General features: G+C 53.0%; 2 protein-coding genes and 1 long non-coding RNA gene across 3 annotated transcripts; all 3 read right to left on the reverse strand.

The window, feature by feature from the left end:
- Window positions 1–44: 44 nt before the first annotated feature.
- PFDN5 (prefoldin subunit 5) lies at window positions 45–2,368 on the reverse strand (the record flags this gene model as incomplete). The annotated part of the gene is made up of 4 exons (XM_071418873.1): window positions 2,239–2,368; window positions 1,546–1,648; window positions 455–486; window positions 45–305 (listed from the first exon to the last, which is right to left on the reverse strand). Coding segments are annotated over exons 1-4 (468 nt in total), but the record flags the coding sequence as incomplete, so codon positions are not given.
- A 346-nt stretch (window positions 2,369–2,714) lies between these two features.
- ESPL1 (extra spindle pole bodies like 1, separase) lies at window positions 2,715–44,164 on the reverse strand. The gene is made up of 32 exons (XM_071418870.1): window positions 44,122–44,164; window positions 43,467–43,625; window positions 41,419–42,483; window positions 39,895–40,038; window positions 39,373–39,493; window positions 38,415–38,551; window positions 37,340–37,617; window positions 36,394–36,714; window positions 35,370–35,529; window positions 34,288–34,411; window positions 33,098–33,855; window positions 30,751–30,885; window positions 29,196–29,315; window positions 27,536–27,881; window positions 25,584–25,715; window positions 24,061–24,217; window positions 22,880–22,989; window positions 21,086–21,924; window positions 20,018–21,013; window positions 18,413–19,046; window positions 18,236–18,319; window positions 17,002–17,233; window positions 15,783–15,994; window positions 14,766–14,893; window positions 13,611–13,733; window positions 12,442–12,603; window positions 11,105–11,266; window positions 10,126–10,230; window positions 8,839–8,951; window positions 7,917–8,000; window positions 5,666–5,830; window positions 2,715–4,202 (listed from the first exon to the last, which is right to left on the reverse strand). Exons 2-32 carry the CDS (start codon window positions 43,584–43,586, stop codon window positions 4,001–4,003), a joined length of 8,469 nt encoding a protein of 2,822 aa, XP_071274971.1. The 5' UTR covers window positions 43,587–43,625; window positions 44,122–44,164; the 3' UTR covers window positions 2,715–4,000.
- Window positions 44,165–53,299: 9,135 nt separating this feature from the next.
- LOC139585865 (uncharacterized) lies at window positions 53,300–57,197 on the reverse strand. The gene is made up of 2 exons (XR_011677388.1): window positions 56,776–57,197; window positions 53,300–55,669 (listed from the first exon to the last, which is right to left on the reverse strand). It is a non-coding gene; the product is annotated as an uncharacterized lncRNA (long non-coding RNA).
- Between the last annotated feature and the right edge of the window lie 662 nt (window positions 57,198–57,859).

Here is a 57,859-nt window from a genome sequence, read left to right on the forward strand (position 1 = left end):
TTGGAGGGAAAATTGGGGAAAAATTGGGGGAAAATTGGGGGGAAATTGGGGGGGAAATTTTGGGAAAATTGGGGGGAAATTGGGGGGAAAAAAAAGGAAAAAATGGGGGGAAATGGGGGGAAATAAGGGAAAAAATGGGTGGGAAATGGGGTGGGAAAGTGGGGAAGGGGGAGATGGGGCGGAGGGGTGGCAATGGGGGTCCCCAGCCCCCCCAAACGCCCCCTCCCCACCTTCTCCACGTAGTACCCGGTGCCCACGTCCACCAGCACCGTCCGTGTGTCCTGCAGCTTGCCTGGCACGTACATCTGGGGGGTCATGGAAAACGGGGGGCACAGGGGGGGTACAGGGGGGGTACAGGGGGTACAGGGGGCACACAGGGGGTACAGGGGGTACAGGGGGGCACCCACCACCCCCCCAGGGGCTTTGGGGGCTCCCAGGAGCAGCCAAAGGATACGGAGCTGGTGAGAGGCACCAGGAGGTCCTTGCCTGTGGAAAAGGGGGGGTCAGGATCCCTCAAAGAGCCCCAAAATCCCCAAAAATCCCCAAAAAACCCCAAAATCCCCTCCCCGGGGTCTGCTCGGCTTTGGGGACCCCATTGGGGTTTGGGGTTTAGGAGCCGCCCCTGGTTTGGGGGAACCTCATTAGGATTTGGGGTTTAGGAACCACCCCTGGGTTTGGGGCTCCCCATCAGGATTTGGGGCTCCCCCATTAGGATTTGGGGTTTAGGAACCAGCCCTGGTTCTGGGGTACCCTCATTAGGATTTGGGGATCCCCCATCAGGATTTGGGGTTTAGGAATCACCCCTGGTTTTGGGGACCCTCATTAGGATTTGGGGTTTAGGAGCCACCCCTGGGTTTGGGGGTCCCCATTAGGATTTGGGGCTCCCCCATCAGGATTTGGGGTTTAGGAGCCACCCCTGGTTTTGGGGTCCCCATCAGGATTCAGGGTTTAGGAACCAGCCCTGATTTGGGGAACCTCATTAGGATTTGGGGTTTAGGAGCCACCCCTGGGTTTGGGGTACTCATTAGGATTTGGGGTCCCCATCAGGATTTGGGGCTCCCCATTAGGATTTGGGGCTCTCCCCCAGCTCCCTCTGGGTTTGGGGACCCCCCTTGAGTTGGGGACCCCCCCCCCTCCCCATTAAGATTTGGGGACCCTCCCCATGCTGGGGACCCCCCTTAGGTTTGGGGAACCCCCTCAGAATTTCCCCCACCCCCCCCCCTCAGGATTCCCATCAAGATTTGGGGACCCTCCCCACCTTTTGACCCCCCCCCCAATCAGAATTTGGGGGATCTCCCCCATAATTTAGGATCCCACCCCTTTAATACTTGGGACCCCCCCCTCCCCCGGATTTTGGGGGAAAATTTGGGACACCCCAAATCCAAATTTGCACTCCCCACAATTCACAGACCTCCCGTAGGATTCACAGCTCCCCATCACAATTTGGGGGCTCCCCCCACATTTTAAACCCCCGGATCCAGACTTGGGGGATTTTGGGGAGCCCCCCCATGAAGATTTTGGGGTTTTTTTTTGGGGTTCCCTCACCCTCGTTGCCTTTGTGCAGCACATTCAGGCACTCCTTGGCCTCCACGAACTTGGTCTGCACCACCTTGAGCTGCGCCAGGGACGAGGACAGGAACTCCACCTCCTGCGGGGATTTTGGGGGGTCCCGGGGGTTTGGGGGGGTCCCAGCACTGAGGGGAGACCCCCGGGGTCGGGAATGGGCCCAAAGGGATGAGGAGGAAGCGACGCTTTGTGGGGAGGGGGTCCCTGAAATTGGGGTGGGGGCCAAGGCCTGGGGGGCACCCAGAGCCTCCCCAACCCCAGAGCCCCCCAAATTCCCCTGCGGCCCCTCATGATCTGCCCCAGCTGCGACCCTCAGGACCCCCAAAACACCCCCAAACACCCCCAAAACACCCCCAGCCCTCATCCGGCCGGGACCCCCCCGACCCCCAGGCCTCAGGATCCCCCTCAGGACCCCCAAAACGCCCCCAAGCCCCCCCGGAGCCCCCCCAGCCAGGACCCCCCGACCCCCAAACCCCCCTCAGGACCCCAAAACCCCCCCAAACCCTCGCAGCCCCGCCCCAGCCAGGACCCCCCGACCCCCAAACCCCCCTCAGGACCCTCCCATCCCCGCATCTCCTCCACCCACGCTCCCCCCGCATCCCCTACCGGGACCCCTTCCCTCTCCACGACCCCCAAAACCTTCCCCAAGCCCCTTCCCGAGCTCCCCCGGACCTGTTCCAGCTGCCCCTTGAGCAGCTCCAGCTGGGGCAGCCCCAATTCCCCCACGCTCACGGCCTGCGCCATCTTGGAGCGCCCGCCCTCAGCCGGGGCCGCGCCCACCGCCACAGCGGCCCCTGGCGGCTCGGAGGACCGGGCCCCGCCACCCGTGAGGGCGCCCCCTGGCGGCTTGGAGGACCGGGCCCCACCACCCGTGAGGGCGCCCCTGGCGGCTCGGAGGACCGGGCCCCACCACCCGTGAGGGCGCCCCTGGCGGCTCGGAGGACCGGGCCCCACCACCCGTGAGGGCGCCCCTGGCGGCTCGGAGGACCGGGCCGGGGTCCTGAGACAGCGCCCCCCGGCGGCTCGGATTGGGGGGAGTCCAGGAAAAGATTTTTGGGGGGTCCAGGAGAAATTTGGGGGGCCCAGAAGAGATTTTGGGGGGCCCAGAAAGACTCAGGAGGGGTCAGTGCAGAGGCAGCAGTTTTATTGTTGCGAAACAGGCAAATAAAAAACAAATTTTGTTAAAAACGTCGTTAAAATTTGGTTAAAATTAAGGCAATTCCAACCCTCCCCTCTCCCCTTCAGACAGCCCAAAAGTCGCCGCGGGGTGTAAGCCCCAAAGTTGTCAACAGAGGTAAATGGGGGGACCCCAAAAAGAAACAAATGGGGGACTGCAAAGGCCACAGGTGGATCCCAAAAGTGATGGGAAGACCCCAAAACTCCCCCCAGGCAATGGGGGCACTCCATTGCACTGGAGTGCCCCTCACTATAAATATAAATAACGTGGAGGGACCCCAAAGATGCCAAAGGGACCCCAAACCCTCACTCCTGGCAATGGGGGAACCCCAAAGGGACCCCAAATCTTCACTCTAGGGCAGCTCTGGGTAATGGGGGAACCCCAAAGGTACCAAAGGGACCCCAAACCTTCACTCCAAGCAATGGGGGAACCCCAAAAACACCAAAGGGACCCCAAACCTTCACTCCAGGGCAGCTCTGGGCAATGGGGGAACCTCAACACCACCAAAGGGACCCCAAACCTTCACTCCCGGCAATGGGGGAACCCCAAACCCTCACTGTAAGTAATGGGGGAACCCCAAAAGGATCCCAAACCTTCACTCCAGGCAATGGGGGAACCCCAAAGGGACCCCAAACCCTCACTCCGGGCAATGGGGGAACCCCAAACCCTCACTGTAAGTAATGGGGGAACCCCAAAGGGACCCTAAATCCTCACTCCAGGCAATGGGGGAACCCCAAACCTTCACTCTAAGTAATGGGGGAACCCCAAAGGGACCCCAAACCCTCACTGTAAGTAATGGGGGAACCTCAAATGGACCCTAAATCCTCACTCCAGGCAATGGGGGAACCCCACAAACCCCAAAGGGACCCCCAACCCTCACTCCCGGCAATGGGGGAACCCCAAAGGGACCCCCAACCCTCACTCCCGGCAATGGGGGAACCCCAAACCTTCACTCCAGGCAATGGGGGAACCCCAAAAGCACCAAAGGGACCTCAAACCCTCACTGTAAGTAATGGGGGAACCCCAAAGGGACCCTAAATCCTCACTCCAGGCAATGGAGGAACCCCACAAACCCCAAAGGGACCCCCAACCCTCACTCCCGGCAATGGGGGAACCCCCAACCCTCACTCCCGGCAATGGGGGGACCCCAAAGGGACCCCCAACCCTCACTCCCGGCAATGGAGGGACCCCCAACCCTCACTCCCGGCAATGGGGACCCCCAGAATCACCGAGGCCCCCCCAGACTGTGCGCCCCCCTCAGCAGAGGCTGACCGGGAGCCCGTAGGCCACGGGGGCGGCCCCGATGAGGGATTTGAGGCGCGGGGCCTGGCGGGCCTGGGCCAGCTGGGCCAGCAGGGGGGTCCCGGGGCCGCCCCCCAGCCACCCCCGCAGCAGCGCCTGCGCCAGCCGGTCCAGGTCCCGGTCCGTGACATCCCACAGGTTCCCCAGCACCAGCGGGCTGGAAACGGGCAGGGGAGAGCCCAAAACGGGGTGTGAGACCCCGGGGACAGAGAGAGAGACACCCCAAAAACAGAGAGACACCCCAAATACAGAGAGAGACACCCCAGAAACAGAGAGAGAGACACCCCAAAAACAGAGAGACACCCCAAGTACAGAGAGACACCCCAGAAACAGAGAGAGAGACACCCCAAAAACAGAGAGAGACACACCCCAAATACAGAGAGAGACACCCCAAATACAGAGAGAGAGATACACCCCAAAAACAGAGAGAGATACACCCCAAAAACAGAGAGAGACACCCCAAATACAGAGAGAGACACACCCCAAATACAGAGAGAGATACACCCCAAATACAGAGAGAGAGACACCCCAAATACAGAGAGAGACACACCCCAAAAACAGAGAGAGATACACCCCAAATACAGAGAGAGAGACACCTCAAAAACAGAGAGAGACACACCCCAAATACAGAGAGACCCCAAAACGGGGCTGTGAGCACAAGGAGATCCCCCAAAAGTAAAGAGACACCCCAGAGCCCCAAATCCCCCCCCAAACTCAGCACCCAGAGCCCCCCATGAAAACCCAGAGCCCTCAAAACCCTCCAGAGCTCCCTAAACCCCCAAATCCCAAACCCCGAAACCTCCAACCCTCAATCCCCCAAATCCCAGACCCTCAATTCCAGTCCCCCAAATCCCAAACCTGCAATCCCAAAACCACCCGTTCCCAATCCCCACCTCCAAACTCCCAATCCCCCAAGTACCAATCCCCAACTCCAACCCCCAAATTCCAAATCCCCAAACTCCAAACTCCAAATCCCCCAATCCTCAACCCCCAAACCCCCAATCCCCAAACCCTAATCCCCAAACCTCCAACCCTCAATCCCCCAAATCCCAAACCCTCATTGTCCAAATCCCCAAACCCCAAATCCCAAATCCCCAAGTCCCAAACCCCAACTCCAAGCCCCAAATTCCAAATCCCCAAACTCCAAACTCCAAATCCCCCAAACCTCAACCCCCAAACCCCCAATCCCCAAACCTCCAACCCTCAATCCCCCAAACCCCCATTGTCCAAATCCCAAACCCCAAACTCCAAACCCCCCAATCCCAAAACCCCCAAACCCTCAATCCCCAAACCCCAATCCCCAAACCCCCAAATTCCAAATCCCCAAACCTCAAATCCCCCAATCCTCAACCCCCAAATCCCCAATCCCCAATCCCCAATCCCCAAACCTCCAACCCTCAATCCCCCACATCCCAAACCCTCATTATCCAAATCCCCAAACCCCAAATTCCAAATCCCCAAACCCCAATCCCCAAACCTCCAACCCTCAATCCCCCAAATCCCAAACCCCCAAATCCCCAAACCCCAAATCCCAAACCCCAAATCCCCAAACCCCTCACCCCAAACCCCAAACCCCAAATCCCCAAATCCCAAACCCCAAACCCCTCACCCCAGACTCACCACCCGGCCAGGACGAACTTGAGGACGGTGCCCGAGGGCTCGAGCGGCCCCTGCGGGGCCAGGGCGGCGCTGGAGCAGCCGAAGAGCAGAACCACGGCCCGGCAGGGGAGGCGAGCGAGGCTCTGCCCGTCCAGGAGCCGCGCCCCCGCCCCGTGCCCGGCGTAGCTGCAGGAACGGGTCCCAGATCAGCCAAAATCAGCCCAAAATCAGCCCCAAATCAGCCCCAAATCTGACCCCAAAATCAGCAAGGAACACTCAAAAAAAACATTTAAAAATACCCCAAAATCAGCCCCAAATCTGACCCCAAATCAGCCCCAAATCTGACCCCAAAATCAGCAAGGAACACTCAAAAAAACCATTTAAAAATACCCCAAAATCAGCCCCAAATCTGACCCCAAATCAGCCCCAAATCTGACCCCAAAATCAGCAAGGAACACTCAAAAAAAACCCCTTAAAAATACCCCAAAATCAGCCCAAAATCAGCCCCAAATCAGCCCCAAACCCAGCCGTGCCAGGCTCTGCCCGTCCAGGAGCCGCGCCCCCGCCCCGTGCCTGGCGTAGCTGCAGGTCCCAAATCGGCCAAAATCAGCCCAAAATCAGCTCTAGATCAGCCCTAAATCAGCCCCAAATCAGCCCCAAATCAGCCCAAAATCAGCCCAAAATCTGACCCCAAAATCAACCCCAAATCTGACCCCAAAATCAGCAAGGAACACTCAAAAAAACCCCCTTAAAAATACCCCAAAACCGACCCCAAAATCAGCCCCAAATCAGCCCAAAATCAGCCCCAAAATCAGCCCAAAATCCAGCCCCAAACGTCCCTAAAATGGAACCCCAAATCTCCCCAATATCCAACCCCAAATCAGCCCCAGATCCCCCCCTAATCAGCCCCAAATCCACCCCAAATTCCTCCTAATCCAACCCCAAATGTCCCTAAAATTCAACCCCAAATCCAACCCCAAATCGCCCCAAAATCCAACCCCAAATCTGGCCCCAAATCCAGTCCTGAATCAGCCCCAAATCCAACCCCAAATCAGCCCCAAAATTCCCCAATATCCAACCCCAAATCCCCCCCAATATCCAGCCCCAAATCCACCCCAAATCAGCCCCAAATTCCCCCATATCCAAACCCAAATGTCCCTAAAATTCAACCCCAAATTCCAGCCCCAAATCGTCCAAAATCCAACCCCAAATCCCCCCCCACATCAGCCCCAAATCCACCCCAAATCAGCCCCAAATTCCTCCATATCCAACCCAAAATGTCCCTAAAATTCAACCCCAAATCCAACCCCAAATGCTCCCCAAAATCCCACCCCAAATCTCCCCAATATCCAGCCCCAAATCCACCCCAAATCAGCCCCAAATCGGCCCCAAATTCCTCCATATCCAACCCCAAATGTCCCTAAAATTCAACCCCAAATTCCAGCCCCAAATCGCCCCAAAATCCAACCCCAAATCAGCCCCAAATCCTCCCAATATCCAACCCCAAATCAGTCCCAAATCGGCCCCAAATTCCCCCATATTCAACCCCAAATGTCCCTAAAATTCAACCCCAAATCCAACCCCAAATGCTCCCAAAATCCAACCCCAAATCCCCTCAAATTCCAACCCCAAATCCCCTCAATATCCAACTCCAAATCCCCCCCACATCAGCCCCAAATCCACCCCAAATCGGCCCCAAATCCGCCCCAAATCAGCCCCAAATTCCCCCATATCCAACCCCAAATGTCCCTAAAATCCAACCCCAAATTCCAGCCCCAAATCGTCCCAAAATCCCACCCCAAATCCACTCAATATCCAACCCCAAATCTCCCCAATATCCAGCCCCAAATCCACCCCAAATCAGCCCCAAGTTCCCCCATATCCAACCCCAAATGTCCCTAAAATTCAACCCCAAATTCCAGCCCCAAATCGTCCAAAATCCAACCCCAAATCCCCCCCCACATCAGCCCCAAATCCACCCCAAATCAGCCCCAAATTCCTCCATATCCAACCCCAAATGTCCCTAAAATCCAACCCCAAATCCCATCCCAAACCCCCCCAAAATCCCACCCCAAATCCACTCAATATCCAACCCCAAATCTCCCCAATATCCAGCCCCAAATCCACCCCAAATCAGCCCCAAATCAGCCCCAAATTCCCCCATATCCAACCCCAAATGTCCCTAAAATCCAACCCCAAATTCCAGCCCCAAATCCCCCCAAAATCCAACCCCAAAATCCCGCCCCAGAGCCGTTTTTAGGGTTTTTCTCACATGTAGAGGTCGCGCTCCCCCAGCGCCTCCTGCAGCTGCTGCGGGGCCGGCGCCGCCCCCGAGACCCCGCGCCAGCCGGGCTCGCTGGGAAACGGGGGAAAAACGGGGGAAAAAACGGCAAAAACGGGAAAATCGGGATGGGAGAAGGAAAACGGGGGGAAAGGAGGCGGGGCTTGGGGTGCAGGAACCAAAATTGGGGAAAAATGGGGCAGGGTTTGGGGTGCAGGAACCAAAACTGGGGAAAAAATGGGCAGGGTTTGGGGTGCAGGAACCAAAATTGGGGAAAAAGGGGCAGGGTTTGGGGTGCAGGAACCAAAATTGGGGAAAAAGGGGCAGAGTTTGGGGTGCAGGAACCAAAATTGGGGAAAAAGGGGCAGAGTTTGGGGTGCAGGAACCAAAACTGGGGAAAAATGGGCAGGGTTTGGGGTTCCCAGAGAGGTTTTGGGGTCCTAGGGGGGGTTTTGTGGATTCTGGGAGGATTTTTGGGGTCCCAGGGTTTTTTTTTTGGGGATCCCAGAGGTGGTTTTGGGGTCCTGGAGGGGAATTTTGGGATTCTGGGGGGATTTTTGGGGTCCCAGGGGGATTTTTGGGGTCCTGGAGGGGATTTTTGGGATCCCAGAGATGTTTTTGGGATTTTAGGGAGGATTTCGGGGTCCCTGGGGGGATTTTGGGGTCCTGGAGATGATTTTTGGGATCCCAGAGGGTTTTTAGGGTCCTGGAGGGGATTTTTGGGATCCCAGGGGGTTTTTAGGGTCCTGGAGAGGATTTTTGGGATCCCAGGGGTGTTTTTGGGGTCCTGGAGAGGATTTTTGGGGTCCCAGGGGGTTTTTGGGGTCCTGGAGGGGATTTTTGGTATCCCAGGGGTGTTTTTGGGGTCCTGGAGATGATTTTTGGGGTCCCAGGGGTGTTTTTGGGGTGGCACCTCTCGAACCAGGCCCGGAACCTCTCCTCGGTGCCGCCCAGGTCCCGCTGTGGGTTCAGGACGTAGAAGGCGTTTCTGGGGTTCACGCCCCGGCTCAGCACCGAGCCCGGGCGCTGCAGGGGAAACGCCGGGGACTGAGGGACCCCGAAACGGGGAACGGCTCCCAGGTGTGTCCCCAGGTGTGTCCCCAGGTGTGTCCCCAGTCCCAGGTGTGCCCCCTGTCCCCAGGTGTGCCCCCAATCCCAGGTGTGTCCCCAGTCCCAGATGTGTGTGCCCAATCCCAGGTGTGTCCCAGGTGTGCCCCCAATCCCAGGTGTGTCGCCAGGTGTGTCCCCAGATGTGTGTCCCTGTCCCCAGGTGTGTCCCTGTCCCCAGGTGTGTCCCAGGTGTGTGTCCCTGTCCCAGGTGTGTCCCAATCCCAGGTGTGTCCCTGTCCCCAGGTGTGTCCCCAGTCCCAGGTGTGTCCCCAGGTGTGTTCCTGTCCCCAGGTGTGCCCCTGTCCCCAGGTGTGTCCCCAATCCCAGGGGTGTGTCCCTGTCCCCAGGTGTGTCCCCAATCCCAGGTGTGTCCCCAGGTGTGTCCCCTGTCCCCAGGTGTGTGTGCCCAATCCCAGGTGTGTGTCCCTGTCCCCAGGTGTGTCCCTGTCCCCAGGGGTGTCCCAGGTGTCCCCCGGCTGTGTGTCCCTGTCCCCAGGTGTGTCCCCAGGTGTGTTCCTGTCCCCAGGTGTGTGTCCCTGTCCCCAGGGGTGTCCCCAGATGTGTCCCTGTCCCAGGTGTGTGTCCCCAATCCCAGGTGTGTTCCAGGTGTCCCCCAGGTGTGTGTCCAGGTCCCAGGTGTGTGTCCCCAATCCCAGGGGTTTGTGGCTGTCCCCAGGTGTGTCCCTGTCCCCGGGTGTGTTCCAGCTGTCCCCAGGTGTGTCCCTGTCCCCCAGGTGTGTCCCCGTACCTGCCGTGCCAAGCTGTAGCGCAGCAGGAAGCGCAGCCCCGGCAGGGTTGTGTCCCTGTCCCCAGGTGTGTCCCAGCTGTCCCAGGTGTGTCCCTGTCCCCAGGTGTGTGTCCCAGCTGTCCCCAGGTGTGTCCCCGTACCTGCCGTGCCAGGCCGTAGCGCAGCAGGAAGCGCAGCCCCAGCCGGGTTGTGTCCCTGTCCCCAGGTGTGTGTCCCCAATCCCAGGTGTGTGTCCCTGTCCCCAGGTGTGTCCCAGGTGTGTGTCCCCAATCCCAGGTGTGTCCCAGCTGTCCCAGGTGTGTCCCAGCTGTCCCCAGGTGTGTCCCAGGTGTGTCCCTGTACCTGCCGTGCCAGGCCGTAGCGCAGCAGGAAGCGCAGCCCCGGCAGCCGCGTCACCGGAACGTTCCGGAGGGTCCCGGAGCTCTCCCAGGGGAGCCGCTGCAGGTGCTGGGACGGGGACAGGGACAACGTGAGGGGATGGAGAGGAGGAGGAGGAGGAGGAAGAGAAAGTGAGGAAAAGAAGGAAGAGGAGGAGGAAGAAGAGGAAAGAGGAGAAAGGAGGAGGGAAGAGGAGGAGGGAAGAGGAAGGAAAAAGGAGGAAGAAGAAAAGGGGGAAGAAGAAAAAGGAGGAGGAAAAAGGAGGAGGAAAAAGGAGGAGGGAAAAGGAGGAGGGAAAAGGAGGAGGAAAAAGGAGGAGGAAAAAGGAGGAGGGAAAAGGAGGAGGGAAAAGGAGGAGGGAAAAGGAGGAGGAAAAAGGAGGAGGGAAAAGGAGGAGGAAAAAGGAGGAGGAAAAAGGAGGAGGAAAAAGGAGGAGGGAAAAGGAGGAGGGAAAAGGAGGAGGGAAAAGGAGGAGGAAGAGAGGAAGGGAAAGGGAAGCGGGAGTAGGGGGAAGAGCAGGAAAGGGAAGTGGGGAAAAGGAGGAGTGAAAGGAAAGTGGGAGTAGGGAGGAGGAAGAGAAGGAGGAAGAGGAGGAAAAGGAAGAGAAAGTGGGGAAAAGGAGGAGGAAGAGAAGACGGAAAAGGGAAGTGGGAGTAGGGGGAAGAGCAGGAAAGGGAAGTGGGGAAAAGGAGGAGGGAAAGGAAAGTGGGAGTAGGGAGAAGAGGAGGAAGAGAAGGAGGAAGAGGAGGAAGAGAAAGTGGGGAAAAGGAGGAGGAAAGGAGGAGGAAGAGAGGAAGGGAAAGGGAAGCAGGAGTAGGGGGAAGAGCAGGAGAAGGAAGTGGGGAAAAGGAGGAGGAAGAGAAGAAGGGAAAGGGAAGCGGGAGTAGGGGGAAGAGGAAGAGGAGGGAAGGGAGGTGGGGATGGATGAAGGCCGGGCTCTCACCCTGTCCAGCAGCAGCACCAGGGACCCCGCGCTGCCCCCGGGGCCCTCCCGGCGCCGCTCCAGGGCCTCGTCCAGCAGCAGCCGCGCCCGCAGCGGCCGGGCCGGACACAGCGCCAGGGCCAGGGCCTGGACATCGGCCGGACACAGCACCGACAGCAGCACCTGGGGACGGACAGGGACAGTTCCCAAAATGTGGGATCAGAACCCAAAAATCCGGGAGCAGAACCCCAAAATGTGGGAGCAGAACCCCAAAATGTGGGATCAGAACCCCCCTGGACACAGCGCCAGGGCCAGGGCCCGGACATCGGCCGGACACAGCACCGACAGAAGCACCTGGGGATGGACAGGGACAGTTCCCAAAATCCGGGAGCAGAACCCCAAAATGTGGGATCAGAACCCCAAAATATGGAAGCAGAACCCCAAAATATGGAAGCAGAACCCCAAAATGTGGGAGCAGAACCCCCCTGGACACAGGGCTGTGGCCAGAGCCCGGACATCGGCCGGGGACAGCACTGACAGCAGCACCTGGGGATGGACAGGGACAGTTCCCAAAATCCGGGAGCAGAACCCCAAAATCCATGATAAGAACCCAAAAATCCGGGAGCAGAACCCCAAAATCCATGATAAGAACCCCAAAATGTGGGATCAGAACCCCCCTGGACACAGCGCCAGGGCCAGAGCCCGGACATCGGCCAGGGACAGCACTGCCAGCAGCACCTGGGGACAGACAGGGACAGTTCCCAAAATCCGGGAGCAGAACCCCAAAATGTGGGATCAGAACCCCAAAATCCATGATAAGAACCCAAAAATCCGGGAGCAGAACCCAAAAATCCGGGATAAGAACCCCAAAATTGGGAGCAGAACCCCAAAATCCATGATCAGAACCCCCAAATCCGGGATCAGAACCCAAAAATCTGGGATCAGACCCCCAAAATCCATGATAAGAACCCCCAAATCCAGGATCAGAACCCCAAAATGTGGGATCAGAGCCCCCCTGGGCACAGGGCTGTGGCCAGAGCCCGGACATCGGCCAGGGACAGCACTGCCAGCAGCACCTGGGGATGGAGAGGGACAGCTCCACAGGGAATTCCCAAAAAATGGGATCAGAATCCCAAAATGTGGGATCAGCAACCCAAAATCTGGGATCAGCACCCCCAAATTATGGGATCAGAACCCCAAAATCCAAGATCAGAACCCCAAAAATCCTGGGATCAGCGCCTCCAAATTGAAGGGTTACCACCCCAAACCCCAACTCCCAACTCCCAAATCCCAAACCCCAAATCCCAAACCCCAAATCCCAAACCCCAAATCCCAAACCCCAAACCCCAGCCCCATACCCGGAGCAGGGCGGGCTCGGGGCGCTCCCAGCCGCACTCCTGGAGCTCCTGGAGCAGCTGGGACAATTCCTGCTCATCCAGGGGGCAATTCCCGGGATCCCGGGGCAGCAGCAGCCCCCGCCAGCACCCCAAAACCTCCGAGTCCAGGCTCTGGATCAGGCTCTGGGGAAAGACACGGAATGGGAACGGGATCCCGACCCCAGAAACTCTGGGAATGCCACGGGAAAATCCCACAGGAATCCCTAAAGGAATCCCAGCAAAAATCCCAAAGGAAATCCCAGCAGGAATCCTGAAAGGGATCCCAGGGTGGGTTATGGGGTGGGTCAGGCCCCATTCCCAAGGGTTTTCCCGATATTTGGGGGTTTGGGAAAGTGGGAATCCCACAGGAATTCCAGTGTGAATCCCACAAAAAAATCCTGGGGGGAATCATAGGAAAAATCCCATCCCCAAGGGAATCCTACAGGGAATCCTACAGGGAATCCCAGGGAGGGTGGGTCAGGCCCCATTCCCAAGGGTTTTCCTAACATCTGGGGGTTTGGAAAAGTGGGAATCCACAGGGAAAATTCCACAGGGAATCTCAGGGAAAATCCCACAGGGAATCAAGGAAATCCCACAGGAATCCCAGGGAAAATCCCACAGGGAATCCCAGGGAAAATCCCACAGGAATCTCAGGGAAAATCCCACAGGGAATCAAGGAAATCCCACAGGAATCCCAGGGAAAATCCCACAGGGAATCAGGAAAATCCCATGGAATCTCAGGAGGATTTCCAGCGAAAACCCCATCAGGGATCCCAGGGAAAATCCCACAGGGAATCCCAGGGAAAATACCACAGGGAATCCTACAGGAATCTCAGGGCCAATCCCACAGGGAATCAGGAAAATCCCATGGAATCTCAGGGGGATTTTCCAGGGAAAATCCCATCAGGGATCCCAGGGAAAATCCCACAGGGAATCAGGAAAATCCCATTGAATCTCAGGGGGATTTTCAGGGAATCCCAGGGGAAATCCCACAGGGAATCAGGAAAATCCCATTGAATCCCAGGGGACTTTTCAGGGAATCCCAGGGGAGTTTTTCAGGGGGGCTTTTCCAGGGAATCCCAGGGGGGTTTTGGGGTGTTCCCAGCCCCGATCCCAAGGGTTTTTCCCGGTTTTTGGGGCCCCTGTCCCACCTGCATGCGCAGGTCCAGGCGGGATCGCCGCTCCCACCACTCCCGGCGCTCGGTGCAGGCGTTGACCTCGCGCTGCTCCCGCTGGATCCGCTCGAATTCCCGCAGGATCCCGCTCAGGGGGGCCTGGAATGGGACAGGAGGGGTTTGGGATCCCAGTCCCTGGAATTGGGAGGGATTTGGGATCCCAGTCCCTGGAATGGGGAGGGATTTGGGATCCCAGTCCCTGGAATTGGGAGGGGTTTGGGATCCCAGTCCCTGGAACTGGGGGGGATTTGGGATCCCAGTCCCTGGAACTGGGGGGGATTTGGGATCCCAGTCCCTGGAATTGGGAGGATAAGGACATGGATGAAGATAAGGATGAGGAAGAAGACGAGGAAAAGGAAGATGAGGAAAAGGAAGACGAGGAAGAAGACGAGGAAAAGGAAGATGAGGAAAAGGAAGACGAGGAAGAAGACGAGGAAGAAGATGAGGATGAAGACGAGGATGAAGATGAGGAAAAGGAAGAGGAAGAAGACGAGGAAGAAGACGAGGACGAAGATGAGGACGAAGATGAGGACGAAGATGAGGACGAAGATGAGGAAAAGGAAGACGAGGATGAAGATGAGGATGAAGACGAAGATGAAGATGAGGACAAAGATGAGGAAGAAGACGAGGAAAAGGAAGATGAGGATGAAGACGAGGAAGAGGACGAGGAAGAGGACGAGGATGAAGACGAGGACGAAGGCGAGGACAAAGATGAGGAAGAGGAAAAGGAAGACAAGGAATAGGAAGATGATGATGAAGAAAAGGATGAAGACGAGGACGAAGACGAGGATGAAGACGAGGACGAAGATGAGGACGAGGACAAGGAAGAGGATGAGGACGAAGATGAGGATGAAGATGAGGAAGAGGATGAGGAAGAGGATGAGGATGAAGGAGAGGATGAAGATGAGGATGAAGACGAGGACGAAGACGAGGAAGAAGACGAGGAAGAAGATGAGGATGAGGACAAGGAAGAGGATGAGGAAGAGCATGAAGATGAGGACGAAGATGAGGATGAAGACGAGGAAGAGGACGAGGAAGAGGACGAGGAAGAGGATGAGGCTGAAGACGAGGATGAAGACGAGGACAAGGATGAGGAAGAGGACGAGGCTGAAGACGAGGAGCCGCTGTGACCTGGCCGCGCTCGGTGGCGATGCGGACGCTGAGGGGCTCCTGGCCGCGCTCCAGCCGGGTCAGCAGCAGCGCGTCCCCGAGGGCGCCGGGCGTGGCACTGACCAGGCACAGCTGGCACACGGTGACACCTGAGGGGACACACCCAGCTCAGGAATTCTCCCAAAATTCCACCCCCATGGAATCCCCAAAAATGGAAAAAATTCCCAGACCAAAATCCCAACCATTCCCACCCCATCCGAGGCCACCTCCGTGTCCCCAGGGGTGGCACTGACCAGGCACAGCTGGCACACGGTGACACCTGAGGGGACACACCCAGCTCAGGAAACCCCCCCCCCAAAATTCCACCCCCATGGAATCCCCAAAAATGGAAAAAATTCCCAGACCAAAATTCCAACCATTCCCACCCCATCCGAGGCCACCAAATAACCCAAACTGGGAATTTGGGATTTTAGCCCCAAACTGGGAATTTGGGATCTCCCAGCCTGGAATTCCCAAGCAGGGAATTTGGGATTTTATCCTCAAACTGGAAATTTGGGCTTCCCCAATCCCCAAACTGGAAATTTGGGTTTTCCCAATCCCCACACTGGGAATTTGGGATTTTATCCCCAAACTGGGAATTTGGGATCTCCCAGCCTGGAATTCCCAAGCAGGGAATTTGGGATTTTATCCCCAAACTGGAAATTTGGGATCTCTCAATCCCCACACTGGAAATTTGGGCTTTCCCAACCCCTGGATGGGGAATTTGGGACCTCCCAATCCCCACACTGGGAATTTGGGATTTCCCATCCCCAAACTGGGAATTTGGGACCTCCCAACCCCTGGCTGGAGAATTTGAGATTTTTCCAATCCCCACACTGGGAATTTGGGATCTCCCAATCCCCACACTGGGAATTTGGGATCTCCCAATCCCCACACTGGGAATTTGGGACCTCCCAACCCCTGGATGGGGAATTTGGGATTTTCCCAATGCCCACACTGGGAATTTGGGATCTCCCAGCCCGGAACCCCAGCACTGACCGCTGGGAATCTTCTGGAGCTGCTCCCGGAACCGCTCCCGCTCCGCCGGCCCCAAACCCGCGGAGCTGAACTGGAAAAGCTCCTCGAGCTCAGCCAGGTGGGACTGGGAATCCTGGGAATTATCCTGGGAATCCTGGGAATCCAGGGAGAGGCCCCGGAGCTGATCCGAGATGTCCCCTCCAGCTGCTGCTGCTGCTGCTTTCCTCTTCTTCCTGTGGGGTCATCCCAAAATTCCTTGGGATGGGGATTTGGGGATGGGGGATACAGGAGAGGGATATGGGATTGGGATGTGGGATGGGGAAATGGGAGATGGGATGGGGATATGGGATACAGGATATGGGATGGGGATGTGGGATAAAAGATATGGGATGTGGGATGGGAATATGGGAGATGGGATGGGGATATGGGATAAAGGATATGGGATGAAAAATTTGGGATGTGGGATGGGAATATGGGAGATGGGATGTGGGATTGGGATATAGGATATGGGATGGGGATATAGGATATGGGATATGGGATATGGGATGGGGACATGGGATCTGGGATGAGCCCCATTCCCTGTTGGGATGTGGGATATGGGATGAGCCCCTTCCTTATGGGGGAATCCCCAGTGGGGACACTGGGAATGGGGACATTGGGAATGGGGACATTGGGAATGGCACCCAATGCCCTGGGGATGAAAGGAGGGGACACTGGAAGGGGACAGGGACATTGACACGGGGCACTGGAAGGGGCCATTGGAGGGGGACATTGGACAGGGACGGGGACACTGGGAAAGGGCCAAGGACACTGGCCAGGGCCACTGGGAAGGGATGGGGACACTGGACAGGGACACTGGAAAGGGACACTGGAAAAGGGAGGGGGACACTGGGAAGGGGACAAGGACACTGGGAAGGGACACTGGGAAAGGGACACTGGACAGGGATGGGGACACGGACACTGGGAAGGGGACAGGGACACTGGACAAGGAGACTGGACAGGGACACTGGGCAGGGACACTGGGAAGGGGACAGAGGACAGGGATGGGGACACTGGGAAAGGGACAGGGACACGGACAGGGACACTGGGAAGGGGACACTGGACAGGGGACACTGGACAGGGGACAGGGATAATGGAAAAGGGAGGGGGACACTGGGAAAGGGACAAGGACACTGGACAGGGACACTGGGCAGGGGACAGAGGACAGGGTGCCACCGGGAGGTGCCAGCCTGGGACCCACCGTGCCCTGGCGTGGACGATGGCCAGCAGCTGGTGGCGCATGGTGACACTGAGGGACTCTGCCAGCAGCCCCGCGGTGGCCAGCGGGTCCCTGTCCCCGAGGGCCATGGCCAGCAGCTGGCACAGCTGGGCATAGACTGAGCCCGGGGGGAAGTGACCGACCCAGGCCAGCGCCTCGGCCAGCAGGGACCGGACAGCGGCCAGAGAGGGGACAGCGGCCAGAGAGGGGACACCTGGGGGACAGAGGGGACAGCGGTCAGTGAGGGGGCACCTGTGGGACACAGGGGACAGTGTCCAGAGAGGGGACACCTGGGAAGGGACAGAGGGGACAGTGGTCAGTGAGGGGACAGTGTCCAGAGAGGGGACACCTGGGGGACAGAGGGGACAGTGGTCAGTGAGGGGACACCTGGGAAGGGACAGAGGGGACAATGGTCAGTGAGGGGCCACCTGTGGGGACAGAGGGGACAATGGGGACAGTGGTCAGTGGGGACAGAGGGGACAGTGGCCAGAGGGGACAGTGGTCAGTGAGGGGTCACCTGGGAGGGGACAGAGGGGACAGAGGTCAGTGGGGACAGAAGGGACAGTGGTCAGTGGGGACAGTGTCCAGTGAGAGGTCACCCAAGGGGACAGAGGTCACAGTGGTCAGTGAGGGGGGACAGAGGGGACAGAGGGGACAATGGTCAGTGGGGACAGTGTCCAGTGAGGGGGCACCTAGGGGGACAGAAGGGACAGTGGGGACAGTGGGGACAGTGGTCAGTAGGGACGGTGTCCAGTGAGGGGTCACCTGGAGGGGACAGAGGGGACAATGGTCAGTGAGGGGTCACCTGGGAGGGGACAGTGGGGACAGCGGTCAGTGAGGGGTCACCTGGGAGGGGACAGAGGTCACAGTGGTCAGTGGGGACAGGAAGGGTCAGAACAAGAGGGAAAGAGTTTGGGGGCAAGAAAGGAAAAGTTTGGGAGGAAAAGTTTTGGGGAAGAAGGGAAAATCTGGGGAAAGGAAGAAAAATTTGGGGAAAGGAAGAAAAATTTGGGGAAAGGAAAAAGTTCAGGAGAGGGAAGTCCTGAGAAAAAGAAGGAAAACTCCTGGAAAAGGAAGGAAAACTCCTGGAAAAGGAAGGAAAACTCCTGAGAAAAGGAAGGAAAACTCCTGGAAAAGTCAGGCCATGCCCAGCTGAGCCCCAAAATCCCAAAACCGCCCCAAAATTCCCCAAATCCTGCAAATTCCAGGTGCTCACCAGGCCGGGCAGATGGGTGGGGTCCCTCTGGATTTGGGGCTTCCCCCTTGTCCCCAATTCCTGGGATTTCCTCGCTGGCCCCACCTGGAAAAGATGGGGCAGGTTTGGGGTTAAAAAAGGCAATTTTGGGGTCACCACCAAGGTGAAACCCACCCCCCAAAAATCCCCCAAACTCACCTGGGGGCAGCGGGGGGAGCTCGAAGCTCAACTCTTCCTCCTCCTCCTCCTCTTCCTCCATGGCCCTCAGGGGGTCCCGCTCCTCAATCCCAGAAAATTCCCAGTTCCTTTTTTCCTCCAGGATTCCACTTTGGGGGTTCCCCCTCTCCTTCTTCTCCCGGGGACCCCCAGCCCGGCGGGGACCCCTGTTCTCCTTCTTTTCCTGAGGTTTTTTGGGTTTTCCCTTCTCCTTCTTTTCCGCGTTTTCCGTTTTGGGATCTCGCGGTTTTTCCGCGTTTTCCGCTTTGGGGTTTCCCCTTTTCCCCGCGTTTTCCATTTTGGGATTTCCTGGTTTTTCTGCATTTTCCACTCTGGGGTTTCCCCTTCTTTCCCTCTTTTCCAGAGCTGTTTGGGGGATGTCGTTTTCCTTCTTTTCCAGATTTTCCACGTGGTTGATTCCCCTTTTTTCCCTCTTTTTGGGGGTCCCCAGCTCCTTTCGGGGCCGCCCCCGCCGGGGCCGAGCCCCAATTCCTGGAGAATTCCCGGGGGATTTTTGGGGCTGAACCCTCCTCTTGGCACAGGAACTTTTCTGGGTGGTTTTGGGGGGATCTGGGGGAATTTGGGGCTCCTCGGGGTCGCTGTCACTGAATGTCACCTGAAAAAGGGAGGGGACAAAGGGGCTCAGCCCAAAATTTTCATCCCAAAATTTTTCCTCACACCCCCACTAAATTTCTCCCCCACCCCACTAAAATTTTCCTTCCTTTGCCAAAATTTCCTATCCCCAAACCTTCTCTCCTCACCATTTCCCCCTCAAATTTCCATCCCAAATTTCTCTTCCCAAACTTTTCCCCCCCAATCATTTCCTCCCAAAATTTTCCCATCCCAAACTTTCCCTCCTCCCAATTTCCCCCCCAAATTTCCATCCCCCAATTTCCCTCCCAATTTCTGCCCCTCAAAGCTTTGCCCCCCAAATTTCCCATCCCAAATTTCCCTTCCCAAACTTTCCCTTCCTCCTGATTTTCCCTCAAATTTCCCTTCCCAAACTTTTCCTCCCCCAAATTTTCCCACCCATCCCTCCCCAAATTTCCCTTCCCAAACTTTGCCTCCTCCCAGTTTCCCCATCCCAAATTTCCCTTCCCAAACTTTGCTTCCTCCCAATTTCCCTTCCCAAATTTCCCTCCCCAAACTTTCCCCCACCCCAAATTTTTCCTCCTCCTGATTTTCCCCTCCCAAATTTCCCTTCCCAAACTTTGCCTCCCCCAAATTTTCCCAGTCGTCCTTCCCCAAATTTCCCTTCCCAAACTTTGCCTCCTTCCAATTTCCCCATCCCAAATTTCCCTTCCCAAACTTTCCCCTCCTCCCAGTTTCCCCATCCCAAATTTCCCTTCCCAAACTTTGCCTCCTCCCAATTTCCCTTCCCAAATTTCCCTTCCCAAACTTTCCCCCCCGTCCCTCCCCAAATTTCCCTTCCCAAACTTTGCCTCCTCCCAACTTCCCCATCCCAAATTTCCCTTCCCAAATTTTCCCCCCCTCAAAATTTTCCCTCCTCCCGACTTCCCCCCCCCAAATTTCCCATCCCAAATTTCCTTTCCCCAATGCTTTCCCCCCAATCAAGCCCAAACTCACTCTGATGCGGGACTTGACCCTTCCTGGGATTTTGGGGGCCCTGCGGAGCCGGGAGCTGCCCCCGGGCGGGGAGGGCTCCTCGCTGAAGATGGTGAAGGGGGTCCTGGGCCCCCCCAGCAGCGCTTTTGGGGGCGCCCCCGATTTGGGGTGAGGGGTGCAGGGCCCCCCCGGCCGCAGGACAATGGGGGGAACCTCGGGGTCCGAGTCCCCGAGGGTGAAAACGTCCCCAGCTTTGGGGGGTTTCACTTTTGGGGTCTTCCCCGCCTTGGCTTTGGGGGCTTTGGCTTTTTGGGGTGCGGATTTGGGGGGAGCTTTGGGGGTTTTGTGGGGTTTGGAGGGGTCGGGCGGGGGCCGGGGGGTCCAGGCCTGGGCCAGGACATCGTCCACGGAGTGACCGAGGGCGGCGGCCGCGCGGCCCAGGGTGGCCACGGCTTTGGCCAGCAGCAGAGTGGCCACGGCCACCCCCAGGCCGGCCACGGGGGGACTCTGGGACCCCAGCAGGGTCAGTCCCCGCTCCAGCTCCTCGTCCCAAACGGGATGGGACTGGGACGGGCTGGCCAGGCTCTGGAGGGCCAGCGTGGAGTAGGCAGCGGCCACCAGCTCAGCCAGGGGGCCCGGGGGGCTGTCCCCAGGAGGGTCCCTGTCCCCAATGGTGTCCCCATTCCCAGAGGGGTCTGACACAGTCCTGTCCCCATCCCTGATGGTGTCCCCATTCCTAGAGGGGTCTCTGTCCCTGGAGGGATCCCACAGGTCTCTGTCCCCAAGGGTGTCCCCATTGCTGGAGAGGTCCTGCACACTCCTGTCCCCAGGAAGGTCCCTGTCCCCAGGATTGTCCCCGTCCCTGATGATGTCCCCATTCCCAGAGGGGTTCTGCTGATTTCTGTTCCCACTCCCAGGAATTCCCTTATCCCTGAAGGTGTCCCCATTCCCAGAGGGGTCTGACACAGTCCTGTCCCCATTCCTGACCATGTCCCCATTCCCAGAGGGGCCCTGCCGCTTCCTGTCCCCATTCCCAGGAGGAGCCCCCCTGTCCTTGCAGATGTCCCCATTCCCAGAGGGGTCTGACACAGTCCTGTCCCTGTCCCTGATGTCCCCATCCCCAGAGGGGTCTGGCACACTCCTGTCCCCATTCCTGACCATGTCCCCATCCCCAGAGGGGTCTGGCACACTCCTGTCCCCATTCCTGACCATGTCCCCATTCCCAGAGGGGTCTGACACACTCCTGTTCCTGTCCCTGATGTCCTCATTCCCAGGAATTCCCTTATCCTTGATGTCCCCATTCCCAGAGGGGTCTGGCACACTCCTGTCCCCATTCCTGACCATGTCCCCATTCCCAGGAGGAGCCCCCCTGTCCCTGCTGATGTCCCCATCCCCAGGAGGAGCCCCCCTGTCCCTGCTGATGTCCCCATTCCCAGGAGGAGCCCCCCTGTCCCCGCAGATGTCCCCACGCCCCACGCCCTGCACTCTGCCCCACAGCTCCCGTGCCAGGCGGGTGCCGGCGCTGGCGCACCGGGGCAGCACCTTCCTCACCAGGGCCAGCCCCGGTGCCACCTCCCCGGCCAGCAGCCACGTCCTGGCCTGTGCCAGGAGCCAGCGCAGCCCCAGGGCCACCAGGGCTGGGTCGCAGCAGAAGGAGCAGGGACATCCCGAGGGGTGGCTCAGGAATTCCAGACTTTTCCAGGCTTTTCTTCCCTTCAGCTCCGGCGAGGCCGTGAGGGCGTCCGGCTGCTCCGGGAGCGCGGCCGGGGCCAGGAGGGCCAGGGAGGGACCCTGCAGGAATTCCTCGTCCTCCTCCCCGCCAGGAACGGGGTCAGGAATGGGATCCAGGGGGCTCCTCCTCTCCAGGTGGCCCTTCCGGAGCTGGATCCTGGCCCGGCGCTGCCGAGGCTCCCGCCGGGGTTTGGGGTCTGGAATGGGAATTCAGGGAGGATTTGGGGTTTGGAGTCATGCAGGGAATGGGTCCCAGCAGGGTTTGGGTTCTGGAATGGGAATTCAGGGAGGATTTGGGGTTTGGAGTCATGCAGGGAATGGGTCCCATTGGGGTTTGGGTTCTGGAGTGGGAATTCAGGGAATGGGTCCCATTGGGGTTTGGGTTCTGGAGTGGGAATTCAGGGAATGGGTCCCATTGGGGTTTGGGTTCTGGAATGGGAATTCAGGGAGGATTTGGGGTTTGGAGTCATGCAGGGAATGGGTCCCATTGGGGTTTGGGTTCTGGAGTGGGAATTCAGGGAGGATTTGGAGTCATGCAGGGAATGGGTCCCATTGGGGTTTGGGTTCTGGAGTGGGAATACAGGGAGGATTTGGGGTTTGGAGTCATGCAGGGAATGGTTCCCAGTGGGGTTTGGGTTCTGGAATGGGATTTCAGGGAATGGGTCCCATTGGGGTTTGGGTTCTGGAATGGGAATTCAGGGAGGATTTGGGGTTTGGAGTCATGCAGGGAATGGTTCCCAGTGGGGTTTGGGTTCTGGAATTCAGGGAGGGTTTGGGGTTTGGAGTCATGCAGGGAATGGGTCCCAGGGGGGTTTAAGCTCTGGAGGGGAAGGAAGGGATGTTTGGGGTTCTCTTCCCAAAGGGATTGAACTCTGGAGGGGATAATTTGGGATTTTTCCAGCCCAAAGAGGGGTCTGGGAACCCGGATCCAACAGGTCCCAGATGGATTTTAACTCTGTGAAGGAAGGAGGGGAAAATTTGGGATTTTCCAATCCAAAGAAGGGTCCAAAAATTTGGATCTTGTCCGAGCCTGATCCTTCCCTCGGCCCCAACTGGGATCCCTGGAATTTCCCCCATTCCCAGATGGGATTTCCCCCATTCCCAGTGGGATTTCCCCCATTCCCAGTGGGATTTCCCCATCCCAGTGCTCACCAGTCTGTGGCTGGAGCAGGAACTGGGCGTGCTGGAGGTGGGCCTGGCTCAGCTCCAGCTCCCCCTGCTGCAGCTCCAGCTGGGACTGCAGCACCAGGAACCGCGCGCACCTGCGGGAAAACGAGGCAAAAATGGGAAAAATGGGAAAAAATGGGGGGGAAAATGGGAAAAAAGACCCCTCAGAGCCCACCAGAGCTGGGAGGGAGGTGGGAATGAGCTCCTGCCCCGCCATTCCTAAGGGATCCTCATCCCAATGATCCCAATGATGCCATTCCCAATCCCAGTGACCCCAATGACCCCGTTCCCAATCCCAGTGACCCCGTTCCCGATCCCAATGATCCCAATGACCCCATTCCCAATCCCAGTGACCCCAATGATGCCATTCCCAATCCCAGTGACCCCATTCCCAATCCAAATGACCCCAATGATCCCGTTCCCAATCCAAATGATCCCAATGACCACATTCCCAATCCCAATGACCACGTTCCCAATCCTGTTCCCAATGACCCCAATCCCATATTCCCAGTGACCCCAGTCCCATTCCCAGTGACCGCAATCCCATTCCCAAGGACCCCAATCCCATATTCCCAGTGACCCCAGTCCCATTCCCATTGACCCCAATGACCTCAATCCCATTCCCAATGACCCCAATGACCCCAATCCCATTCCCAATGACCCCAATGACCCCAATCCCACATTCCCAGTGCCCCCAGTCCCACACTGACCGTCGGGCCGCCTGCAGGTGTCCGGCCATGCTCAGCCCCTCAATCCCAATCCCGTTCCCAGTGCCCCCAGTGACCCCAATCCCACATTCCCAATGACCCCAATCCCGTTCCCAGTGACCCCAATCCTGTTCCCAGTGACCCCAATGACCCCAATCCCATTCCCAATGACCCCAATCCATTCCCAATGACCCCAATGACCCCAATCCCATATTCCCAGTGCCCCCAGTCCCACACTGACCTGTGGGTCGCCTGCAGGTGTCCGGCCATGCTCAGCCCTTCACTTTGTACAGCACCTCAATCCCATTCCCAGTGACCCCAATGTTCCCAATCCCGTTCCCAGTGACCCCAATCCCATTCCCAATGACCCCAGTGACCCCAATCCCATTCCCAGTGACCCCAATCCCATTCCCAGTGACCCCAGTCCCACACTCCCAGTGCCCCCAGTCCCACACTGACCGTCGGGCCGCCTGCAGGTGTCCGGCCATGCTCAGCCCCTCGCTGCAGAAGGCCCTGGCCCTGGCCTGCACCTCGCACTGGCCCAGCAGCGTCGCCAGGCGCTGGCAGCAGCCCAGGGCGTCCCCCAGCACCTGCCACTTGTGCACCAGCGCCGGGCCTGGGGACAGCGGGGTGGCACTGGGGACACTGGGACAGCCCCGCCCTGGGGAGGGGCCCCGGGGACACGGAGCCACTCCCAGGGGACACGGAGCCATTCCCAGGGACACGGAGCCACTCCCAGGGACACGGAGCCACTCCCCAGGGGACACGGAGCCATTCCCAGGGACACGGAGCCACTCCCAGGGGACACGGAGCCATTCCCAGGGACACAGAGCCACTCCCAGGGGACACGGAGCCACCCCCGGGGGACACGGAGCCATTCCCAGGGGACATGGAGCCATTCCCAGGGGACACGGAGCATTCCCAGGGGATATGGAGATCCTGGACCTTCCCATGGAGCTCAGCCCATTCCAAGAGATCCCAACCCTTCCTGAGGGACCCCAAGCCATCCCAGAGGCTTCCAGAATCTCCCAGGGACCCCAAACCCATCCCATCCCACCCCAGGGACCCCAATCCCATCTCTGGGACCCCAAACCCACCCCAGGGACCCCAAACCCATCCCATCCCACCTCATGGACCCCAATCCCATCTCTGGGACCCCAAACCCACCCCAGGGACCCCAAACCCATCCCATCCCACCTCATGGACCCCAATCCCATCTCTGGGACCCCAGTCCCACCCCAGGGACCCCAATGCCACCCTAGGGACCCCAATCCCATCCCACCCCACTCCAGTGACCCTGATCCCACCCCAGGGACCCCAATCCCATCCAATCCCACCCCAGGGACCCCCACCCCACTACAATGATCCCAATCCTGTCCCAGAGACCCCGATCCCTCCCCAGTGACCCCAATCCCATTCCAGTGACCCCAATGCCACCCCAGGGACCCCAATGCCACCCAGGGTCCCCCACCCCACCCCAGGGACCCCAATCCCATTCCAGGGACCCCGATCCCACCCCAGTGACCCCAATGCCATTCCTATGACCCCAATGCCATTCCCGTGACCCCAATCCCACCCCAGTGACCCCAATGCCCCCCAGGGCCCCCAATGCCACCCAGGGCCCCCCACCCCACCCAAGTGACCCCAATCCCACCCCAGTGACCCCAATCCCACCCCAGTGACCCCAATCCCACCCCAGTGACCCCAATGCCATTCCTGTGACCCCAATGCCATTCCTATGACCCCAATGCCATTCCCGTGACCCCGATCCCACCCCAGTGACCCCAATGCCCCCCAGGGCCCCCAATGCCACCCAGGGCCCCCAATGCCACCCATGACCCCAGTCCCACCCCAGTGACCCCAATGCCCCCCAGCCCACCCCAGTGACCCCAATGCCCCCCAGGGCCCCAAATGCCCCCCAGGGTCCCCCACCCCACCCCAGTGCCCCCAGTGCCCCCGGCCCAGCCCAGCCCAGCACTGACCGCAGTCGGGGCCGGGCTCCTCGGGCGCGCGGCTGCGGGCGCTGCCCAGGACCTCGCTGCCCATCAGGGACACCAGGACGCTCCTCAGCAGCTTCTGCGCCTCCAGCAGGGCCACCTTGGGGCTGCTCCAGCCTGGAATTCCATGGGATCAGCACGGGGGGGGGTCCCCAGCCCTTCATCAGCCTCCTCCTCCTCCTCTTCCTCACAGCAGAGCTTCCCCGAATCCCAACTCGCCCTTCCTCTTCCTCTTCCTCCTCAGCCCAAATCCACTCTTCCTTCTCCTCTCTAAACTCCTTCTCCTTCTTCCTCACCCCAAACTCTCTCTCTTCCTCTTCCTCAAGACTGCTCTGTGTTTCTCTCCATCCCTAAATTCCCTTCCTCTTCCTCCTCATCCCTAAACTCCCTCTCCTCTTCCTCATCCTAAACTCTCTCCCTCTTCCTCCTCATCCTAAAACTCTCCCCTTCCTCTTCATCATCCCAAACTCCCTCCTCATCCCTGAACTCCCTCCCTCTTCCTCATCCCAAATTCTCTTCCTCTTCCCCCTCCTCCTCCCAAATCCCCCCTTCCTCCTCCTCCTCACCCCAAAACCCCTCCCTCCTTTTTCTCCTCCTCATCCCAAACCCCTCCCTCAGCTCTGTCCATCCCAAATTCCCTCCTCATCCCAAAACTCGTCCCTCTCCCTCTTCTTCATCCCTAAACTCCCTCCCCTCTTCCTCATCCTAAACTCTCTCCCTCTTCCTCCTCACTCCAAAACCCCTCCCTCCTTTTTCTCCTCCTCATCCCAAACCCCTCCCTCCTCTTCCTCATCCCAAACTCCTCCCCTTTTCCTCCTCCTCACCCCAAAACTCTGTCCCTCTTCCTCCTCACCCCAAACCCCTCTCTCCCTCTGTCCACCCCAAATTCCCTCCTCATCCCAAACTCTCCTCCTCTTCCTCCTCATCCCAAACTCCTTCCCTCTTCCTCCTCCTCATCCCAAACTCTCTTCCTCTTCCTCCTCATCCCAAAACCCCTTCCCTCTTCCTCCTCCTCACCCCACTCTCTCCTTCTTCCTCCTCATCCCAAACCTTTTCCCTCTTCCTCCTCATCCCAAACCTTTTCCCTCTTCCTCCTCACCCCAAAACCCTCTCCCCTCTGTCCATCCCAAATTCCCTCCTCACCCCAAAACTCTTTCCCTCTTCCTCCTCACCCCAAACTCCTTCCTTCTTCCTCCTCCTCATCCCTGAACTCCCTCCCTCTTCCTCCTCATCCCAAAACTTTCCCTCTTCCTCCTCACCCCAAAACTCCCTCCCTCTTCCTCATCATCCCAAACCTTTTCCCTCTTCCTCCTCATCCCAAACTCCTTCCCTCTTCCTCCTCCTCACCCCAAAACTCTTTCCCTCTTTCTCCCCACCCCAAACCCCTCTCTCCCTCTGTCCATCCCAAATTCCCTCCTCATCCCAAACTCTCCTCCTTCTCTTCATCCCAAACTCCCTCCCTCTTCCTCCTCACCCCACTCTCTCCTTCTTCCTCCTCACCCCACTCTCTCCTTCTTCCTCCTCACCCCAAAACTCTGTCCCTCTTCCTCCTCCTCTTCCCAAAACTCTCTCTCCCTCTGTCCATCCCAAATTCCCTCCCTCACCCCAAAACTCTCCCTCTTCCTCATCATCCCAAACCTTTTCCCTCTTCCTCCTCCTCATCCCTGAACTCCCTCCCTCCTCCTCCTCATCCCAAAACTCTTTCCCTGTTTCTCCCCACCCCAAACCCCTCTCTCCCTCTGTCCATCCCAAATTCCCTCCTGATCCCAAACTCCTCCATCCTCTCCCTCCTCATCCCAAACCCCTCCATCCTCTCCTTCCTCACCCCAAACCCCTCCATCCTCTCCCTCCCCACCCCAGACCCCTCCATCCTCTCCCTCCCCACCCCAACCCCTCTGTCCCTGTGTCCCCATCCCAGGTTTTCCCCTTTTCCCCACCCTGCTGCCGGATCAGCTCCCGGAGCGGCGCCTCCAGGTGCGCCGGGGGCAGCTCCAGGAACGTGGCCACCACCTGCAGGGCCTGGGCCTGGGCCAGGAACCAGCCCCGGGTGGCCCTCTGGGCCTGGGGCTCCCTCAGGGCCTGCAGCAGCAGGGGAACGCCCTGATCCGCCTGGAGAAACGGGGGAAAACGGGGAAAAATGGGGGAAAATGGGGAAAAAATGGGATTTGGGATGATGGAGGGTGATCCCATCCCCATCCCACCCATCCCAGTCCTCTTAATCCATGCCAATCCCATTCCCCCACCCCAGTCCCCTTCCAGAAGCAGGGCCACGCCCTGATCCGCCTGGAAAAACGGGGAAAAATGGGGGAAAATGGGGGAAAATGGGGAAAAAATGGGGAAAAATGGGGAAAAATGGGGGAAAATGGGGAAAAATGGGGGAAAATGGGGGAAAATGGGGGGAAATGGGGGGAAATGGGGAAAAATGGGGAAAAATGGGGGAAAATGGGGGAAAATGGGGGAAAATGGGGGAAAATGGGATTTGGGATCATGGCGAGTGATCCCATCCCCATCCCACCCATCCCAGTCCTCTTAATCCATGCCAATCCCATTCCCCCATCCCAGTCCCCTTCCAGCAGCAGGGCCACGCCCTGATCCGCCTGGAAAAACGGGGAAAAATGGGGGAAAATGGGGGAAAATGGGGAAAAAATGGGGAAAAATGGGGGAAAATGGGGGAAAATGGGGGAAAATGGGGGAAAATGGGGAAAAATGGGGAAAAATGGGGAAAAATGGGGAAAAATGGGGAAAAATGGGGAAAAATGGGATTAGGGATCGCGGCGGGTGATCCCATCACAATCCCACCCATCCCAGTCCTCTTAATCCATGCCAATCCCATTCCCCCATCCCAGTCCCCTTCCAGCAGCAGGACCATGCCTTGATCTGCCTGGAAAAACGGGGGAAAAATGGGGAAAATGGGATTTGGGATGATGGAGGGTGATCCCATCACAATCCCATCATCCCAGTCCTTTTATCACATTCCTCCATCCCAGTCCCCTTCCAGCAGCAGGACCATGCCTTGATCTGCCTGGAAAATGGGAAAAAATGGGGGAAAAAATGGGGAAAAAAAGGGGGAAAAAAGGGGAAAAAAGTGGGAAAAAATGGGGAAAAATGGGGAAAGAATGGGGAAAGAATGGGGAAAGAATGGGGAAAGAATGGGAAAAAAAGGGGAAAAAAAGGGGGAAAAAAGGGGGAAAAAAGGGGAAAAAAAAGGGGAAAAAAAAGGGGAAAAAAAGGGGAAAAAAAGGGGAAAAATGGGGAAAAAATGGGGAAACATGGGGAAAGAATGAGGAAAGAATGGGAAAAAAAGGGGGAAAAAAGGGGGAAAAAAGGGGGAAAAAAGGGGGAAAAAAAGGGGAAAAAAAGGGGAAAAAAGGGGAAAAAAAGCGGGAAAAAAGGGGAAAAAAGGGGAAAAAAAGGGATTTGGGATCACAGGGGGTGATCCCATCCCAATCCCACCCAATCCTGGTCCTTTTATCCCATCCCAATTCCCTTCCAGCAGCAGGACCACGCCCTGCCCTACCAGGATTTGGGATCACCCAATCCCCCACCCCAAAACTGCCAATATTTTGGGTTTTTTTTAGGAGAATCCCCATTCTTTGCCTTTTTCTGGAGGCAGCAGAGGTGGCTGCGCAGCAGGAGCCGGGAATGGCGCAGGAGCAGCCGGGAATCCTCGGAGCCCTCGTCCTCCCCCAGGCACAATTCCAGCTCCTCCAGGAAAACCTGGGAATGCCACGCCTGGATCGGCACCAGCACCCCCTAACCCCATCCTGGGGGGGATTTTCCCGGGATTTTTGGGATTTCCCCAGGATTTTCCCCAGGATTTTTGGGTTTTCCCCAGGATTTTTGGGATTTCCCCAGGATTTTCCCGGGATTTTTGGGATTTCCCCAGGATTTTTGGGATTTCCCCAGGATTTTCCCCAGGATTTTTGGGTTTTCCCCAGGATTTTTGGACACCCAAGGTGTCCCAAACCCAACAGGCGTCCTGGGATTTTTGGGATTCCCGCACTTTCCTGAGTATCCCAAACCCTCCCCCCTAAGGACTGATTTTCTCAGGATTTTGGGAATTTCTCCCATCCCAAGGGTTATTCCCATATTTCCCTGGGCTTGGAAGGACATTCCCAAATAATTTCCCTGTGTTTGGGAGGACATTCCAGATTTCCCAGATTTACGTGGGCCTGGGAGGGACATTCCAAATTTCCCTGGATTTGGGCAGGACATTCCTAGGATTTGAGCAGGACATTCCCAGGTTTCCCAGGATTCCCTGGTTTCCCAGGGTTTGGGCAGGACATTCCCAGGTTTCCCAGGTTTCCCTGGATTTCCCAGAATTCGGGCAGGACATTCCCCTTTTTCCCAGTCCATCCCCGTTTTCCCCAGGCCATTCCCATTTTCCCCAGTCCATTCCCATTTTCCCCAGTCCATTCCCATTTTCCCCAGTCCATTCCCGTTTTCCCCAGGCCATTCCCGTTTTCCCCAGTCCATTCCCGTTTTTCCCAGGCCATTCCCAGTTTTCCCCAGGCCATTCCCTGGATTTCCCAGGCCATTCCCTGGATTTCCCAGTCCATTCCCATTTCCCCAGGCCATTCCCTGGATTTCCCAGTCCATTCCCATTTTTCCCAGGCCATTCCCAGGCCATTCCCATTTTTCCCAGGCCATTCCCTGGATTTCCCAGTCCATTCCCAGGCCATTCCCAGTCCATTCCCAGTTTCCCCAGTCCATTCCCAGGCCATTCCCTGGATTTCCCAGTCCATTCCCATTTCCCCATTCCATTCCCAGGATTTCCCAGGCCATTCCCAGTCCATTCCCTGGATTTCCCAGGCCATTCCCAGTCCATTCCCAGTTTCCCCAGTCCATTCCCATTTCCCCAGTCCATTCCCTGGATTTCCCAGTCCATTCCCAGGCCATTCCCTGGATTTCCCAGTCCATTCCCAGGACATTCCCATTTTCCCAGACCATTCCCAGGCCATTCCCTGGATTTCCCAGGCCATTCCCATTTCCCCAGGCCATTCCCAGGCCATTCCCATTCCATTCCCAGTTTCCCCAGTCCATTCCCATTCCATTCCCTGGATTTCCCAGACCATTCCCAGGCCATTCCTTGGATTTCCCAGGCCATTCCCAGTCCATTCCCATTCCATTCCCAGGATTTCCCTGGCAGTACCTGGGCCTGCCCGGGGCTCTGCAGCTGCAGGAGGACGCGGCTGATCTGGCTCAGGGCTTCGGCCGCCCCCAGGGCGTCCCCGAGCCTCCGGCAGAGCGAGAGCAGCAGCAGGAAACTCTCCAGGGCCTGGAGGGGCTGGGGACGGGAAACCCTCGGGTGAACCCCAAAAAACGCGGGTGAACCCCAAAAACCGCGGGTGAACCCCAAAAACCGCGGGTGAACCCCAAAAACCGCGGGTGAACCCCAAAAACCGCGGGTGAACCCCAAAAACCGCGGCCACGACCTCGCCCTGCCCTTCCTCAGCCCAGGGTCTGCCCCCTTCCTCCTCCTCATCCCAAATCCGCCCTTTCTCCTCCTCATTCCTTCGTCTCCTCTTCGTCCCAAATTCCCTCCCTCTTCCTCTTCACCCCAAACTCTCTCCTTCCTCATCTCCAAGCTTCCTCCCACCTCGCCCTCCTCTTCATCGCGAAATTCCCTCCCTCCTCTTCCTCATCCCAAACTCTTTCTCTCTTCCTCTTCATCATCCCAAACTCCCTCTTCATCCCAAATTCCCTCCCTCCTCATCCCAAACTCTCTCCTTCCTCCTCTTCATCACTAAATTCCCTCCCTCCTCTTCCTCATCCCAAAACTCTCTCCTTCCTCCTCTTCCACATCTCCAAACTCTTTCCCTCTTCCTCCTCATCCCAAACTCCCTCCCCTCCTCTTTCCCCCCAACTCCCTCCCTCTTCACCCCAAACTCTTCTTGCCTTCCTCCTCCTCATCCCAAACTCTCTCCCTCTTCATCTTCATCCCAAATTTCCTGTCCTCCTCTTCATCACCCCCAAAACTCTCCCTCCTCTTCATCATCCCAAACTCTCCCTTCATCCCAAAACCCCTTCCTCCTCTTCATCCCAAATTCCCTCCCTTTTCTTCCTCATCATCCCAAGTTCCCTCCCTCTTCATCCCAAACTCTTTCCCATCCTCCTCTTCATCCTCCCAAACTTTTCTCCTCTTCCTCCTCATCCCAAACTCTCTCCTTCCTCCTCTTCATCACTAAATTCCCTCCCTCCTCTTCCTCATCCCAAAGCTCTCTCCTTCCTCCTCTTCCACATCTCCAAACTCTTTCCCTCTTCCTCTTCATCCCAAACTCTCTCCTCTTCCTCCTCATCCCAAAATCCCTCCCTCCTCTTCATCCCAAACTCTCTCCTCTTCCTCTTCATCCCAAATTCCCTCCCTCTTCTTCCTCCTCTCCATCCTAAATCCCCTCCCTCTTCTTCCTCCTCTCCATCCCAAATTTTCCTCTTCATCTCAAACTCTGCCTTCCTCTTCATCCTCCCAAACCTTTCCCCTCTCCCTCCTCATCCCAAACTCCCTCCCCTCCTCTTTCCCCCCAATTCCCTCCCTCTTCATCCCAAACCCTTCTCCTTCCTCCTCTTCATCCCAAACTCTCTCCCTCTTCGTCTTCATCCCAAATTTCCTGTCCTCCTCTTCATCATCCCAAACTCTCTCTTCATCCCAAAATCCCTTCCTCCTCATCATCCCAAATTCCCTCCCTTTTCCTCCTCATCATCCCAAATTCCCTCCCTCTTCATCCTCCCAAACTTTTCTCCTCTTCCTCCTCATCCCAAAGCTCTCTCCTTCCTCCCCTTCATCACTAAATTCCCTCCCTCCTCTTCCTCATCCCAAAGCTCTCTCCTTCCTCCTCTTCCACATCTCCAAACTCTTTCCCTCGTCCTCTTCATCCCAGAACTCTCTTCTTCCTCCTCTTCATCCCAAATCCTCTTCATCTCAAACTCTGCCTTCCTCTTCATCCTCCCAAACCTTTCCCCTCTTCCTCCTCATCCCAAACTCCCTCCCCTCCTCTTTCCCCCCAATTCCCTCCCTCCTCATCCCAAACTCTTCCTGCTTTCCTCCTCCTCATCCCAAAACTCTCTCCTTCGTCCTCTTCACCCCAAATTCTCTCCCTCTTCATCTTCATCCCAAATTTCCTGTCCTCCTCTTCATCACCCCAAAACTCTCCCTCCTCTTCATCATCCCAAACTCCCTCTTCATCCCAAAATCCCTTCCTCCTCATCCCCAAAACCCCTTCCTCTTCATCATCCCAAATTCCCTTCCTCTTCATCCCAAACTCTTTCCCATCCTCCTCTTCATCCTCCCAAACTTTACTCCTCTTCCCCCTCATCCCAAAGCTCTCTCCTTCCTCCTCTCCCACATCTCCAAACTCTTTCCCTCGTCCTCTCCATCCCAAATTCCCTCCCTCTTCTTCCTCCTCCTCATCCCAAACTCTTCCTGCCTTCCTCCTCCTCATCCCAAACTCTCTCCTTCCTCCTCCTCCTCCTCCTCCTCCCGCCCTGCCACAGGGGCTCACCCTGTCCTGGAGCCGGTAGAGCGCGGCCAGGACCCGCAGGGAGCTCAGGGTCTGCTCGGGGCTGCGCACGGAGGGGACTCCGGCACCTTCCAGAAGCTTCTTCCACAGGGAAAAGGCTTCGTCCAAGGGCTTGGACAGAGCTGGGGGATCAGGGGGGATCCACCCCAAAACACCAAAGCTGTTCCCAAACTGGGATAATCCTGGGGGAGTCATTCCCACCCCGCCGGGGGCTTGTGCTTCCCACAAAACCTCGTTAGTGGTGCTGGAAGGGCTCTTCCCAATCCACCAGGGTTCCAAAAATCCCTTCCCAATCCACCAGGATCCCAAACAATCCCTTCCCAATCCATCAGGATCCCAAACAATCCCTTCCCAATCCACCAGGATCCCAAAAATCCCTTCCCAATCCACCAGGGTTCCAAAAATCCCATCCCAATCCACCAGGGTTCCAAAAATCCCATCCCAATCCACCAGGATCCCAAAAATCCCTTCCCAATCCACCAGGATCCCAAAAACCCATTCCCAACCTTCCAGGATCCCTAAAAATCCCTTCCCAATCCACCAGGATCCCAAAAAACCCCTTCCCAATCCACCAGGATCCCAAAAATCCCTTCCCAATCCACCTGGATCCCAAAAACCCCTTCCCAATCCACCTGGATCCAAAAAACCCCTTCCCAATCCATCAGGGTTCCAAAAATCCCTTCCCAACCTGCCAGGATCCCAAAAACCCCTTCCCAATCCACCAGGATCCCATAAAATCCCTTCCCACCCATCCAGGGTCTTCACCCATCCCACAAAACCCCTTCCCTCATCCCAAAAATCCCCTTCCCACCCCTCCAGGACCCTCTTTCATCCCAAAACCCCTTCCCAACCTGCCAGGATCCCATAAAAGCTCGTCCCAACCCTCCAGGATCCTCATCCATCCCACAAAACCTCTTCCCTCATTCCAAAAATCCCTTTCCAACCTTCCAGGATCCCATAAAAGCTCTTCCCACCCATCCAGAATCCTCATCCATCCCAAAAATCCCTTCCCACCCATCCAAGGTCTTCATCCATCCCACAAAACCTCTTCCCTCATCCCAAAACCCCTTTCCCAACCTTCCAGGATCCTCAAAAAAATCCCTTCCCAACCTGCCAGGATCCCATAAAAGCTCTTCCCACCCCTCCATTCCCCCCATTCCCCCCGGCCTCACCGCGGTCGGAGCTGAGGCTGCACCGGATCCCATCGGGCGCCCCCGGCCGCTGCCCCTCGGGCTCCTCCTGATCCCAGCCCGGCCCCGGAGCCCGGCCCCGCCCGCGCCGCTCCCGGGCCACGCTCTGGGAAAGGACAGGGAATGCCAGGAACCCCAAAAATCCTGGGAACATCACACCCAGGGAATGCCAGGAACCCCAAAATCCCAGGAAAATCGCACCCAGGATTCGCCAAAATCCCAAAAATCCTGGGAAAATTGTACCCAGGGAATGCCAGGAACCCCAAAAATCCCGGGAAAATAGAACCCAGGGAACGCCAAAATCCCAAAAATCCCGGGAAAATCGCACCCAGGATTCGCCAAAATCCCAAAAATCCTGAAAAAAATCGCACCCAGGATTCACCAAATCCCAAAAATCCCAGGAAAATCGCACCCAGGGAACGCCAAAATCCCAAAAATCCTGGGAAAATCGCACCCAGGGAATGCCAGGATTCGCCAAAATCCCAAAAATCCTGGGAAAATCGCACCCTGGGAACTCCAGGATTTGCGAAAATCCCAGGAAAATTGCACCCAGGGAACCCCAGGATTCCCCAAAATCCTGATAAGGGATTGGGAACCCCAGGATTCCCCAAAATCCTGAGGAGGGATTGGGAACTCCAGGATTCCCCAAAATCCCAAAAATCCCGGGAAAATCGCATCCAGGGAACCCCAGGATTCCCCAAAATCCTGATAAGGGATTGGGAACTCCAGGATTCCCCAAAATCCCAAAAAACCCAGGAAAATCGCACCCAGGGAACTCCAGGAATCTCCAAAATCCCGAGGAGGGATTGGGAATTCCAGGAATCCCCAAAATCCCAAAAATCCCAGGAAAATCGCACCCTGGGAACTCCAGGAATCCCCAAAATCCCAGGAAAATCATCCCCGGGATGGGTTTGGGGCACCCAGGAAACTCCAGAATTTCCCAAAATCCCAGGAAAAAAAATCCCCCTGGGAAATCTGGGTGTCCCAAAATCCTAAAAATCCTGGGAAGGGTTTGGGATGTGCAGGGAAGTCCAGGATTTTCTCCAAATCCCAGGAAAATTCACCTTTTCCAGGAGGGCCTCGAGGGTGCAGATGTGGAGCCAGAGCAGGGCCTGGGCGCGTTCATCCAGGAGCTGATCCCGGATTTGGGAATTGCAGATTTGGGAATCCCGGGACAACGACTCCAGCAGCCTCAGGGACTCCTGGATGGCGTCCAGGGCCGAGCTGTGGGAACAGGGATTCCCAAAATCCCAGGAATCGACCCCAAAATCGTGGGAACAGCTCCCAGAATGGCAGGAATGGGACAGGGGGATTGGGATGGAGGATTTGGGATAAGGGGAATGGGGTGAGAGATTGGATGGAGGAATGGGATCGGGACTGGGATCAGGATCGGGACTGGGATGGAAAACCAGGATGGAGAAATGGGATCAAGACTGGGATCAGGATCAGGACTGGGATCAGGATCAGGACTGGGATGGAGGAATGGGATCAGGACTGGGATGGAGGAATGGGATTGGGGCTGATGAGGGACTGGGATGAGGAGTGGGATCAGCACTGGGATGGAAAACCAGGGTGGAGAAATGGGATCAGGACTGGGATCACGATCAGGACTGGGATGGAGGATTGGGATCACGACGAGGACTGGGATCAGGGTTAGGATGAAGGATTGGGATCAGGATCAGAGTTTGGGATCAGGACTGGGATGGAGGATTGGGATCAGGACCAGGATTGGGATCAGGATCAGGATCAGGGTTGGGATCAGGATCAGGATCAGAGTTTGGGATCAGGGTTGGGATCAGCACCCACCAGTCCGTGTGGGCGCTGAAGCTGTGGCTGCACAGGGGCTGGGTTGGGATCAGGATCAGGGTTGGGATCAGGACCAGGATTGGGATCAGGATCAGGATCAGGGTTGGGATCAGGACCAGGATTAGGGTCAGGATCAGGATCAGGGTTGGGATCAGCACCCACCAGTCCGTGTGGGCGCTGAAGCTGTGGCTGCACAGGGGCTAGGTTGGGATCAGGACCAGGGTTGGGATCAGGACCAGGATTGGGATCAGGATCAGGATCAGGGTTGGGATCAGCACCCACCAGTCCGTGTGGGCGCTGAAGCTGTGGCTGCACAGGACCTGTCCCAGCTCCAGCAGCGCCACCGCCCTGGGCAGGCTCCGTTCGGGGTCCAGCGTTCCCGGGGGGTCCCGTTTGGGGTCCGGCGCTCCCGGGGGGTGCCAGGCGCCCTCGGGGTCCCAGAGCCCCAGCAGGTCGCACAGGACGTTGTAGCGCTCGGGCCCCGTGGGGCCCCGCAGGGATTTGTAGGCCTGGAGCTCGGCCAGCAGCAGCAGCAGCAGGGTGTCCCCACACAGGGGCTGGCGGTGGCACCGGGACTGGGACTCCAGGGCGTCCCGCAGGGTCCTGGCAATGGGATCACGGGAGCAAACAGTGGGGTTGGCATGGGGCGATGGCAGGGGAGGCAGCTCCAACCCATCCCAGGGGGCTCCTGATTGCCCCCTCCCAATCCCATCCCTCCTACTCCATTCTCCCATCCCATCCCATCCCTCTTAGCCCATCCCAATCCCGTTCCCCCATCCCAGCCCATCCCAATCCCAATCCCCCCACTCCATTCTCCCCATCCCAATCCCCCCTTCCCGCTCCCTCATTCCAATCCCCCATCCCATTCCCTGATCCCAAACCCCGATCCCAAATCCCCAAACTTCAAACCCAAATCCCCATTCCCTGATCCTATACCCCCATTCCCTCATCCCCAATTCCCCGATCCCAAATCCCCAAACTTCAAACTCAAATCCCCAAACTTCAAGCCCAAATCCCCATTCCCTGATCCCCAACTCCCCGATCCCAAACCCCTAATTCCTCATCCCAAACCCCCAATTCCCCGATCCCAAATCCCCAAACTTCAAACCCAAACCCCCAATTCCCTGATCCCAAACCCAGATCCCAAATCCCCATTCCCTGATCCCATACCCTCATTCCCTGATCCCCCACCCCAATCCCCAATCCCCAATCCCTGATCCCAAATCACCTCAGCCTCAGCTCCTCCGCTCCCTGCTTGGCCGCCTCCGTCTTGATCCTGGCCCAGAGCGCCACCAGCTCGGCCACCAGGGAGCCGGGGTGGCCCGGGCTGGGCTGGGAACGTGTCCCCAATCCCCAGGGATGTGTCCCCAGTCCCCAGGGATGTGTCCCCAAGGCCCGGGGATGTGTCCCCAGGGCCAGCAGCCACTGTGCCAGCGTGTCCAGCGCCCGCTCTGGGCGCCCCCGGCAGCGCCAGCTCTCCACCTGCAGCCGGAAGCACCTGTGGAGCTGCCAGAGAGGGGGGGGTGCTGGGGTCCTTAGGGGTCCCAGTGTGCCCAGGGATCCCAGTGTGCCCAGGGATCCCAGTATCCCCAGTGTGCCAGTGATCCCAGTATCCCCAGTGTGCCAGGGGTCCCAGTATCCCCAGTGTGCCAGGGGTCCCAGTATCCCCAGTGATCCCAGTATCCCCAGTGATCCCAGTATCCCCAGTGTGCTCAGGGATCCCAGTGTGCCCAGGGATCCCAGTATCCCCAGTGATCCCAGTATCCCCAGTGTGCCAGTGATCCCAGTATCCCCAGTGTGCCCAGGGGTCCCAGTATCCCCAGTGATCCCAGTGTGCCCAGGGGTCCCAGTGTGCCCAGGGGTCCCAGTGTGCCCAGTCCTCCCAGTACCCTCCAGTGACCCCATTCCCCATCCCAGTATCCCCAGTGATCCCAGTGTGCCCAGTGCTCCCAGTGCCCCCAGTACCCATCCCAGTGCCCATCCCAGTGCTCCCAGTGCCCCATCCCAGTGCTCCCAATGCCCCCAGTACCCTCTATCCCAGTGCTCCCAGTGCCCATCCCACTGCTCCCAGTGCCCATCCCAGTACCCATCCCAGTGCTCCCAGTGCCCATCCCACTGCTCCCAGTGCCCATCCCAGTGCTCCCAGTGCTCCCAGTGCCCATCCCACTGCTCCCAGTGCCCATCCCAGTGCCCATCCCAGTGCTCCCAGTGCCCATCCCAGTGCCCATCCCAGTGCCCCATCCCAGTACCCTCCATCCCAGTGCCCCCAGTGCCCATCCCAGTGCTCCCAGTGCCCCCAGTACCCGCTCTGGGGTGACTCCAGCCCAGCTGTAGCCCTGCTCAGCCAGCACTGCCCGGCACAGGGGCTCGCACACGGCTCCGGCTGCTTCCGGAAGGTTCCGGCTCTGCAGGGCCTGGCCCAGGCGGGAGGTGACCACAGCTGTGCCCAGAGGGGACAAAGTGACCAACGGGACAGGGAGGGGACACTGCAGTGACCACTCCTTGTGAGGAACTGACCCCAACCCCCCCGGACACGGGGTGACCCCGTGGACAGCAGGGATGGGGACACAGAGCCCCCATGGTGGCACTGACCACTGGGGACACAGAGCCCTGGGGTGGCACTGACCACTGGGGACACAGGGGATGGGGACACAGAGCCCCCATGGTGGCACTGACCACTGGGGACACAGGGGGTGGCACTGACCACTGGGGATGGGGACACAGAGCCCCCATGGTGGCACTGACCACTGGGGACGGGGACACAAAGCCCTGGGGTGGCACTGACCACTGGGGACACAGGGGATGGGGACACACACAGGAGGTGGCACTGACCACTGGGGACACAGAGCCCCCATGGTGGCACTGACCACTGGGGACACAGGGCCCTGGGGTGGCACTGACCACTGGGGATGGGGACACACACAGGAGGTGGCACTGACCACTGGGGATGGGGACACAGAGCCCCCATGGTGGCACTGACCACTGGGGATGGGGACACAGAGCCCCCATGGTGGCACTGACCACTGGGGACGGGGACACAGAGCCCTGGGGTGGCACTGACCACTGGGGACACAGGGGATGGGGACACAGGAGGTGGCACTGACCATTGGGAACACAGGGGGTGGCACTGACCACTGGGGACACAGAGGGTGGCACTGACCATTGGGAACACAGGGAATGGGGACAGGAGGTGGCACTGACCACTGGGGACACACACAGGAGGTGGCACTGACCACTGGGGACACAGGGGGTGGCACTGACCGGTGACATCCAGGAATTTGCCCCTCTCGGCCTCGGGCAGCCCCTGCAGCCCCTGCAGCATCCAGGTGACGCTCTGGACACAGCTCGTGGTCACCTGGGACAGCTCCGGCCACTCCGAGGGCTGTGGGGACACCGCGGGTCAGCCGGGGCCCCAGAGCCACAGGGGACACTGCAGGACCCTCAACCCCAAATTCCAACCCCACATCCCATGGGAGAAGCTTCCAGAACCCCCTCAGGGCATCTCAACCCCAAATTCCAACCCCAAATCCCACGGGAGAAGCTTCCAGAACCCCCTCAGGACCCCTCAATCCCCAAATTCCAGCCCCACATCCCACGGGAGAAGCTTCCAGAACCCTCTCAGGGCATCTCAACCCCAAATTCCAGCCCCACATCCCATGGGAGAAGCTTCCAGAACCCTCTCAGGGCATCTCAATCCCAAATTCCAACCCCACATCCCATGGGAGAAGCTTCCAGAACCCTCTCAGGGCATCTCAACCCCAAAATTCCAGCCCCAAATCCCACGGGAGAGGCTCCAAGCCCTGCAGGGATCCGGATCCGTGCCTGGGAGCGCTGGAATATTTCGTGGATGGCGTTGGAGAAGAGCTGGAGGCCTTGGAACAGCAGCTGCTTCACCATCACCTGCTCCCGGGTGGAGTCAGCAGGGACCTGGGAACGGCAACAACGGGATTTGGGAATGGGGAAATGGGATTTGGGAATGGGGAAAATGGGATTTGGGAATGAGGTGATGGAGCTGAGAATGGGGTCAGGGAATGGGACTGGGAAAATGAGATTTGGGGAATGCTGGGGTAGAGCTGAGAATGGGGAAAGTGGGATTTGGGAATGGGGAAATGGGATTTGGGAATGCTGGGAAGGACCTGGGAATGGGGAAAATGGGATTTGGGAATGGGAAAATGGGATTTGGGAATGCTGGGAAGGAGCTGGGAATGGGGAAAATGGGATTTGGGAATGGGGAAATGGGATTTGGGAATGCTGGGAAGGAGCTGGGAACGGGGAAAATGGGATTTGGGAATGGGGAAATGGGATTTGGGAATGCTGGGAAGGAGCTGGGAATGGGGAAAATGAGATTTGGGAATGGGGAAATGGGATTTGGGAATGCTGGGAAGGAGCTGGGAATGGGGAAAATGGGATTTGGGAATGCTGGGATGGACAAGGGAATGGGAAAATGGGATTTGGGAATGCTGGGAAGGAGCTGGGAATGAGGAAAATGGGATTTGGGAATGAGGGGGTAGAGCTGGGCATAGGGAATGGAGCTGGGAATGGGAAAAATGGGATTTGGGAATGCTGGGAGGGACCTGGGAATGGGGAAAATGGGATTTGAGAATGGGAAAAATGGGATTTGGGAATGCTGGGAGGGACCTGGGAATGGGGAAAATGGGATTTGAGAATGGGAAAAATGGGATTTGGGAATGGCGGGGTGGAGCTGGGAATGGGGTCAGGGAATGGAGCTGGGAATGGGGAAAATGGGATTTGGGGGTCCAGGAGCTTTAGGAGCTTCTGCTGAAGGTGAGGATGGACCTAGGAAGGGCAGGGAAAAAGGAAAAGTGGGATTTGGGGTCCAGGAAAAAGGAAAAGTGGGATTTGGGGTCCAGGAAAAGGGAAAAGTGGGATTTGGGGTCCAGGAAAAAGGAAAAGTGGGATTTGGGGTCCAGGAAAAAAGGAAAAGTGGGATTTGGGGTCCAGGAAAAGGGAAAAGTGGGATTTGGGGTCCAGGAAAAAAGGAAAAGTGGGATTTGGGGTCCAGGAAAAGGGAAAAGTGGGATTTGGGGTCCAGGAAAAAAGGAAAAGTGGGATTTGGGGTCCAGGGAAAGGGAAAAGTGGGATTTGGGGTCCAGGAAGGGCAGGGAAGGGGAAAATCAGGAGGAAGGGGCTCAGGAGCTCCAGGAGCTGCTGCTGGCATGGAGGAAAGTGGGACTTGGGACTCCCCAAGCTCCAGGAGCTGCTGGCAGGGCTGGGAGCAGCACGGGGTGACCCCGAGGGATCCATCCTGGAGCTCCTCTTCCTCCTCTTCCTCCTCCTCCTCCTCACCTGGGCCAGCAGCCGCCGCAGCGCCCGCCCGTGGGCCTGGCAGAAGCCGCAGATGCCGGGGAGCTCCCGGAGGCCGAGGGGCAGCTCCCGGCTCCTCCTGAGCGCCTCCCCGAGCTGCGCCAGCACGAACTGGGAGCTCTCCAGCAGCGCCCGCAGGACCCTTCCGGAACATTCCGCCGCCAGCGCCGCTCCCGCCCGCCTCAGGGCCGGCCCCGCGGCGCCCGCGGCCTTGGCCAGCAGAGCCCGGCTGAGCTGGATGCCGGCTTCCAGCAGCTCCAGAGGGGCTGCCAGGGAACTCCCAGCTGCCCCCAGGAAGGTTCTGGAATCTTCCAGGGCCTCCAGAGCGTCGCGGGGCCGCCGGGCTTTGCAGAGGTGGCGGCAGCGCTCCAGGGTGAGCTCCAGGAAGCACAGGGAATGCTGGAGGCCCGGAGGCCGTGGGGATTCATCCCTCAGAGCGTCCAGCAGCAACTCCTGGAGCTGTTTGGCCACGAAGAGCGGGCACGGAGCCCTCTGAGCCTCGTAGAGAGCGGCGGCGGCCGCGGCGTGCTGGGCGGTCTGCGAGGTGAAGAAGGGCGGCTGGAAGGATTCCCGAGGCGAGGATTCCGGCTGATCCCGCGATTCCAGCAGCAGCAGGAAGCGCAGGGCGCGGATCCTGGCCGTCAGCACCGCCCTGCCCTCCTCCCGTGGCCGTTCTGGCCCGGCCAGAGCGGCTGCAGCTTTCCAGAGCACCCCGAAAGCTCCGGAGGTGACGGCGGCCCAGTCGCTGCCACCACCGCCGCGCCGCAGCCGCGCCCGCAGCAGCTCGGCCACGCTCCAGGCGCTCGGTCCCGCCCACGGCGCGGCGTTCCGGAGCACGTGGAACAGGATCTTCTCCAGGTACAGCGCCGGGGGCTCGGGCTGCAGGCTCAGGTAGAGCTGGGCGGCCTCCAGGGCCAGCGCCAGCAGCTGGGAGCCCTGGGCCGGGCGCCCGCCGGGCCGGGCCAGCTCGGCCGCGCAGGAGCGCAGGGCGCGGTCACAGGCACGGACACGGCGGGACAGAGGGGCCGAGGGGGCCCGGAGGCTTTCCTGGGGGAAAGAGGGGATTGGGTCAGGGGAGAGACACCTGAGATGCATTTCCTGGGGGAAAGAGGGGATTGGGGTCAGGGCAGAGACCCTGGAGAGGCATTTCCTGGGAAAATGGGGATTTGGGTCAGGGCAGAGACCCTCAGGGGCATTTCATGGGAAAAGAGGGGATTGGGGTCAGGGCAGAGACCCTTGAGATGCATTTCCTGGGAAAAGAGGGATTGGGGTCAGAGCAGAGCCCCTGGAGAGGCATTTCCTGGGAAAAGAGGGGTTGGGGTCAGGGCAGAGACCCTCAGGGGCATTTCATGGGTGAAAGAGGGGATTGGGGTCAGAGCAGAGACCCCTAAGATGCATTTCCTGGGGGAAAAGAGGGGATTGGGGTCAGGGCAGAGACCCTTGAGATGCATTTCCTGGGAAAAGAGGGGATTGGGTCAGGGCAGAGACCCTCAGGGGCATTTCATGGGAAAAGAGGGGATTGGGGTCAGGGCAGAGACCCTTGAGATGCCTTTCCTGGGAAAAGGGGGATTGGGGTCAGAGTAGGGGTCATTTCCTAGGAAAAAAGTGATTTGGGGTCAAGACAGAGCCATTTCCTGGGGGAAAAAGGGATTTGGGGTCAGAGCAGAGACTCTCAGGGGTTGTTTCTGGGGAAAAGAGGGGTTTGGGGTCAGAGCAGAGCCCCTTGAGGGGCATTTCCTGGGAAAAGAAGGATTTGGGGTCAGGACAGAGCCCCTCAGGGGCATTGAAGGAGGCAGAAGCAGCTCCAGTGGGATCCAGAGGCTTTCCTGGGTAAAGGAGTCAGACCCCAGCCCAGAATTCCCCACAGATCTCCCCAGAAGGATCCCAAGGTTGCTGTGAGGAAAAGAGGGACCAGATCGCAGACCCCACCAGACCCCGAGGTTTTCCCGAGGAAAAGAGGGATCAGAGCCCCAGATCCCGAGGTTTTCCTGAAGAAAGGAGGGATCCGAGCCCAGCCCTCCCCTGCTCACCCTGATCTTCTCCAGGCGCTCCTCGATGCCAGCCCAGCCGTCCGTGCTTCCATCCTTTCCGTCTTTCCCATCATTTTCATCCTTTCCGTCTTTCCCATCATTTTCATCCTTCCCGGCCATCCCGGGGGCTTCTCCTGAGGGGCTTCTTGTGATGTGGGGCTGGGGGAGGCAAGGGGAGGTGTGGGACCCCCAGAACTCCCAAACCCCCCAGATCCCCAAACCTGCAGAGCCCCCCCAGCCCCACCTCTTTGCCCCCTCAGTGCCCCAGAGCGCCCCCAGCCCCAATTCCTGACACCCCAGGGACCCCCAGCCCCATCCTTTCCCCCCCCCCAAGCCCCCAGCCCCACTCCCCAGCCCCCTTAAGAGATCAGATCCCCCCCAGCCAAGTCTCGCAGCCCCCGGCCCCACTTTCTGACACCCCCAGCCCCATTTCCACCCCCATAGAGGCCCGGACCCCCCCACTCCCTCAGGCCTCCCGCGGCCTCCACCCCCCCTCTCCTCACCCGCAGCTCTGCCTCTGCCTCTGCCTCTCCCTCTCCTCGCCGGGCCCCTCCGGCCCTCCCCAACTCCCTGAGGGGGTCTCAGCCCCCCAAATTCCCCTCCGGGACCCCCAAATTGCTCCAAAATCCCCCCCCCGGGCCGCCCCCCCGCTCACGCTGCGCTGCTGCTCCGCCGCCTTCCGCCTGTTCAAACCTCGGTCGCAGCCAATCAGCGCGCGGCACCGCCCCTCCGGCGTCCAATCAGCGCGCCGGCCCGCGCGCGGGGCAGCACGGGAGTCGTAGTCCGCGCTCGGCCACGCGCGCTTTTGTGCGCATGCGCGGGGCGCTGTTAGGTATGGGGGGGCGTCAGCGCTGCGGGGACCCCCGGGATTTGGGGGACGCAGCCCCCAGCCTCTGTCACCCTCAAACCCCCACATCGCCCCTCAGCCTCTGTCATGCCCTGAAAGGACCCGAAAAAAAACCCCAGAAATTCCCTAAAAAAGCCCCTAATTTTCAAAGTGCCCTAAAACCCCCACCAAAACCTAAAAATAGCCTCAGAATATCCTTAAAACACACTAAAAATACTCTAGCTATAAAACCAACCCTGAAATGCCCCTAAAAATCCCCAAAAGACCTTTAAAATTCCCTATAAGTACCCTAAATAGTCCTAAAAGAGCTCTAAATGTACCTGAGGTGTAACCCTAAGCCTAACCCTAGGCAGTGGATGCAGCCGAGGGCTGCATTGGAATTATTTTCAATATTGTCCCGTATCATTATTGGGCGAGCTGTATCATCACTGCTGTTAAAAACACCAATCGCTTGTTTTCAACGTTTTAAAAGTTTAATAGTAATTAAATGGTTATAAAAATAGTATTACAATTAGAGTAATGATAATTTGGGCAAGTTGAATTAGGACAATGTGAGACAATAAAGACAAAGAGTTATGGTACCTTTTTCTGGGCAGCACAAGCCCAAAAAAGGACCCCTGTTAACAAAGGATTAACCCTTAAAAACAACAGCCTGTTGCACATTCATGCACTTCATACATGATGCATAAATTCCATTCAAATACAGGATTCTGTCTGGTCATCATCAACTTCTTCCTCCGAATCCTAACAGCGCCTTCGAGGCGGGAAAAAGTTCATTTCTTCTGATAAGAGAGCAATAAATTCTTTTTCTCTGAAAGATTCAGGTGTCCTGTGGCTGCTGTCTCACTGTGAGTCCTTTCTTTTTAAAAAAAGTCTCCTACATAGCATCGTTTCTATTTTAACAATTTTTATAACCTAAAGCTATATTTAACACTGTACTTGAGAAAACTAATACAGCATTTCTTTCTAACACTACACATATAATATTCATTTTAATATTTGCAAAAAGCCAATCATAAAATACACGGATTTTTCACAGCTTCGTTGTCGTTCTGCTGCTTGCATTACCCGGTCCACAAATGTAGTAAATGGTTTTATTTGTCCTCAGCATCGAGGACAAGTCTTGGCTAATCAGATTTTAGGCTTTTTCAAAACTTCCTGCAGGCTGAATTTGCAAAAAGAGCCATCTTTTTCATGTCATCTAACGCTGGTTTGGGTAAATTCACTCGATTATCATTCTGATCATCAGGAGGGTCACCAGTCAGCTTAGACGTGACAAGGGTACGAGGGTTTGTGTCAGTACTCTGTCTGTAAGTGGCTAGTACCCCTGTGAGCAGCCTTTTCCATTTGAATTCCCACATTTTGAGGCTGTGAGAATTACACCAGCAGGATTTTTACAGTCATTTGGTGGGTTTGTCCTTCCAGGGTGCTTTTCAGCAGTTGCTTAAAATATGGGCAGCAGATGCCACCGTCCCTTATTGCTTTTTGCAATTCTTTTATCTCATGAGGTGGGACAGCCACCCATGTTCTAGGACCACCGGCTTGCTGGCTGAATGGCACAGGCATAGCTGAAGGATTTAGAATTTCTTCTTTGCAAATCTGGTGTCTGACTTCGTGCCAGTCTGTTCATTGAAAATGATCAAAAGATTTTTGTGAGTTTTCTAATTTTGGGATTAATGCTGGCGAATTTTCAGGGTTTAGTATGTCTCATTTTGGGTCGAGAAATCTGTCCCAAACACTGGGGAGACTTTGGAGCTATTTGGGAACAGCTCTTTTTCGAAAATCTTTTGTGCTGGGATCAAAGGGTCGGCATTTTCAGGGGCGAAATAATTCTCTGTCTGTCCTGTATTTATTAAAGCAGCTGTCATATTCCAGCCTCCTCCTCCTCCTTGCACGGTTTGTGTGCGGGGATGCGGCGGTGCGGACGAATCGTGACACAAAGTAGTCCCGCTCGGTGCTATGAGTGCGGAAGGCGAAAACGCGGAGGGATATCAGGGATCGGTTGTGCAGCGTCCCGCGCTGCGGAGGGATCTCTCGGTGATGCGGCGGAGAGAGATCCGGCAGAGGCAGGGACGCGGAAGGATACACGCGAGCCGCTGCAGTTTTCGCCTGCTGTGCTGCCGTGTACGGACCCGGTGGCGGCGGAAGCGGCGTGACAGGGCACCGGGATGCCGGCTGTGGCCGGACAGCGGCACGCAGCGGCTCGAACCGGGACCGGGCTGTATCAAAGCCGCGGCGAACGCAGCGGGGGGGGGGGGGTGGGGGGGTGGAGGCGGAGCCGTGGAGATAGAACTGCGCATGCGTGCGGCTGATCCCGGAAGCAGCGCTGCGGTTCCATGAGTCGGCGCGGAGTGATATCACTGGTGCTGGGGTTGTAGCAACTGCGCATGCGTGGGTTCCGTCACTAGGGCGGCGCGGGCAGAGCCATCATGGCGGCGGGCGGGCCGGGGGGTGCGGGAGGCGGCGGAGCTGCGGGAACGGGAACGCGGCTGCGGAAGGGAACGCCGGGACGCCCGTGGCTGCAGGAGGCGGCAGCTCTGAAGCGGGAGGGTGCGGTGGGGAAGGCGCGGCGGCGGCAGGAGAGGGGAAGCGAGCACGGGCGGCGCTGACGGGAGGCGGGGCTGGAGCGCCGCGGCACCGGCACGGGGTGCCTTGGGTGGCTGGGGCGCCCCGGTAAAACAGTCATTAAAACACCCTAAAAATTATTTTAAAAGCCATGAAAAAGCCCTAAAGGTATCCTAAACATGTCCAGAGAATTGCTAAAAAACTCGTGCAAAAAAAACACCCCTAAAATATCCCTAAAAATCATCTAAAAGACCCTAAAAAACTGTTTACCCCTACCTGTAACACTGTGGCCTCCAAACATCATCTCTGCCTATTAATGGGGGTAACTGCAAGGCCCTCAAACAGCACCAAAATCACCAGCACCAAATAAAATAAAAAACTTTATAAATAGAAAAATTAAAAATAAAAATAAAATAAAAAATAAAATTAAAAAAAAAATAAATGCTCTAAAAATGGGAAAATTAAAAAACCCAATTAAATAAAATAGAAAATTTAAAAAATAAAAAGCTTTAAAAATAGAAAAATTAAAACTAAAAATTTTAAAAATTAAAAAATGCTTTAAAAATAGAAAAATTAAAACTAAAAATTAAAAAAAATTTAAAAATAAATGCTTTAAAAAGAAAAATTAAAACTAAAAAATAAAAATGAAATTAAAAAGATAAATGCTTTAAAAATAGAAAAATCAAAGCTAAAAATAAATAAAACATAAAATTAAAAAAATAAAATAAATGCTTTAAAAATAGAAAAAGCAAAAAATAAAAATAAATAAAAAATAAAATTAAAAAATAAAATAAATGCTTTAAAAATAAAAAAACCTAAAAATTAAATAAAAAATAAAAAAAGCTTTAAAAATAGAAAGATCAGAAATAAAAATAAATAAAAAATAAAATTAAAACAAATGCTTTAAAAATAGAAAGACCAAAACTAAAAATTAAATAAAAAATAAAATTAAAAAAAAAAAAAGCTTTAAAAATAAAAAAATTAAAACTAAAAATTAAATAAAAAATAAAAAAGCTTTAAAAATAGAAAGATCAGAAATAAAAATTAAATAAAAAATAAAATTAAAACAAATGCTTTAAAAATAGAAAGACCAAAACTAAAAATTAAATAAAAAATAAAATAAAAAAAAAATAAAATAAATGCTTTAAAAATGGAAAAAGCAAAAAATAAAAATGAAATAAAAAATAAAATTAAAAATTAAAATAAATAGTTTAGAAATAAAAAATGAAAACTAAAAATGAAATAAAAAATAAATTTAAAAAAATAAATGCTTTAAAAATAAAAAATAAAAATTAAAATTAAATAAGATATAAAATTAAACAATAAAGAAAAAAAAATAGAAAAATCAAAAATAAAAATTAAATAAAAAGTAAAAAATAAAATAAATGCTTTAAAAATAAAAAAATCAAAACTAAAAACTAAATAAAAAATAAAATAAATGCTTTAAAAATAGATAAAGCAAAAAAAAGAAATAAAAAAATTAAAAAATAAAATAGTTTAGAAATAAAAACATCAAAACTAAAAATGAAATAAAAAATAAAATTAAAAAAATAAAATAAATGCTTTAAAAATAAAAAAATTAAAAATAAAAATTAAATAAAAAATAAAATTTAAAAAATTTAAAAAAATTAGAAAAATCAAAAATAAAAATTAAATAAAAAGTAAAAAATAAAATAAATGCTTTAAAAATAAAAAAATAAAAACTAAAAATTAAATTAAAAAAATAAATGCTTTAGAAATAGATAAAGCAAAAATAAAAATGAAATAAAAATGAAATTAAAAAAATAAAATAATTTAGAAATAAAAAATGAAAACTAAAAATGAAATAAAAAATAAAATTAAAAAAAAATGCTTGAAAAATAAAAAAATTAAAAATAAAACCTTAATAAAAAATAAAAAAATAAAAAACTTTAAAAATAGAAAAATCAAAAATAAAAATTAAATAAAAAGTAAAAAATAAAATAAATGCTTTTAAAATAAAAAAATCAAAACTAAAAATTAAGATAAAAATAAAAATAAAAAAATAAAAAAATTTCTTTAAAAATAGAAAAATTAAAACTAATAATTAAATAAAAAATAAAAATAAAACAATAAAGAAAAAAGCTTTAAAAAAAGAAAAAACTAAAAAGATTAAAATAAAATAAAAAGCTTTAAAATGAGAAAAATTCAAAATAAAAATTAAATTTAAAAAATTCATAAAATTAAATTAATTAAAAATTAATAAAAAACAAAATAAAATCCATAAAGTGCTGTAAAGTACAGTAAAAGTTCCATAAAGGCAGTGCCGTAAAGCGCCACTGTCGTAAAAGTGTCGTAAAATGAGCATTTTATGACAGTCGCGCTTTACGGCCGCTTTACGACAGTTTTGCTTTACGGCCGCTTTACGACAGTCGCGCTTTACGGCAGTTTTGCGACAGTCGCGCTTTACGGCCGCTTTACGACATCCGCGCTTTACGGCACCGTTTACGTCATCCGCGCTTTACGGCACATTTTGCGACAGTTTTGCTTTACGGCCGCTTTACGACAGTCGCGCTTTACGACCCCTTTTGCGACAGTCGCGCTTTACGGCACCTTTTACGGCAGTCGCGCTTTACGGCCGCTTTACGACAGTCGCGCTTTACGGCACCTTTTACTACAGTCGCGCTTTACGGCCGCTTTACGACATCCGCGCTTTACGGCACCTTTTACGACAGTCGCGCTTTACGGCACCTTTTACGACAGTTCTGCTTTACGGCAGTTTTGCGACAGTCGCGCTTTACGGCACCTTTTACGACAGTCGCGCTTTACGGCCGCATTACGACAGTCGCGCTTTACGGCACCTTTTACGACAGTCGCGCTTTACGGCACCTTTTACGACAGTCGCGCTTTACGGCCGCATTACGACAGTCGCGCTCTACGGCACCTTTTACGACAGTCGCGCTTTACGGCAGTTTTGCGACAGTCGCGCTTTACGGCCCCGTTTACGACAGTCGCGCTTTACGGCACCTTTTACGACAGTTCTGCTTTACGGCACCTTTTACGACAGTCGCGCTTTACGGCACCTTTTGCGACAGTCGCGCTTTACGGCACCTTTTACGACAGTCGCGCTTTACGGCCGCATTACGACAGTCGCGCTCTACGGCACCTTTTACGACAGTCGCGCTTTACGGCACCTTTTACGACAGTCGCGCTTTACGGCCGCTTTACGACAGTCGGGCTTTACGACAGCTTTTGCGACAGTCGCGCTTTACGACACCTTTTACGACAGTCGCGCTTTACGGCACCTTTTACGACAGTCGCGCTTTGCGGCAGTTTTGCGACAGTCGCGCTTTACGTCACCTTTTACGACAGTCGCGCTTTACGGCCGCTTTACGACAGTCGCGCTTTACGGCACCGTTTACGACAGTCGCGCTTTACGGCACCTTTTGCGACAGTCGCGCTTTACGGCACCTTTTACGACAGTCGCGCTTTACGGCCGCTTTACGACAGTCGCGCTTTACGGCACCTTTTGCGACAGTCGCGCTTTACGGCACCACCTTTTACGGCACTTTTACGGCACTTTACAGCACTTTACGGTTTTTATTTTGTTTTTCAATTATTTTTAATTAATTTTATTTTTTAATTTTATTTTTTATTTCACTTTTATTTTTCTTTTTTTTTTAATTTTTTTGTTTCATTTTTTTATATTTTTTATTTAGTTTTTATTTTTCATTTTTCTATTTTTAAAGCATTTATTGTTTTTTAAATTTTTTAAATTTTTTTTATTTTTCATTTTTCTATTTTTAAAACTTTTTTATTTATTTTTCATTTCACTTTTATTTCAGTTTTTTTCATTTTTTCATTTATTTTTAAAGCTTTTTTTAAATTTCTATTTTTCATTTTTCTATTTTTAAGGCTTTTTATTTTTTAATTTTTTTTAATTTAATTTTTTTCATTTTTCTATTTTTAAGGCTTTTTATTTTTTAATTTTTTTAAATTTAATTTTTTTCATTTTTCTATTTTTAAGGCTTTTTATTTTTTAATTTTTTTTAAATTTAATTTTTTTCATTTTTCTATTTTTAAAGTTTTTTTAATTTTTAATTTTTAATTTCATTTTTATTTCAGATTTTATTTTTCATTTTTTCATTTATTTTTAAAGCTTTTTTTAATTTTTATTTTTCATTTTTCTATTTTTAAAGCATTTATTTTTTTATTTAATTTTTATTTTTCATTTTTTTGTTTTTAAAGCTTTTTATTTTTTTGGTTTTTTATTTCATTTTTATTTTTCATTTTTCTATTTTAAAGCTTTTTATTTTTTAAATATTATTTTTTATTTAGTTTTTATTTTTCATTTTTCTATCTTTAATGCTTTTTTATTTTATTTTTAATTTTTTTAATTTAATTTTTTAAATTTTTCTATTTTTAAAGCTTTTTTTTAATTTTTCATTTTTTAATTCATTTTTATTTCACTTTTTTTCATTTTTGCATTTATTTTTAAAGCTTTTTTTTAATTTTTAATTTTCATTTTTCTATTTTTAAAGCTTTTTGTTTTATTTTTTATTTTCTATTTAATTTTTATTTTCCATTTTTCTATTTTTAAAGCTTTTTATTTTATTTTTTAATTTTTTTTATTTCATTTTTTTCTATTTTTAAAGCTTTTTTTAAATTTTTCATTTTTTATTTCAGTTTTTATTTTTCATTTTTTCACTTATTTTTAACGCTTTTTTAATTTTTCATTTTTCATTTTTCTATTTTTAAAGCTTTTTATATTTAATTTTTTTTTTTATTTAATTTTTATTTTTCATTTTTCCATTTTAAAGCTTTTTATTTTATTTTTTTAAATATTATTTTTTGGTTTTATTTTTCATTTTTCTATCTTTAAAGCATGTATTTTTTTTTAATTTTATTTAATTTTTCTTTTTCATTTTTCTATTTTTAATGATTTTTTATTATTTTTTAATTTAATTTTTATTTTTCATTTTTCTATTTTAAAGCTTTTTATTTTATTTTTTTATTTTATTTTTATTTAGTTTTTAATTTTCATTTTTTTATTTTTAAAGCTTTTTTTTAATTTTTATTTTTCATTTTTCTATTTTTAAAGCTTTTTATTTTATTCTTTAAATTTTTTTAATTTCATTTTTATTTTTCATTTTTCTATTTTAACGCTTTTTATTTAAATTTTTTAATTTTATTTTTTATTGAATTTTTATTTTTCATTTTTCTATTTTAAAACTTTTTATTTTTTTAAATATTATTTTTTATTTCATTTTTATTTTTCATTTTTCTATTTTAAAACTTTTTATTTTTTTAAATATCATTTTTTGTTTAGTTTTTATTTTTTTATTTTTAAAGCTTTTTTTTAATTTTTATTTTTATTTTTTCTATTTTTAAAGCTTTTTATTTTATTTTATTTGGTGCTGCCCAGACCAACTCAAGCCGCTGATTGTGGTTGTGTTTGAGGGTCTTGCATTACGGCACCACCTTTTATGGAACTTTTACAGCACTTTATGGTTTTTATTTTGTTTTTCATTTATTTTTAATTAATTTTATTTTTTTATTTTATTTTTATTTTTTCTATTTTTAAAGCTTTTTTATTTTATTTTATTTGCTGCTGCCCAGACCAACTCAAGCCACTGATTGTGGTGCTGTTTGAGGGTCTTGCATTATGGCACCACCTTTTATGGAACTTTTACAGCACTTTATGGTTTTTATTTTGTTTTTTATTTATTTTTATTTAATATTTTTTTAAAATTTTTTTTTCTATTTTTAAAGCTTTTTATTTTATTTTATTTGGTGCTGCCCAGACCAACTCAAGCTGCTGATTGTGGTTGTGTTTGAAGGTCTTGCATTACAGCACCACCTTTTATGGAACTTTTACAGCACTTTATGGGTTTTATTTTGGTTTTTTTTTAATTTTTATTTTTTCTATTTTTAAATCTTTTTTATTTTATTTTATTTGCTGCTGCCCAGACCAACTCAAGCCGCTGATTGTGGTGCTGTTTGAGGGTCTTGCATTACAGCATCACCTTTTATGGAACTTTTACAGCACTTTACAGCACTTTATGGTTTTTATTTTGTTTTTCATTTATTTTTAATTAATTTTATTTTTTAATTTTTTTTTTTTAAAGCTTTTTATTTTATTTTATTTGCTGCTGCCCAGTCCAGCTCCAGCCGCTGATTGTGGTGCTGTTTGAGGGTCTTGCATTATGGCACCACCTTTTATGGAACTTTTACAGCACTTTATGGTTTTTATTTTGTTTTTTTTTTTTTAATTTTTATTTTTTCTATTTTTAAAGCTTTTTTATTTTATTTTATTTGCTGCTGCCCAGACCAACTCAAGCCGCTGATTGTGGTGCTGTTTGAGGCTCTTGCATTACAGCACCACCTTTTATGGAACTTTTACAGCACTTTATGGTTTTAATTTTGTTTTTCATTTATTTTTAATTAATTTTATTTTTTTAAATTTATTTTTAATTTTATTTTTATTTTTTCTATTTTCAAAGCTTTTTATTTTATTTGCTGCTGCCCAGACCAACTCAAGCTGCTGATTGTGGTGCTGTTTGAGGGTCTTGCATTACAGCACCACCTTTTATGGAACTTTTACAGCACTTTACAGCACTTTATGGTTTTTATTTTGTTTTTCATTTATTTATTTATTTTTTTAGTTTTTATTTTTTCTATTTTTAAATCTTTTTTATTTTATTTTATTTGCTGCTGCCCAGTCCAGCTCCAGCCGCTGATTGTGGTGCTGTTTGAGGGTCTTGCATTATGGCACCACCTTTTATGGAACTTTTACAGCACTTTATGTTTTTAATTTTGTTTTTCATTTATTTTTAATTAATTTTATTTTTTAAAATTTTTAAATTTAATTTTTATTTTTCATTTTTCTATTTTTAAAGCTTTTTTATTTTATTTTATTTGCTGCTGCCCAGTCCAGCTCCAGCCGCTGATTGTGGTGCTGTTTGAGGCTCCCCAGGACGAGGGAAGAGACGAGAACCTGACTCCACCTTTCCCAAGGCTGGGATCTGATAAATCACTGAATTTCTGTCACTTTTTAAATGCTGCTTGCAGTGAAAACATTGTCTCTAAACCCTCCTCAATGGGGTTCAATTTCTCTGCTCCATTTCTTCCCTCCCACCCCTCACTGCTGCTCTAAGATCCCTCAGCAGCTCAGTCTTTGTGTTTTGGTTGACGTTTATGCCCACTTGCCCCAAAGCTCTGGGGGTTCTTTTTCAAATATGATATTGATTGTTTTCTTGGTTTAAAAAAGAAAAAACTGAAATACACACACAAAAGCAGCAGGTCCAAAAGCAGCAGGTCTCCATGGCTCAGCCCTGAGTGGTGAAGGAAGAGCAACAGGAAGGGTGCTTTGGGTGCTGCAGAAAGTCTCTGTAAGGGTTAAAGGAGAATCCCATTCCCACAGATGGCTTTTGTTTTCTTTTTTTTTTTTTGTTTTTAATGGGTTATGGTGCTGGGAAGATCTGGAAAGAGTGCAAGTCCCTCATTCCAGTCTGGATGTCTTGTTTTAAGAAATGTGTTCTCTCAGCTCATGGAGAGCACAGTTTTGGGTTCGTCCTCACACCCTCCAGTCTTGGTGGCTCTGTTGGTTTTTTATTTCCCTTTCCCTGCCCTCACTCCCCCGATGGCTGCAGGGGATGTGATTCAGGCACTCATCACTGCTCTGTATCTTCTTTACAGAGCTCAGACTGACTGGGTCTCTCACCCTCCTCTCACAGCAGTGCTGCAGAGTGAGGCACACGGCAGGGCAGGGCTTTTAGCTGTTGTTTTATCTCCTGGTTTGATGTTTAACCCCAAGCCCCTGCTCACCATGCCAGGCTGGGCTGCAGGGGAGCACATTGACAGCAACAGTGGCTGCACCACAACCACAATCAATCTGATAGGAAAAGGGTTTAAGGTTCTAACAGTGCCATGCAGACTGAGCTGAGCCCAACCTGGGCCTAGCTTGATCCCTGATCTGTGTAAAGCCCTCTCCTGTGCTTTCCTGAGGCTGGGGCAGCTGGAGAGGTTGCTCTCCATGAGGCCAGGATGGCAGCTGTGGGCTGAAACTCGCTGAGCTGCCTCCCCAGTAGGGGATGGGATTGTGAGGGATTTAAAAGAAAAAACATTACAATGTCTTTGTCATCTGCCATGCTCACCTAAGCTGGATGTTGGTGCTTTGTAGTATTTTTTAAAATAAAAACCAAATGCTTTCCCTTTATAAGTAAATATGCTATGAAGAGGGCCTCAAATGAAAGATGATTAATTACTATCCAACTGCTGCTAAATTCATTGCTTGATGGTCCATATACTGCATTTTTTAATGTCACTGGTACCTGATACAGACCATTCCCAAGCTGTTTGGTAATTATTTATCAGCCATCTGCATCAGCATCATCTGCATGACCAGAGATGGCCAAAAAGCAGGAAGGAGATAAAGGGGTTAAGCTGTAGGCAGGAAAGGGAAGGCAGAAACCAAGCAGCAAACAATTGGCACCTGGGCTCCACTGAAGACTAAAAGTGGGAAAAAATGGCTTAATTGGAAAATCTGCCTATTGTGTGTGCAGTCTCCAAGGGGAAACAAACAAACCCATTCAAAGGAAGGGGGAAAAAAAAAGGCAAATAATTAAAAAATCCTTGTGCTGTTGTGCAGAACTGGGAAGTTTAACTCTTCCCAGTCTCAGGCAGAAATATTTCTATAACCAAACCATCTCCCTTTTTAAAGCATTTGGTTGGAGTGAGTAATTTCTTAAGTCCTCCATCATCAGGACCAGTTTGGGTTTGGCAGCTCCAACACCTTGGCAAGGCCAGGACGAGTTCAGTGCTTCTCCCTGTCCTGAAAGAGAGGAGAAAAGGGAAGTTAAGCTCACTGCAGAATCAAAGCCTCCTGCATTTCATCTCTTGGCTTGCATTGCTCACCATGGAGTTTTAGCCATAAAAAAAGGGGAGGTGGCACCAAATCGAATTAAAAAGTGCCTTTTCCCCAGTGTTTTTATTCCAGACATTCAAAGGAAGCTCATTTTTCTGCTAGCAGGGAACTGTTGCCTATTTTGATCCGTGTTAACTTGGGGTTTCCCTTGGCACCAAAATCAGGGGGTGAACCCAGCCCTTGAAGGGCCATAAGATCCCAACTATCCAATCCCCAACCCCCTCAGCATTGGCTTGCAGAACCTTCTCAGGGTTAATTTAGCAAACTTAGGGGTTTGGCAAGTTCAGGATCAAAACAACCAAAAAAATTCGTGAAAAAAGAAACTGAACTGAGGCTGGCTAAAAGCTGATGACTCATTACAACAGTTCAGTGAAAAAGAGGCAGAATTGATCCTGTGGCTTGTTTTTAAAATTTTAAAAGTTTAACAGTAATTAAATGGTTATAAAAATAGTAATACAATTAAAGTAATAATAATTTGGACAATTTGAATTAGGACAATATGAGACAATAAAGACAAAGAGTTACAGATGTCCGGGTACCTTTTTCTGGGCAGCATGGAAAGGAAGCTGGAAAAAGGACCCCCGTTAACAAAGGACTAACCCTTAAAAACAACAGCCTGTTGCATATTCATACACTTCATACACGATGCATAAATTCCATTCAAATACAGGATTCTGTCTGGTCATCATCAACTTCTTCCTCTGGATCCTAACAGCACCTTTGAGCCAGTAAGAAGTTCGTTTCTTCTAATAAGAGAGCAATAAATTCTTTTTCTCTGAAAGATTTAGGTGTCCTGTGGCTGCTATCTCACTGCGAGTCCTTTCTTTAAAAAAAGTCTCCTACATAACAGAGTTTCTGTTTTAACATTTTGTTATAACCTAAAACTATATTTAACACACTACTTAAGAGAATTAATACAGCGTTACTTTCTAACAGAACAGATGTAATATTCATTTTAATATTTGCGAAAAGCCACTCACAAAATACGCATTTTTCACATTTTCAATACTCACCAAGCCATCTGGCCAGAGTGCTGTGCCCACCGAGGACACAGCAACCAGCAGGGACCTTCCTCCCATTCTCCAGCACAGGCTTCTTCCCTCCACACGCAGGGAGCTGCAGCCACTCAGGGAACGCCGACTTAGTCACAACAGGAGAGGCACAAGGATAATTTGGAACTCGTTGTGACCTCAACGCCGCCCAGACCCAGGAGAAAGCAGTTTTCCATGAGACCGAGCGGGGTATTTCCCGTACCGCCCTCCCTTCTCCCTACCCGAGGCGCATGAGCACACTGCCGCCATCATTGGAAGGGCAAGTGAGTGCCGCCCTCAGCCGCCATCTTGGGTGTGGCGTAAAAGTGACCTTTTTTTTCTCTCCCCTTTCCAGTTCTCACCCCCTGCAGAAGCAGGAAAACTGCCTTGCAATCAAGTACAAAACCTGCCTGGCAAGCCCAGGATGCCAGCAGCCGTTTCTCCTGCATTTCCTCTCCGCAATCTTTGGTACCGGCAGAAGCCACTCCCGGCCGAGCCGCCATCTTTGTTGTGGTACCCTTAAGCATCCCCCGCTCCTCACACAGGTGTTTCTCTTACCGGCTACCTCAACCCGGTCCCGACGCCGATCCCGCGCTCTCAGCGCCATTTTCTGCTTCTTTTCCCGACGGGAGAAAACGGGTGGTGGGGTCAGCGGCACCGGAGCCCCGCGAACCGCGGCAGGGAGCGGCGGCGCCGCCTCTGCCGGAGTCCTGCCGCGGCCGCCATGTTGAGTGTGGCTGGAGCCCGACAGGTGATGGCCGATTGCCGGAGGCACTTGGTACTGTCAAAGTACCTGGAGTTGGCACAGGTGCCAGCTTGGCTCTGGCAGGCATATTTCGCAAAGTGCAATTTCAGCAGGCAGCCGGCTACTCCGGGCCACGGGCACAAACACCGGCCCTTTTCCCTGGCAAACAAAACTCACCAGCCCAGTGATGGCAGATTGCAGGGGGCACTTGGCACTGACTGCGCCGCCTGATTTTGCAGTGCTGGCAGCATGGGCTTGAGAGAATGCAGAATTTCAAGAGCAATGCAGAATTTCAGGAGCCAGCCAGCCGCTCCGGGCCAC

Source organism: Agelaius tricolor, unplaced genomic scaffold (assembly GCF_023055355.1).
Source record: "Agelaius tricolor isolate 1412-34295 unplaced genomic scaffold, bAgeTri1.0.p SCAF_96, whole genome shotgun sequence".
Taxonomy (NCBI): Eukaryota; Metazoa; Chordata; class Aves; order Passeriformes; family Icteridae; genus Agelaius; species Agelaius tricolor.

Coding starts and splice junctions, on each gene's coding strand:
- ESPL1 (XM_071418870.1), bottom strand. CDS start 43,586: ATGGCCGGGAAGGATGAAAATGATGGGAAAGACGGAAAGGATGAAAAT. Junction 40,039..41,418: donor TGCGGCGGCTGCTGGCCCAG/GTGAGGAGGAGG, acceptor TGCCGTTCCCAG/GTCCCTGCTGACTCCACCCG. Junction 21,925..22,879: donor CCTGCTCCAGCCACAGACTG/GTGAGCACTGGG, acceptor TTCCCATTCCAG/ACCCCAAACCCCGGCGGGAG.